Source organism: Chrysemys picta, chromosome 6, assembly GCF_011386835.1.
Source record: "Chrysemys picta bellii isolate R12L10 chromosome 6, ASM1138683v2, whole genome shotgun sequence".
Taxonomy (NCBI): domain Eukaryota; kingdom Metazoa; phylum Chordata; order Testudines; family Emydidae; genus Chrysemys; species Chrysemys picta.
The window spans coordinates 118,211,369-118,282,014 of record NC_088796.1 but is presented as its reverse complement, the minus strand read 5'-3'; the positions used below and the strand labels follow the sequence as shown (position 1 = coordinate 118,282,014).

General features: G+C 43.3%; 2 protein-coding genes and 1 long non-coding RNA gene across 11 annotated transcripts in view; 2 read left to right on the top strand and 1 right to left on the bottom strand.

Moving 5' to 3' along the window:
* Positions 1-23,329, top strand: part of ECPAS (Ecm29 proteasome adaptor and scaffold) — an 89,535-nt gene extending 66,206 nt beyond the window's left edge. For all 6 annotated transcript variants that reach the window (XM_065549727.1, XM_065549728.1, XM_065549726.1 and 3 more), the window contains 20 exons: positions 855-1,022; positions 2,179-2,258; positions 3,436-3,541; positions 4,646-4,693; positions 5,531-5,652; positions 7,696-7,846; positions 8,508-8,573; positions 10,569-10,658; positions 10,911-10,977; positions 11,951-12,042; positions 12,146-12,212; positions 12,497-12,688; positions 15,374-15,582; positions 16,667-16,710; positions 17,848-18,040; positions 18,761-18,902; positions 19,647-19,752; positions 19,939-20,027; positions 21,946-22,017; positions 23,045-23,329. In XM_065549727.1, coding sequence (XP_065405799.1) covers positions 855-1,022; positions 2,179-2,258; positions 3,436-3,541; positions 4,646-4,693; positions 5,531-5,652; positions 7,696-7,846; positions 8,508-8,573; positions 10,569-10,658; positions 10,911-10,977; positions 11,951-12,042; positions 12,146-12,212; positions 12,497-12,688; positions 15,374-15,582; positions 16,667-16,710; positions 17,848-18,040; positions 18,761-18,902; positions 19,647-19,752; positions 19,939-20,027; positions 21,946-22,017; positions 23,045-23,184 — 2,244 coding nt within the window. In that variant the 3' untranslated portion in view covers positions 23,185-23,329. The remainder of the gene's footprint in view (positions 1-854; positions 1,023-2,178; positions 2,259-3,435; positions 3,542-4,645; positions 4,694-5,530; positions 5,653-7,695; positions 7,847-8,507; positions 8,574-10,568; positions 10,659-10,910; positions 10,978-11,950; positions 12,043-12,145; positions 12,213-12,496; positions 12,689-15,373; positions 15,583-16,666; positions 16,711-17,847; positions 18,041-18,760; positions 18,903-19,646; positions 19,753-19,938; positions 20,028-21,945; positions 22,018-23,044) is intronic.
* A 6,594-nt stretch (positions 23,330-29,923) lies between these two features.
* On the bottom strand, positions 29,924-63,004 carry SMC2 (structural maintenance of chromosomes 2). 4 transcript variants are annotated; one of them, XM_005294785.5, is made up of 25 exons: positions 62,799-63,004; positions 59,432-59,673; positions 57,957-58,106; positions 56,318-56,440; positions 55,752-55,790; positions 55,444-55,554; positions 55,063-55,107; positions 54,100-54,333; positions 51,482-51,631; positions 48,235-48,468; positions 46,516-46,675; positions 45,455-45,572; positions 43,855-43,993; positions 43,199-43,318; positions 42,360-42,564; positions 40,381-40,516; positions 38,599-38,723; positions 37,622-37,815; positions 37,122-37,265; positions 36,599-36,793; positions 35,882-36,082; positions 34,984-35,100; positions 33,323-33,483; positions 32,210-32,357; positions 29,924-30,926 (listed from the first exon to the last, which is right to left on the bottom strand). In XM_005294785.5, exons 2-25 carry the CDS (start codon positions 59,597-59,599, stop codon positions 30,738-30,740), a joined length of 3,606 nt encoding a protein of 1,201 aa, XP_005294842.1. In that variant the 5' UTR covers positions 59,600-59,673; positions 62,799-63,004; the 3' UTR covers positions 29,924-30,737. The 4 variants fall into 4 exon arrangements, with proteins under 4 accessions (XP_005294842.1, XP_023961436.1, XP_042706316.1 ...); XM_024105668.3 differs by having other exon boundaries at positions 62,687-62,825; XM_042850382.2 differs by having other exon boundaries at positions 59,432-59,644; positions 62,687-62,815.
* A 33-nt stretch (positions 63,005-63,037) lies between these two features.
* LOC135972287 (uncharacterized) lies at positions 63,038-66,792 on the top strand. Its single transcript, XR_010588716.1, has 3 exons — positions 63,038-63,470; positions 64,343-64,520; positions 65,249-66,792. It is a non-coding gene; the product is annotated as an uncharacterized LOC135972287 (long non-coding RNA).
* The last annotated feature ends 3,854 nt before the right edge of the window (positions 66,793-70,646 follow it).

Genomic DNA, 70,646 nt, shown 5'->3' with positions numbered 1-70,646 from the left:
ACAATACTGAGTGTAGCAGTGCAAACTGTCGTCGCTATGGGCTAGACTCTGAACCTCCGACTTCCACGGCTGAGAAGTTATTTTGCTCAGTTACGCTGATGTTAATGGGACTACTTGGGTGAATAGCTACACATCAGCATGTGGGTTGACAGTCCCCCTTTCTGACTACAGAAGGGCTGATGAAGTGCCATTTGAGTTCCTCTAAACCGTGATGAATACAAAGCAGTAATCCCAAGCATTTTAAAGAAATGCAGAGAAGCGCTCGCGCTCTCTCTCTCTCTCTCTCTCTCTCTCTCCTTTTAACCTTAGATTTTTATTTGTTTTAAAAAGTCCTTTTGTAAACGCAACATAGTTTGTGTGCAGGGAAAACTCCTACATGGCTGATTCCTTTTGGGAACACATTTTCTTTGGAAAATCTGCTGCTTATTGTAATGCTCACTGCTGCACAGATTTATACCCCCCTCACTCACCATCTCTAGATAGGAGGGCTGAGGAGATGCCTCAAAATGAAAAGGAGTGAGGGAGAGAGAATATGTGCTACAGTATTAAGTTATCCTCCCTTCACTGCAAATTCGCTGCATCACCTGTTGGGAGGCTGATTGTGTGACTCAAAGCTGTGGGATTGGTCCTTAAGGTCAATATTTGGCTTCACTTGAATACTAACCAGATGACATAGGGAATGTAACTCAGCAATGACAAATCAGGGGTGTGACAGGGATCTGATCCTACATTGCTTACTTCTGTGGAAGCTTTGCCATTGACGTCAGTGGGCCCAGGATTGGGCCCTAAACGAGTAGAATAGATGCACTTGTCTGCTGCAGCGAATCAAATACATCCGTTCTTCCTCATTTTAGGGAGCAGCGTTTGGTTTCAACGTGATCGCTACAAAGGCTGGAGAGCAACTGGCTCCGTTTTTGCCCCAGCTGGTTCCCCGTCTCTATCGTTACCAGTTTGACCCCAACATGGGCATTCGACAGGCTATGACCAGCATTTGGAACGCGCTTGTCACCGACAAATCTGCAGTGAGTGAGCATGAGTTCTCATGTCCCATTTGGGTCTGTAGGGTGTTGGAGTGAAAAGCCACATGCTTGAGCATCTCAACAGGATTCTCGGCAAGAAATAACTGAGGAGCATCTTGTGAAAGGCATTGATGATCTGTGCTGTATGAGAAGGAGGAAACCTCTTACTATGTAGAATGGGTTCTAACCTAGCCAAGTAGAACAGGGGATGTGGAATTTATTGGGAGAAATAGAAGATGCACAGATGTCTCCACACTGCCTGTTATGCATGGAAGGATCTTCCTGAGCTCATCTGCCAGGGCCACGTTCAAGTTCTGCTGCCCCATAAAGGAGGGGTTGCAGCACTTCCTGCCTTTTTTATGAGAAGCCCCTAGGGGCCCCTGCTGCTTTGTGAGGGTACGGTTCACCCGTCAGTGGCTGAAGAGGGCTCTGGGGTTGTGGCAGCCAAAGATCAGCTGATCCGCTTCCCTGAAGTGGCGAGGAGGTTGCTCATTGGAAGAAGCAGATGCTGACTCAGTGAAAGAAGCTGTCCCCAAGCTACAGGAGGTAGGAGAGTTCAGTGGTAGGCCCTCTCTTCCCTGGGCTCCTGAAACTCTGGAATGGATTAGTGAGTTTTCTTCTTAGCAGCCCCAATCCTACCTCTCCCCATAAAAAACTGCATAAGTAGATTCGGAGGCTCTCAGGCATGTGGAAATATCCTGCTTCTGCTCTTTCTAGAGACCTATTTGCTTCTGCTTCCAAACCTCTCCATAACAAAAGAGCTGGAGGGCTCTAGCTTTCCCTTCTCCACATGGCTAATGTGGCTCCCCGCAGCCTTGGGCTCTGAACCAGCAGAGGGGAAGTCTCTTCCAAACTGGAGCAAGAGAGCCAGCCCAAGCAGAACAGGTTCATGCAAGGTCAGCTCTGACCTTTCACAGTCGATCAGGATTTGCTGCACTTTGGCTGGTATCTCTGGGGGCGTTGTGTCTCGTCCACAAAGACCTTCCTTAGCAAGGTGGAAAATCTTGGCAGGTACTAGCTAAAGACCAGGACTTTTGCTTGCTACGGTCCTAGTCATGCAGTCAGACCCGTGTATGTGGATCCAGTTGCAAGGCCAGAGCCTTGATGGGAAGCTGCAGGCTGCTCCTGGTCTATGATCTTTTTTCTTTTCTTCCACCAGATTGATAAATACATGAAGGAGATTCTGGATGATCTGCTCAACAACCTGACCAGCAACATGTGGAGGATCAGAGAATCCAGGTATAGTTGAACAGTGACAGCTTTCTCTTTAAACAAAACTGCCAACACGTTGTTAGAAATTCTAGTGGATTTAGAAAGGAAAAGGGCCGAGGGGTGGGGCGGGGTGTGTGGACAGAATGGAACCCACCACCAGAATAGAGTCGTGCTGAAGTAGGATATACCGCAACGCCTTGTGTTTCAGTGTTGGATCCCATTCAGCCCTGCTGTGATACTGGGCTAAAGGCTCTGAAGAAAAGTGTCTTCTGATTGCAATGTTCTTGGGGGGGGCCTGAAAAGTTTTAGGGAATGTCTATACTGCAAACTAAAACCAGTGAGGCTCAGAACCGGGCTTGTGCTGCAGGGCTTAAAACAGCCATGTAGATGCTCGGGCTGGAGCCCAGGCTCTGAAACCTGGCGAGCGGGGCAGGACTCAGAGCCCAGGCTCCAGCCCAAGCAGAAATGTCCGCACTGCTTTTTTTTTAAGCTCCGTAGCATTGGCCTGGGCTCTGAGACCCGCTCTGTGTGTGGTGTGTTTGGTTGGGTTTTTGGAGGGGTTCTGAAGTGTGGACGTATCCTGTGTCATGATCTGAGTCTATGGACAGTCCATTTATCAGTGTGTAGTATAAGGACTTGGTGATAGGAGGGTGCAGTTAGATACAGCTCTGATAATGAGCTGCTGTTTGATCTAGCTCATCAGCAAACCAGCATAAACATCTAATCTGTGCTCCAAACCTGATCCATCGAATGTCTCCGTTCCCCACCCGGAGTTAGATGGAGTCATTAGAATATCATGCACTGGAAAGCAGCGGTGAATCAGGGCTGGGAAATATAACGAAGGTATCTGTTGAAGGAGATGGGGTTTCATGAGCTATTGCTTTATTCTGGAGTTGGGGAGCCTGATTCTCATCTACACAAAGTCACTCTGCCTCTCTCTGGCAGTGTAAAGGGGCTTTTTAGTAGGTGTGTGTTACGTTTTCATTGACTCTCAGGCCCCTTTACGCTGCCAAAATGATGCAAAGTGGCTTTAATGTAAATGAGAGTCAGGCCCAGAGGTCTTTCCTGCCAAGGACGGCCTGCCATTGGAAGTAAGTTTAGGTGACAGTAATGTGTGGTGGGGTTTTTTGGGTTGTTTTGGTTTTCAGCATTTTATTTCTGTATTGTATCCCTGTCTGAAACAAAACTGTGTTTGTGTTTGCAGCTGTCTAGCACTGAATGACTTATTAAGAGGCCGACCACTGGATGACATTATTGATAAACTTCCAGAAATCTGGGAAACCCTGTTCCGAGTGCAAGATGATATTAAGGTAATACAGCTTCCTGTTAAATTGTCAGCTCTTACAAAAAGTATAATTATCAAATCTGGAGGGAATATCTCATCTGCTGCAAGTTTAGAAAAGTATCTCTGTGAAAAATCAGTTGTTAGCTAGGGTCTGGTCCTGAGAGCATCTCCAGCTCCTGCTGAAGCCAATGGAAGTTGCAGGTGCTCACCACTGTTCAGGTCCCAGTGAGTAAAATGCTTGGGAAATTCTTCATATGGGTTCCTCATAGTGTTGTGATTCCTTCTGAGACCTTCTCCACTCGGTTTATCCAGAGCATCTTGTGCAGTTCTGGGAGAGCAAGTAGGTTTGAGGGGGGCGTATACAGCACACACTGTTTTCTATTCTGCTCAATCTTACAAAGTGCTGAACAGTCTCGCCCTGACCCAGCACAACACTTAAGTGAATGCTTAACTTCAAGCGCATGAGTAGTCCAACTGGGCTCACTCACGTGTTAAAGTGAAGCACACGCTTAAGTGTTCTGCAGACCAGAGTGTTCGGCATCCTACAGGATCAAGCCTTATGTTTCCTAACATCCAGCCCTGCCTGTTCAAGCAGGGCTAAAGCTTCTTTGCATCTGAAATTGTGCTGTGATCGGAGGGGCAGAGGTTAGGCCTTGTTGCTTTCACAAACTCAGCTGGAATTGCATCATTTTCGCTGTGTGTGGTGAAAGGCAAAATAAAACCAGTCCTAAATATGATGTTGGTAGAAACAGTATAGCCGAATTCTTCAAAAATGCTTCTGAGTAGAGAATAAAACATACAGGAGAGATTTTATGTTTCCTTTTGGAGAAGGACAGATCCTCCAACATTAGTGGCATGGAAGAACAAAGCATGGGAACTCCTTTAAATGGAAAAATGACAGCTAGTCGTAAATCAGGATCAAATTGGTTTCATAGCACACGGTTCCCATTTTTTGGAATCTGAACAAAATAAATACACACACACAGTGATAAGAGGTTGACCATACACAAACAGATCACAGGTTATGAATCAGATTTGTCAATACTTGTCTGGAAAGTCCAGGTAGGTCAGTAATGATCAAACAAAAAGTTTAAATAAAATCTTAATGGAATTTTAACTTCTTCTGCAGGAGTCTGTACGCAAAGCAGCAGAACTAGCCCTGAAAACGTTAAGTAAGGTAAAATTGAACTTCTTCATTGCAGACTGTGTATGTGGAGGGTGTGTTGTATGTGGTGGTGTATAATAGTTAATTTCCACCTGTCCAAGAATGACCTTTGATTACAAATTACTCTCATATAAACTACCCTGGTACTAAGGTGCAGTGCTACGTTATAGCCCAGTGGAGATAAATATAAGTGTGATCCTGCATCCCGTACACACTGATAACCCCTGTTGAAATCAATGTGACCTGTTGGAGGAAAACATCTGAAATCTGCTTCCGTGTGCCCTTCTTTTTTTAGAGGGTTAAAGAGTGGTGTTATGTGCAGTGTACAGCGCGTGCACATGTGCATAGAAATGGAGCTGACGAGACAGGGTTTAGCTGCCCTTCCTGGGGTTTGCGACTCTCCTACTTTGGGACCTGCTGTTGTGGCCATTCACCATTTGGGCCAATCTGGCTGAAATAACCTGCACAGCAGCTGTGTTTCCATTACTAGATCCAATTGTTGAGGGCCAGGGCGATGCCATGCCTGGATTTGGAAGGCAGCACGGTTCCTGTCTCCATGTCCCCGTTCAGGACCGAATATCGATATAGCACTGAGCTGGAATTTGGCTGAGCGTTTAATCCCCCATACAAAAGTAATGGTGCTCTAACGGGCAAACCCAGACCTGACACGACCAGGCACAACTGCGTTGACTTCCATGGGCTGCACCCACGTACACGAAGTCTGAATGTGACCCAGTCTCTTGGCTCTGGTTCCTCCGTAACTTTTCCCATCGCACACGGGAAGGCGCTGGGTTAAATCTGAGGAAAGATTTAGCCGTGTGTGACGTCGCCTCTCCTATTTATCCTTAGGTGTGTGTGAAAATGTGCGACCCCGCCAAAGGCGCAGCGGGCCAGAGAACTATAGCGGTGTTGCTGCCCTGCCTGCTGGACAAAGGAATGATGAGCACAGTGACTGAAGTTCGGGCTCTGAGGTTTGTTTTACAGCCTGTACATTCCCTTGGGATTGGGCGTGTGTTTGTTCCAAGGGGATTTGGTTTATTCACCTGAACTGCAGCGTGTCGGTTAATCACTTGCCGTTTTAATCCCCTCTCCCCATCCCCAGAAAAAACAGCCCTCTCGCCTCCCCCTGCTTTCGTCCAGTTAAAACAGCAGCTCAGAGAATTCTAGTGGTTTCCTAGAGTGCGATTTCTTACACTACTTACACCGGATCGGCGGGTAGCGATCGATCTATCGGGGATCGATTTATTGCGTCTAGTGTAGACGCGATAAAATCGATCCCTGATCGCTCTGCCGTCGACTCCGGAACTCCACCGCAGCGAGAGGCGGAAGCGGAGTCGACGGGGGAGTGGCAGCGGTCGACTCGCCACCATCCTCACAGCTAGGCAAGTCGACCTAAAATACGCAACTTCAGCTATGCTATTTGCGTAGCTAAAGTTGCGTATCTTAGGTCGACCCCCCCCGTAGTGTAGCTAGCCTAAGTCTCCTATTCAGAATATCCAGCCTCTCTGCACCTATTGAGTTCCTGGGGGCATCCAAAGGCCCCTCCCCAGCCTAAGGACAGGCGCTACTGAGCCCAGGGCTCAAGTCAAGTAGGGGGACAACAAATGAAAGACACTGCAGTTGCACAGGTCACAGCAGGAGTCAATCCAGCCTTCCATCTTTCTGCAGCAAGTAAACTGACCCCCAGGCAGTGTGTAGTATGTGAGACTCTTCTGTAGGGCCTCACAAGCTGATGGTGTGTACATGTAAAGTGCTCATGAAAAGGGATTTACCCTTGTGTCTCCTTGGCCAACATTTCTTCACTGCTCCTCTCTCTGCATCGCTCTTTTTCAGCATTCTTTGGGCTGGTTGCACACACTACAGAGGTGCCTGCATTTCAGTGGTGCTGAATGCTTGTATTTTAGTTCCTAAAGGGATTCAGAGTCCTTTGAGATGAAAGAATGGCACTTTGCCATTGATTATTATTTTGTAATCTTTCTGCGTGGAATAAATGAAGCAGTAACTAAGGGCTTGTCTATACTTACCGCGCTGGTTCGGCGGCAGGCAATCGAACTTCTGGGTTCGATTTATGGCGTCTAGTCTGGACGGATAAATCGAACTCAGAAGTGCTCCCCGTCGACTCCGGTAATCCTGCTCGCCGCGAGGAGTACGCGGAGTCGATGGGGGAGCCTGCCTGCCGGGTCTGGACGGCGGTAAGTTCGAACTAAGGTACGTCGACTTCAGCTACGTTATTCACGTAGCTGAAGTTGCGTACCTTAGTTCGATTTGGGGGTTTAGTGTAGACCAAGCCTAAGGTTCTGAAGTTAGCTAAAAGCTGAAGTGAAGCTGTCTTTTGCAGGAATAAACTGATCTCATTAACATTATTATCCAGCAAGATTAAAAAAAACCAACAAACCGTAACAAATCTCTCATGAATTGTTTTCTTCCTTGTGAGAGTTTGAAAGTACTTTGTAGCCTTCCTGATTTTCAAGTGACAGTCCATTAGCACACGTCTTGGGCCACTAACTGTTTGAGGGAGGGTATAACACGTGGAATGTGTCTGAGAGCAGCAGCCTGTGTGGAATGGAGTGATGCGGTTGAACATATTGTTTTAAAGGGTGGGGGTTTCACTTGTGCAGAGATGACTGAAGTTTCTGAGCTGATTTTGCGTAGTGTCTCCTAATCTAATAATCCAGCTGCTTCCTGTTTCTGTGTTCAAATGTGTCTAAATAATATTCTCTTTGCAACACACTGGATACGCTAGGCAATCGGGGCGAGAGGATAAAATAGCTTGAACAATGTGTAAGTATCAGTAGAGTCTCTAGGCAAGATTCTGGTCTCAGTTAAGTTGAAAAGACACAGAAAAATTCCATTTGCAGACATACTCCAGATTTGTACGGATGCAGCAGATCTGAATCTGGTGGTGTGTCAGCACAGAGTTGCCACGGATGCCAGCTACACTTGGGGAAAGGGCTTTTGTAAATAATTAGAGTTGTAAAGGCTGTGGGATGACATGAGCTTCAATTCTTTTCCAGCATTAACACTCTTGTGAAGATCAGTAAAAGTGCTGGTGTTATGCTGAAGCCTCACGCGCCAAAGCTCATCCCAGCTTTGCTGGAGTCCTTAAGCGTGTTGGAACCCCAGGTTCTCAATTATTTGAGTCTCCGCGCTACGGATCAGGAGAAAGTAAGTGTAACAACCAGGGGGTATGTTTTCACAGCCGTTTCACAAGGATTGATAGCGTCAAGGCTCCCACAGACATGAACAGAATAAATCAGCAATTCTGAGCGAGAGGCATCCCAAGGTGTTAAGGGAATTAGCTAATGTATCTACTGAACTGTTATCTGTTATTTTTATATGACACAGAGAACCATGGAGTTACTGGAGGATTTTTTTAAATGCATTGTGTGCCCCCAGTCTTTTCATAAAGGGGGGAAAAAGCAATCTTGACAATAACTGTTAGTAAATCTAACTTCAGCCCTGAGTAAAATTATGGAACAGACCTCTGTAAATATGCAGGTTGCATCTATCCTAACAAACCTGGCACCTATTTCCTGGAAATGCAACATCTGAAGCACCATTGCTAGTTATAATGTAAGCTCCAGTAATCAGATTGGGGGTGTTTTCAGCACCGTCATCAAACCTGGGCTTTCCTAATAGAGAGGGGTACTAGACTGCGGTGATCTCCCAACGCCCCATTGCTGACATCTGCTTCTTGCCTGTAGTTATCTGAAAATGTGCACTAGTCAGAGTTTGTGGGGAAACACATTGCATTTGATGTTGAGATGTGGTGGCTTTTTCTACTGGCTTCAGATTACATCTGTTTTGTTTGTTCTGTTTCCTTTAGGCTGCAATGGATAGTGCCAGACTTAGTGCTGCTAAATCATCTCCCATGATGGAAACAATTAATATGGTAGGTGTTGGATTTAGGAAAGGTCCTAAAGTAGATGTGTGGGAGGGTTGATAATGACCAAAGTGGTAACATGATGGGGAACTTCCCTTCAGGCTTTTATCAGACAACCATTCATTTGATTGTCAGAGTTCCTCAGGTATGGGCTCCTGTCCACCTCTTCGTTTAGATTATACCTTCTATCCCTCCCCCAATACCTCACACAGGTAGCTACTGGCCTTCCTTCTCCTTCATAGCAGCTGCCGTGCGGCCAGATGGGGAGATCCTCATCTAGTGTCCATTGAGGTCAGTAGAGTTGTGACAATTGGCACCAGCTGAGGAGCTGCCCATGATGTGGTGAAGAGCATAGGAGTGTTTTGTTCTTAAGGGTGACGACTAATGCTCTTCCGTGGGTGACCCAACAATTTCAGGGGATGCTGAATGCTAGCATGGAGGGACTCCTCCACTTCTTTAAGAGTGCAAATACTTCTCCTCTGTAGTCTTATCTCCACTTGCTCTAGGATCTGCACTCCTAATTTGTTCCCAGCTTGGGTCCCCAGGAGGCAGTGTGAGGGAATTGCTCCTGGACACTGGCTCAGAGCTCTGTTATTTTTCCCTTTCTCCTGTCCTACCAGTGGTTTTTAGTGCTTTAGACATTTAGATCTGGGCCAGGACAGTACTTCAGTGGGAAACCCTTGGGGAAAATCCAGCTGCTGTTGGAAATGGTGTAGGTTATTCAGTATTCCACACCCGTTTTTCCTGAGTTCAGCCTTCCATGGTGCCCAGGCACCCTGCCACGGGCTGGCATTCTGCTGGAGGAGCTGCCTTCTGAGTGAAAAGTACAGCCGTGGCCTCTTCTTCAGTTTGAACTCTATGGCCGTCTTCAGAAGGGATGGGGCTGTGACCGCCACTCTTTACCCAGCCTGTGACATGAAGGCAGACAGGAATATAAACACGGACGCTGTCAGCTGTCCCAGTTGTTCTTAATAAAACCTCCATTGTGTGAGGTGCTGGGGCCATTGTGGTCTCGGTGATGTGGTCTCTGAAGCACCTCATTGAGACCCCAGTGCTCCCTGAAGTAATCAGGCACAGGCCCCACTCCGCTCACAGCGAAGCCATCCGGTGTAAAGGGAATCAAAACCATCTTGTTTTCTGTGCATCCCCTGCTCATGTGGACGCAATTTCACATGGCTTGGAGAAGCAGACACCCTTGTAAAGGGCAATAGCAAATTACTCAGTCTGTATTGGCCTTGGAGGGCTCTCCTTGAGACATAAGGCCTCCAGTTTATGCACCATGCCTTGGGGTCCACCTAATGGCTCAGTTTTACCCTTGGTGACAATGTTGCCAAACGTCCTAATAATCTGAGGGCTTCTATATTGTCAGCATAACTCCATGAGCAATATAACTTGGAATGGGAATGCTTCTTTTTTTATTACTGAGTTAAATCTATAGAAACCCTAGAAAGGACATGGAGAAAAGTGCAATGCTTTTGATAGGATTTCTGGTGTTAGAGACATGATCATTTAAAAAATCATGGTTTTTTAGAAGAGAAATTTCCTTCCATTTGCTATCAACATCGTAGACGATTGAGATGGGAAATAATCTCAGCATTGTCTGGTTCTGATGCGTTAGCGCTGCGGTGTTGAGGTTTCACATGGCTGCTGGGGAATGTTTACATCCCTGCCAAAATTTACACCCACAAATGTATTTACTTGACAGTGGTTTTATTTTATATCTTCTTAAAAATACAAAGGGCCCAAATCAACACTCTGATGCACCAGCTCTACAACGGGGCAAGCGTTGGTTTCAGTGAGGTCGCCCCAGTGTAACGGCGTGATGCATCAGGCTGCTAATCTATATTTGGGGCCTGACCGTGTCCCTTTAAAATGAGGCTACACAATACAATAAGCTCCCAAGTGCAGTGAAGTAAAAGCAAACAGCATCTTTTCTGTTTATGGTACAGGCCTGGCTTCAGTGTCTTCTCAAGATTTACTCTTTCATCCCTTCCCTTTCCATAGTGCTTGCAGTATCTGGATGTGTCTGTCCTGGGTGAGCTGGTTCCTAGGCTGTGTGAGCTGATCAAAAGTGGAATAGGCCTGGGCACTAAGGTACGTCTGCAGCTTTACTAAGACTTGGGCAGTGGGGGCGGCAAAACGCTGCAATGCCAACCCTATTATGGTGCTTTTGACTCTGAAGCAGCAGCTGTAATAGCTGAAAACGGCTCATTTCCGATCGGGATTCCTGTCCGCCCACCTGACTTGCTTTTCGACATGTGTACTAATAACCTCACCTTTGTTGTGCGGCTGGTGAATTCGGTAGAATACGCTCATAACATCGATTTTTCTCTTGCAACCTTTCAGGGAGGCTGTGCCAGCGTCATTGTGTCACTAACCACTCAGTGTCCCCAGGACTTAACGCCGTACTCAGGTAAGGTTTCCTTTCAGAGAGGGGTCTGGTTTAAGTTGCTTTTAGAGTCTCTCCTGAATAGCCTGGTTTCCATTGTCTGCCAGCACACAGTGCTCTTCGTGTTCTCCGGCCCTCCCTTGGAGCTGCTTCACGCAGAAAAGGGTGGTAGGGATAAGCCCTAAGAGGGGTTGAGGGAGTGGCTCTGGAATGGGCCTAGGGCCTCTCCCTGCCATGTCTGAAGCAGATGAGTGATAGCTGTGTTTTAACCGCGGTTGCGAGCACGTTTTCCTTTGCCAGCATGACCAGGGATTAAGGGTATAACAGGGCTGTCCCCTGACACAGCTAGAGCACGTTTCCTCCCTGGAATGGTGCCTCAGCAGCGCTGCCCCACTGTGTGGAAACCTTTTTTAATGCCCTGGCCAGCTGTGTCTTTGTTCGGCTATAGGGACTCGCTCACATACGAGTCTGCTGCTGCCTTCAAGCTGATGGAGCTGCTGCTTCAGCTCAGGCAGTCGTGGCTCATGCTGTTAGACCTGTAAGGCTTGTGTTCAGTCCCTACTGGCAACCTAATCAGGGTCACAGCTACCGTTGGAACATCCAAGGCTTTATCGCGATTTGGGAGGCTTGGGCAGGTCTCGTCTACGTTACCAGAAGGAAATATAGTTTAATGGGTTGGGGGACAATGGGGCTGAAACCAGATGCCCTTGTAGATCAGCTATGGCTATGCGTGTCACTAGCTGCAAAACAGCAGCATTGTCCTCCTGGCTACGCTCCAGTGACAGCTGTTCTAACTGGTTTCGGTTTTGCGTGTGTACATGGGGCCAGATGAAGTTTTATCATCCTGTTAAAGGACACTTTCATGCATAATTAACAAACTGAAGAAAGCGACTGATGCGGAAACAGAAATGATGTAATAAAATTCAGGCGCTGTAACCCATAGCAGTCCAAGTCCAAGTTTGCGTTACCAGAATCAATCCTGTCTCTTTTCAAACAGGCAAACTCATGAGTGCTTTACTCAGTGGGCTGACTGATCGCAACAGCGTGGTGCAGAAGTCTTTTGCATTTGCTATGGGGCATCTAGTTCGGGTGAGCTGGTGTCTTTTAATTGTGTTTATGATATTGGTTTCTTGGGAGGGGGAAGGTTACGTGTATTTAAATGATTTGAGTCTCTCTCTGACTTTTTTTAAAGACCTCCCGGGATAGTAGCACTGAGAAACTACTGCAGAAGCTCAACAGCTGGTACATGGAGAAGGAAGGTATGTGGTTTTTGGTGGATTTCAGGCTTACCGTATGAGGCAGGGAACCAGCTCCTGTGGGGGAGATGCTGGGGAAGGCATGTTCTAGTATTTTCATTCCCATTCATGCAGAGCACTAATGTGTACATTAATGGAAAACACACAGTGCTACTCCTCTCCTATACACCCGTGTGACTCCCTTCCCTGCTTCCGCGGAGTGACTCTGGATTCTCACCAGCAAGGGAGAGAAGTCACTGGCTCCAAATGACCAAACTGTGTCATTGTTTTCTCCCCTTGTCCTTCAGAACCGGTCTATAGGATAGGCTGTGCTTTAACTGTTCATGCCATCGGGCGCTACAGCCCAGACGTGTTGAAGAACCATGCCAAACAGGTCTTGCCTCTGGCATTTCTGGGCATGCACGAGGTCCCAGATGAAGAGAAAGGAGAGAAAGATGATTCTAATCTGTGGACCGAAGTGTGGCAGGAAAATGTACCTGGTAAGTTGATCTGGAAATCGGTAGACGCTTGCTTATTGCTGGGGCTGCTGAGAATCTAGAGGAAACATCATCCACAAAGTTTGCAAAAAATTTAACCTTTAATTCTTCTTGGAGTGCTTGCTCACGTCCATTCCATAGTAGATGTGTGTGTTCGCCACATGCACCGGTGCCGGAAGTTTTTCTCTCAGTGGTATCCATAGTGGACCCACTCTGGCGCCCCCTGGAGTGACACGCACATGCACAGAAAGAGTGCCACCAGCTCCCCCCACCGTCCGTTCCTTCGTGCTGCCAGTGGCGGTGCTGGAACGTCTGCTGCTTTGTCTAGCTTTTCACTTCGTTCAGTGTGTCTCACGAATGTTTGTTCCTGTAAAATAGTTGTATATAGTTAATAGTTACCCTTAGTGTGTGTTCTAGTTAGTTGGTTCCAGAGGGGACTCAGCCTAGGGACGGGACATGCCCCGATCCCCAGTCTTTAAGCCATGCGATCGTTGTAAGTGGCCTGTGCCCATCAGCGACTCGCATGATAGTTGTTTAAGGTGTCTAGGCAAAAGACACATAAGTGACAAGTGTCACATCTCTAAATCATTTAAACCCTGAACAAAAAAGGAGAGAGACATCCATCCCAGGGCGCTCCTGAGGGAATCGGTGCTGACCCCGGCACCAGAGCAGAGGGCCGACTCGGCCCCGAGCACTGCAGCGTCGGTGCGGAATGCCCCGCTGACACCTTCTACAAGCCGGCACCAATCCCCCTCCCCGGCTCCAGCCAAGAAGCCCAAGAGGACCTTGAGGGGAAGATCTCTCACTTCCCATAAGGAGAGGGCTGGAGGAGAGCCAAGACCCATGCTGGGCAGCTCAACACCTCCGTCAGGGAGTCGAGCCCCAGCTCAAGTCGAGCGGTCTAGCCCATCCTGTACCAGGGGCGGCTCCAGGCACCAGCGCAGCAAGCGCGTGCCTGGGGCGGCAAGCTGCGGGGCGCGTCCTGCCGGTCCCCGTGAGGGCGGCAGTTAGGCTGCCTTCGGTGGCATGCCTGCGGGAGGTCCGCCGGTCCTGCGGATTCAGTGGCAATTCGGCGGCGGGTATGCCGAAGGCGCGGCACCTGCGGACCTCCCGCAGGCATGCCACCGAATCGGCGTGACCAGCGGACCGCCCGCAGGCATGCCACCGAATCGGCATGACCAGCGGACCGCCCGCAGGCGCGCCGCCGAAAGCCGCCTGACTGCCATGCTTGGGGCGGCAAAACACATAGAGCCGCCCCTGCCCCGTACCATGCCTGCCACACCGGACATTGACGAGGGCCTCCATCAACTCAAAGTCCCGTCGACACCCGAGGTACTGCAGGCAGCGATACCCAAGCCCAAGGGTAAACCCGCCTTGGGACCGTTCCGCGTGTCCCCATCTCAGTGGCACCGTTCCCCATCGTGGGGGACGTCCCGCCAGCGCTAACCCACATGGAGCTGTCATGCCTTGGAAGTAGGGAGACAGGCTCAAAGAACCCTTCTTCCGTCTCCGGACCCTGGGCACCGACAGGGGGATTCAAGGCGCAGCTCACTGGTGACCTGGCACAGACCTGTGTTGGCATGCGCCCTGAGACGAACCCTTCATGTCTCCAACACCTCGGCACTGATCAGTTGAGCGGGGCAGCCTGATCCCGGCAGGGCGGCCCGAACCTGCCAGGACTGGGGAGAAGTGCCTCTCTCCTCTTCCCCCTCCTCCTCCCGGGAGGAAGTCCTCTCTCCACGCCAGAGCACCCTCCTGCACCCTACATCCCTCATCCCTGGCCCCACCCCACAGCCTGCACCCCCCAGCCAGAGCTCTCATGCCCCCCATCCTGTGTCCCAGCCCTGAGCCCCTCATCCCCAGCCCCACCCTAGAGCCCACACTCCCAGCTGGAGTGCCCCTTGCCCCCCGCGAGGTGCTGGATACTATTGCAATGGGGGATATCTACTTTTTTTTTTAATCTCAGCCCAGCATTCAAAAGCTTTATGGAATGAAGTTTGCTCTCTCTGCAGGTGCTGACGTGGGGAGGGGTATTAAGGCTGATGGCCCAGGGCCTGGGCTAGCCTGATGGAAATTGAAGATCTCATTTGATTTGGGGTCCACTAGGTGGTACTCATAGTATTCACTCCAGAGAGTGGGTGTTACCCAATAGGAGGGCTCTAGATACCAATTTCAACACCTTTATGCCCTGGGATGAAGGAAGATGCAGCTGTGTAATTTGCCCCTTTGCGAGTGACATGCTAGCTCTTTCTTTGCTGTTTAGTGACCTGGTTTCAAAATTCCCAGCCAGTCAGTAGGTTGCTGTTGCAGACCTCTTCCCCAGGACCCGAGGAGCTGCTGCCATCAAATTAGCAAGGGATGTGGTTTTTTAAGAAAAATAAAATGTCCCTGGAAATCGACAAGAGAAATGCCCTAATCCCCACGAGATCAAGGGATGGAGATTGGCTCTCCTGTTCAATTGTGTATTGAAGACCCTCTTAAATCAGCTCTGAAGGATCTAGCAAACAAAACCGTTTAGGTGAGGAGGAGCTGGAATGACTGTTGTTTGGCCACACGATGAGTCACCTGGAGGTTATCTGGTGACTCAGCTCACAGCCAGAAGAGAAGAATCCTTTTACTGCTGGAGGATCAGCTTTTTGTTCCTTTGATGTCCTACAATTACAGCTTTTCTTTGTGTTTGATACACAGGCACTTACGGTGGCATTAGATTGTATATGCAGGAGTTGATCGCCATTACCCAGAAGGCTCTGCAGTCCCAGTCTTGGAAGATGAAAGCCCAGGGAGCGGCTGCCATGGCCTCTATTGCCAAACAAACTGGTTCCCTGGTACCGCCCCATCTGGGAATGGTGGTTGGTGCATTGTTGCAAGGTCTGTCTGGAAGAACGTGGGCAGGAAAGGTAAAGAAACAATTGGGGGCCAAGTGGCTTGAGAGAGGCTCAGGTGTTCAGTCCCTTAGCCCAGAAACGGAACATAGTGAGCCATAAACATTCCCGTTCCTGCAGGGAGTGGGATTCCAAATGTATCTTATAGACTCGTAGACTTTAAGGTCAGAAGGGACCATTATGATCATCTGGTCTGACCCCCTGCATGCTGCAGGCCACAAAGCCGCTCCTACCCCTTCCCTTGACTCTGCTGTTGCAGTCCCCAAGTGCTGAGGCTCGGTGACTTCAATTGCCAGAGAACCCTCCTGCTAGTGATCCCTGCCCCATGCTGCGGAGGAAGGCGAAAAACCTCCAGGGCCTCTGCCAATCTACCCTGGAGGAAAATTCCTTCCCGACCCCAAATATGGCAATCATGCTTTGGTTGATGGACCCTTCCTGACCTGTGTGTTCCTGATACACAAAGAGGGGCACTGAGGTGTTCTGGCCCGGACATGTGGCTGTTCAATGGCTCAGATACCCAAACTGCTTTGTTCCTATTCGATTTAGAGCGAGTTTTTAAATGACATGTTTTTGTGTGCATGTTTTTAAACGACAAGGCATGGAACCACAGTAACTAAAGGTGGTGGAAATGGGGAAACTCTGGCTATGCCCAGTCGGTAATGGAAATAAGTGCACCAAGTAGCATACTGTGGAGTTTAAAAAAACCCAAAAACCTTAATGTAAATGAGAATCTGGTTCTTCAGACTACTTTCTATCCCTCTGGCAGCGCACATTTAGACACGTTGAGGCCCAGCTATGCAGCAGGACAGTGTGAGTGAGAACCCGTCCGGGTCGTGTTTTTGGAATGTAGGCATCTAGTGAGCTAGTTTACCACGGGAAGAATGAGTGATGGGAGAGGATGAGATTAAAACAGTGCAGTTTACCGTGGAGTGATGGAAAGAATGTGCCCCTTGTAGAGGTGAGTGGCATTTGGATGCTTCTGCAGCATCTGCCTGAGCCACAGAGTTAGGGATACCAGTGACAACTGCAGGAGGAAAGCACTGTCTCGCGGTGAAGTTGTTCTCATGAACACGTCTCACTTTTGTTTTAATGCTCACAGGAGGAGCTGCTGAAAGCTATCGCCAGCGTCGTCTCTGCATGCAGGTAACCGTCCCTATAGCGAAACGTTGTTTAATCAAATGGGTTCCCTGTGCCTGCATGGCCACTGCCTTTTCCTGGGCTGAGGGAGAATTCATTGCCACCTGCCCTTTCCAGGGAGGAGTAGGAGGTCATAGGAACTGTTGCCACCCTAATCTCCCCCTGGGACGTAGACGCTTTTTCTCCTCTCCCTGCTGATCTGAGGCTGGGGGCTGTTGAGCAGAAGCCAGAGTTGGCAGCAGAGCTGCTCAGTGGGTGTAGGGACAGGATGGGAGGAGTGGGATGGTGAAGGTGGTGAATGGATGGGCGAGTGGACTATGGGAGTGGGAAAGCCAGAGGGATGGGATTGAGAGAGAGGATGAGGGACAGAGGAGGAAGTGATGGGGGCGTTGTGTTGAAAGTGTGTGAGAGGAGGTAGGGGAAGAACACAGGAAGTAGGGAAAATGTGAGGAAGAAGAAAGGAAGAGGGAACAACAGTTACTGCAAGACTGAGGAAGAGCTCAGGTTCAGAAATGTACTTACAGGGAAGGAAGGGAGAACGAATGGAGCCACAGAGAGTGAAACATTGCCCTTAGAACAGAGGGTGCGTGTATGTACGCTGGTTAATGCTGGGAGAAGGAATTCCTTGCCTCTGGTGGAGATTCGCACACTCTGGAGCTAACGGGTTAACTTTTGTTCTTAGAGATTTGTTCTCCTGAATAGCATTTTTCCCATTTGCGATGCCCCAGACTCCACCAAATGACAAGGAACCCCTCTCTCTTCTGAGAAAAACTTCCCATAGGAGAGTGCCATTAGGACGCAGGTCCAAGGGCTGCATCTTCTCCTTGCAAATTACTGGATATTTTTGGGGATGGCCAGAAGATCTTGTCTAGAGAACTTTGAACCGGCCATACCAGGCCTAGAAAAGGGCCCAGTCCAGCTCTGAGCTCTTCACTGGCACCAGTGTGTGTGTGTGTGTGTGTGTGTGTGTGTGTAATAACACATTTTATTTAACCTGTATTAAAATAAAAAGGATGGAAAGTCTGAATTGTGGCAGTAATTGTGTGACGTCCTGGGTTCAAGGTGTCGGAGCTGCTTACTTAACTAACAGCCTCGTGGGGGTGTAACTTGTGTTTGACCTTCCATGTACTTCTGGTGTTTCAGTGCAGAGTTGCAGAAGTCTGTGCCCAATCAGCCCAGCGTCAATGATGTTGTCCAGGCTGTCCTGAAAGAGTGTCGCAAAGAGAACCTCAAGTACAAGATGGTAGCGCTCCGATGTACGGCAGACGTGCTGAAGGCAACAAAGGAAGACCGTTTCCAAGAGCTGGCGGACATCATCTTTCCGATGATAAAGAAGGTGACGCATCAGCTTTTTGATTTACTTTTTTTTTTGAAAACCAGCTGGTGGTGGTAGGCCTGCCTGGGTGAAGTCATGTCCATGGGGCTTTTTCTCCTCAGAGCTGATGCTTTGAAAAGCTCTCCCCGTTCAGACTGGTCCAGTACAGGTGTGAACGTCTCCCACTTGTAATCTCACAAGGTTTTTCTCAATCCCCACTTTTTTTGATTTGTCTAGTCTTAGCCCCTCACCTTTTCAGTGAAGCTAAACCAGCGTTCCATGTGGTTTCCGGCATGCGGTGCTTCTCCAGAAAGACATTAAAACCCAAGTCCCTGGCTGCTCTGCTGGAAACGAAAGATCCCATGAGACTGTCTCAAATCACAGGGTTTTCATAGCATTTCTCCTCCAAACCCACCGTTGTGCAGTGTGATGTCTACCGGGTGCAGCCCCCCATCTGAATCTTGAAGAGTGTGACTTGGGCTGAAGCCAATGGGAACTACAAGTGTACTGCACCTCTGAAAACTCGGCCCTGTGTTGTTTAAAGCGCTTTGGGGTTCTTCTGGATGAAAGACCGCATAGAAATTAATAACATTTCTGTAGCTTTTCCTGATGGCAACAGAACTTCAATGAATTGAGGTTCTCTAAGTATGTGTGTGGATTATATGATGACTAGATACAGGGGCTGGTTGTTAGCAAAGTGTAATATCCTGTCTTTCTCCCCCATTCCTGGTACCTCTCCAGAATTCTCATGAGAGCGTAGGAGCTGGTTCACCAAAGAATGATGATGACGAGAATGAAAAAGAAAAGGAGCTTCAGATGGAATCTCTGCTCTGTGCCTTTGAGAGTTTGGGCAAGGCCTGGCCTAGGAATCTGGAGACACAGCGTAAGTTGGATCAGACAAATAATGAGCAAAGCTGGCAGTGTGTGGATCAAAGAGTGTTTGCTTAAAAAAGGGACTCAACCAGAAAGCACGTTAAGGGATGCGGAGGAATGTCCAGGGCTTTCAAGAGCCATTTGCTTGAGCAGCGGGGTCAGTTGGTGCAATCTGCTGGATATGCCATCCTGGCAGTAATTTACAGTAACTGGGGAAGATGCTGTCTTTTGCACTCCAACAAACGTACACTGCATATCCTGTCTTTCCCCAGGCTCACCCCTGAAGGGTCCTTACAAGTGCACTAAATGCCTTGCCCCAAGCTGTTTCGAAGGCGAAGAGTGATGTGATGGGACATGTAGGCCAATGTTTTCTAACTGGGGGTGCCTGAAGCAAAACCCCTAAATAAGTGGCCTGGTTTTCCCAGGTGCTGAGCACCCACTGTTTCCACTAATGTCAATAGGAATTTCAGGGGCTCAGCACCTCTGAATGATCAGGCCCCTTTTTATTGAGATGACAGAATGTGGATTTAGTTGCCTGTGATTTGGCCCCCACGTATGGAAGTGTTGCCCCATCAGGATTAACCAGGGTTTCAGGGGCCTGTGTGGGAGGAGGATGTTTTGATCTCCTTGCAGTGACTGAAGCCAGATCTAATTTGGAGCATGAACATAGACAGCGATATTAGTGTGAAGTAGGGAACGTTCACATCTTCCTTCCCCTTATTAATGTAACGACACTCTAATTTGTTGTTTTCAGGCTGCTATTGGCAAGAGCTGTGCAAATTAATGTGTGAGCGTCTGAAACTCAGTACGTGGAAAGTGCAGCTTGGAGTGCTACAGGCCATGAACGCCTATTTTCAAGGGTAATTTTCCTGCTTGTGCTTCACTTTTATTTCCTGCCTTCACTCAGGCATTTCAATCCTTTTCATGAAATTGTGACACATGCGCTGTTACGTTGGCTGTAATGATTCCTCAGAGTAAGCCAAGCAGAGCCGTAGAGTGGCTTGTTTCCTTCGGCACGAGTCTCACACTGCTTTTACATTTGCTAGGTTAATGCTTTTTGAAGAGGCGCACTCAGACCCTGGGGCTTTGACAGAAATCCTGTTGGAAACCTGCTCATCTATCACACACTCTTTAGGTAAATGTATTTTCCCAGCAGGCGGCTGGTGATGAACAGCTCGTGTAAATGCTTGTCTTCTGGGAGCTGGCTGGTGGATATATCTTTATCTCTCTCTCTTTCTCGGGACATGTTCACTGAAGTGAAATCTGTAACGTTAGAGCCCGTAACTTTGAGTTCCCTTTAAGCTCCCTCCCTTGGAATGGCTGCTGACGACTATTGCCCGTGATGCTTTGTCCAGAAGTGTCTTACTATTTTAGAGCAGGAACACCTCTTCCTCTCCAATAGTAAATACCTTGATTTTGGAGGTGGTAGATTGCTGTGTGGGCTCCTGTACTTTCTACATATCCATAACTTCACCTTTTTTAAGTGTCCTCCTTGCAGAAGATGAGTCACGTAGGACTGGAGAACTGAATGAAACATAATTTTCCCAGTCTCTTCATTCAGACTTTTTATAGCTAGGCCAAGTTCACATCTGAAACAATATCCCATCTTTATCTCTGGTGTAGTTCCCTCAAAGTCAGTGGAGTTACACCAGAGGCACGGGGGGGTGGCTGGATATAACCCTGAGGGTGCTCAAGGCCCATTCCCAGATGTTCCCCTGGGTCGTCCTGATGATGTCCTCCTTACTGCCTGTTCTGCCTTAGGTCTCCTGGTCTTGCTTTTCTGGGTGGAGTTGTGGGGAGGGGTCCCAATATGCCTGTCTGACTCAGAGCCTCACTCCCAGGCGGGCGCTAGGGTTGGCTGCCTGGGAGGAGGCTGGCCATAATTCGCCCTCTGCTGATCTTGGGAAGGCTCCGTCACGTGCAGAGCACCATTCGGGTCTAGCCTGGCGCTTGTGCCAGGCCAGTAAGGGGGCAAAGGGGCTCAGCAGGAAGGCGTTGCAGTGGAGGCTCCAGGGGCTGGAGCTGCACAGACCCTCACCCAGGAAGAAGGAAGGAGAAAAGGCTCACTACTGCCTGAAAAGGGCAATAAACAATAAAGGGACGGGAGTAAATGAACTGTCACTTTGCGGTTGCAGAGGCAGGAGATCTGGCAGCAAGTGGGAGGAGGGGGCATGACCAGCACATGCTGCATCCCAGCTGTGAGGCGCTTCCGGGACCTGCGGGGTGAAGGGGAGCAGCCCCACCCCAGACCTCTCAGGATGGTGGGAGATGATGGGCTGCAAAAAGAAACCAGAGATAAAAGGTGCACCACAGACTCTCAACAGAGGCCATGTTTGTGCCCTCCCAGTCCTGCTATGCTCCAAACATGCCCCTCCTGCACCCTACCCCATGGCCAAGGAAGGAGCCCTAAGGCTGTCGGCAGTGCCCGTGTTGGGGGAATCGTCCCCTGGGCAGATATAGGGCTCTTAGGGCCCCTTTATGCCACTTCCATAAGGATATCACCCCAGGGGCTGAGGACCGTGGAAACTCTTGTGCAAGTTATGGTCACAGGATAACAACTTAGTCTCTGGTGACTTTGGCTGCATGCTTTGGGTGAAAGCCCATATAACATAACCTAATATCCTATTTGTTTAGGAAATACCTGGATGATTATTTTAAGCATTGCCAAGCCACAAGTTGATTGAAAGGCGATTCCTCTACATAAAGCGTTTTCTCAAGGGCTCCGATGTAGGAATATGACTGTACTGCAATTTCACCAGCTTTGTTAGCCTCCAATTCCTCTTTAACCCATGGAAGGGTTGCATTGTGGGTACTGTACCAGAAGGCTATGCATGATGCTTTTGTAACATGGTGGGGGAGTCTGTGTATTTGCAGACTCCATACTGCTAATACACCTGACTGTCCAGGGGGGTTTCTGAGCTGGCCATATGATGGACAGAAGTGTTTGGAGCTACGAAAGCTAAAGTTCTTTGTGGAAAGAAATGGCTAAAGCTGTATTTGTGCCACTGATATGTACTCCGCTTTGAACGTTGGAATGCATTCTTTCTCCACAGAAAATAGGAGCTACACCTCCATCAGAACAGAAGCGCTGTCTGTGATAGAACTGCTGCTTACCAGACTTAAAGGTGAGGTTCTTTGTTTGCTTTGAGCCTCCAACTCAGCGTGTGGCCCCGAGGCCTGGAAGGGCGGAGAGGCGATGCCTTCTGTTGCTCTGCATTTACTCCGCTGGGTGATTTAGGAGCAACGTTGACCAGCTGCATGTAGCCCTTCGCACCTGGCAGGACAGCGCAGCACTGACATGGGGTGGAGGCGGGAAAAGCGGGAGGGAGAAATTCTGAGTTAGGTGTGGAGAAGCTGTGGATGAATCTAAGGTCGGGAATACAAGGTCTGCCCCCTTTGGCGTGAGAACCCTTCAGGAGAGTTAGGTGGAGACAGCACATTGCTGGGAGGCAGGATATCGAGGTTCATTCTCCAGCTCTGTCTCAGACTCACGGTGCCAGATTCTGCATTGTGCTCTGGCCCTTCTATGCTGCTCCATGGCTGGCATTGGTGGAAATGCTGCCTGCCCCCTGGAGGGCTGGAGGAGGTTTTGCTGATGCAGGAAGTGCTTCTCTTCTTGTAACACCTGTGCTGAATTTAGCCCCTCAGTTTGGGGTTCCAGCCCCTTTAAGGCCTAAACAGGTGTGTTCCTTCAAGTGTCCTACGTGGCTGCAGTTGCTCTTTATTTAGTGAACTTTCTCCTGTGAGCCTTTAGGTTCCTGCTCTAGCTCCGTGCGTCTCCTTTAGTGGAAGAGGGCTGTGTAGTCTTTTTTCCTGCTGCTCTTCTGGTTGCTCCATGATTCACTTGGCGCAATCATGAAGTGAGAAAGAAATGCCCCCAAGCCCCTCATGCTGAGCACTGTGAAGCACATTTAGCCAGGCCTTGATGGGCACAGCTCCTGTGCCAGTCCGTGGGACTTGCATCTGTGTAAGGCCAGCTGCATTTCTCCACATGGTTGATAATCCTGCAGGATCTCCTCCCTGAATAGCGATTTGGATCAAGCGTAGAACTCGAAGCAGTTCCTGTTTCATGATGTCCGGGGGCCTAGTTACTTTGCCTCATTCTGGTATTCATTTGAAAATGCAGCTGTTTATCTCTTTTTATCCACGCAGAGTCTAAACAATGGGACAGCCTGCCACTGGAAAGCAGAGCGCTCCTCATTGGCTCACTTACTACCATGGTATTGGACAGCAGACCTGAGCTGCAAGAGAAAGCATCTTTATTGAAGAAAACACTTGAAAACCTTGACTAAATTGTAAAACACCAACAGCAAAGTGCCATGTAAAACAAAAACAAGTGCAGTGTGATCCGAAAACCAAGTGGGGAAATGAAGATTTAATCTGTAGCATGCATCATTCCTTGGCCAAAATAAAAAATGCCTTAAATTCTGTTCCCCATTAACTGTATTTTTACTGTTTTAAGCAGCTGGTTAGTAAACAACTTTGAAGTTCTTGAAAAAATAGTTGTATCAGTAAATACCTCTAATGATCTGCCCTAAAAGACTTATAGGTGTGTGATCTAAAAGAAGTATTAAGGGCAAGAAGCATCTGATTCTTAAAATAGGCAAAGGATGTAACTTAATTTACCCTAGATCCCAAATGCCCCGTGAAGAATTGTTGAAGGTGGCTGAAGAACCAACAGCTCTGGAAAGTTTAAATGCTTGTTTTCATTTCACTGAACCTGGCCTGTGGCGGTTTAATACTTGGTGCCCAAATAGTGATTCTTTAAGTCTCTCCAGGAGATCGGGCGCAACTAATATTTATATTAACGAGGGTTGAAATCCTGCCTATGTTTAAATCAATGGCAGAATTCCCATTGACTTCACTGGGGGCAAGATTTCATCCCAGAACTCCCAGCTCACTGCTAGCCCAGTCTGGTCCTCCCTGGCACACACTCCCAGTGTTTGTGAAATGTGAAAGGCAGAATATTGTTGACTTATTTCCTCCATCTCTGACTTGAGTGTATTTAGCAAATCCATGCCCCCTTCACAGCTAATGGATCCCTGCCTCCCACATTTTAAACAACAATGATTTTCTCCAGAAGTATGCACCTGAAAGAGCACTTTAATGAGGTGGTTTGGATCTGTAAGAAATGACAGGTGGGGAACTCTGCTCTTCTCCAAGTTGTTTTGCATGTCACTCCTTAACTGCAGCAAAAAATGACACCCCCCCCCCAACTTTTTCTAGAAAATGTTTTTCCAGAGTGTTCAGTTTGCCATGATGGAAATTTTTATAGTAGTAGTCTTTTTTTCATGTTTGTAACTCTGTTCTTGCTTTGGAAAGCGGTAACAATTTAGACTTCTCAATGTTTGTAACAAACTGAATAATGGATATCATCTATCAGTCGCCAGCTCACACTGGTTTCTAGAAAATACTTTTAATTTGCACTTAATAAGAAAGACCATATCTGCATTAACATGGAGTAAAGATTCTATTTGATTAAATGGCCACGCTCCCCTATCCTCCCTCTTTCTTAGACAAAAGGCGTAAACCTGGATGCTGTGACGACAGGCTTTAGAAATGTAAAATGACCACTGTAACCTTAGCGTGGGTAGTTCATCGCTTTGCTGAGTATGAATAAAATCATGAGCGTTGGCAACCTCACAGCCATGGATTTCAGCAGAGAAAGACTTGTTGTTTTCTTAAAGACTCCCCCAGTAGATTATCAAATAACCTTGCCAACCATCATTGCTCTGTGTTGCTGGCATATTCAGGATTGAGTGTTCAGTACCTACCTTTCCCTCAGGTCTGTGCTATTTCACGTACATTGGAAAAGCATTGAACTAGCTTACTAGTCTGATGTTGTACCTAGGGGGAGGGGCAGTGCAGTCCATACCCATCTCATCAGAAAATTTCAGCCAATGTTGGGGTAAGACTCTTCATTTTATGGCACTTCTGTATCAAGCTCTAATGCATCTTGTATTAGCACACATTAGGCAATCCCTTGGTGCTGAGAGCTGGTGCTAAAACATTTGATCTATGACTTAGTGGCAGGGAGCTGCTGTTTGTTTACATTGTTTGGATTACCAAGCACATTTGTAAATTTTAAAAGCTTATTGGGCAAATCACTTGTATAAGATGGTACCATTTAAACAACTTGCCTTCCATGAAACCTTTCCACAGCTCATTTTTGTATGAATGAGAATTCCCCGTGTTGCTTTGCTGTCGCTGTTGTTCGTCTGACTTATTATTTTTCATATAGTTCAAAGCAACAGACAGTTACAGGAAACCAAGCGCTCCCAGTTGCTGAGCCCATGATTTCAGCAGGGATGTGCGTACTGGGAGGCAGTACCTAAGATTATGTAGCCCTAGCTAGAGCAACTGGGCTAGCTGCCGTAACAAATGTTTTTCTGCTAGGGGTTTATAGTACGTAGAAGAAGAGGTTCTAGAAATTCTTCTGATGTCTGGATTGACAACTGTGGCCAGGATTACTGGGAAGCTGGAGATGGTGTATTAGAATCTCTCTGACTCATAAAGCAATATGTTTTTAATGATTAAAAGTACGGATTCAGAATTCTTCTACAGCATGTGCCTATACACAGAACCTACCTGCACAGAAGTTGATATGAATTTAAACCAAGGTCTGATTTCTACCCCCCTTTTCATTTGCAAACTTGACAGGAAAAAAAAAATAGATGTGGCCTTCCTAGTGTTTTTCCTCTGAAAGTGATTGCACTATGTAAAACACACTGTACTTTGCCCAAGATGGGCATTTCTTGTGCTGCTGCTTTGTAGACCAAGAGTGAGGCGTGCAAGTCTGACACTAGCACTCATTCTAACCTGCAAGCTGTTGCTTAAATGGATGTATATTAAGAAAAGTTTTCTAATGTTGCAAGGTCTCCATCAAATTCATTGTGATCTGTACTTGGATGTTGAAGTATGTAAATGGACTGATTGAAAGAAAACCCTCCCGCTTACCAAAAAGGTAACATTAAATAAAGGTGCATGACCTGTTCTTGGAAGCAACTGGTAATTTTTTCCCTATTAATGTGTCAAAATTTAACCTACCCAGCACTTTCTAACATTCAAAGCTGGCATTAATATTATGAACTAGTCATACATGACTAGTAACTTCCCCCTTCCCACCTTAGGAGCAGTTCAAGCTGCTGTCTCATCTCTCAGCTACTCCCAAAGTCTAAATAATATAAAATGGTTTTATTTCAAATAGTGGCTTTGCGCCAAGCCATGGCCCCTCGAGCTGGGTTACTGCCAGTTAGAATAGACTGCATTTCTGGCCTGTGGAGGTCAGTAGGGTTGCATAGATGTCAGCAAAGGCAGGACTGGGCTGTGATGTTGAACGTTGCATAATAAGCAATGTTAAAAACAACAACAACTCACCTTTTGAACTATTTATCAAAGCTACCAAAATACACAGGAACCCCTTGCTGAAAAATACAGTGTAGAATGTTGGATGTTTTTCTACATTTACATATACAACATCTGTGTTGTAATTAAAATCAGTGTAGATTTTTGCTTACAAATATTTGCACTGTAAAAAATGATAAAAGAAATACTATTTCTTTTATTTACCTGCTACAAGTACTGTGGTGCCATCTTTTTATCATGAAAGTGTAACTTACAAGTGTAGATTTTTTTTGTTACATGACTGCACTCAAAAACAATATAAAACTTCAGAGCCTACAAGTCCACTCAGTCCTACTTCTTGTTCAGTGAATTGCTTACATTTATGAGAGATAATGCTGCCTACTTCTTATTTACAATGTCACCTGAAAGTGAGAAGAGGTGTTCATATGACACTTGTGTAGCCAGCATTGCAAGGTATGTACATGCCAGCCATGCTAAACATTTGTATGCCCCTTCATGCTTCAGCCACCATTCTAGAGGGCATGGTTCCATGCTCATGACACTCATTAAAAAAATAAGCATTAATTGACTTTCTCACTGAACTCCTTGGGGGAGAATTGTACATCCCCTGCTCTGTTTTACCCACATTCTGCCATACATTTCCTGTTTTAGCATTTTAAGAACACTTTCACTGCAGATTTGACAAAACACAAAGCAGGTACCAATGTGAGATTTCTAAAGATCGCTACAACACTCAACTCAAGGTTTAAGAACCTGAAGTGCATTCCAAAATCTGAGAGGGATGAGGTGTGGAGCATGCTTTCAGAAGGCTTAAAAGAGCAACACTGCAATGCAGAACCCAAACCACCAAAAAATAAAATCTGCCTTCTGCTGGTGGCATCTGACTCCGATCATGAAAACGAACATGCGTCAGTCCATATTGCTTTGGATCGTTATCAAGCAGAACCCGTCAGCAGCATGGACGCATGTCTTCTGGAATGGTGGTTGAAGCATGAAGGGACATATGAATCTTTAGCGAATCTGGCACATAAATATCTTGCGATGCCAACTACAACAGTGCCATGAGAATGCCTGTTCTCACTTTCAGGTGACATTGTAAACAAGAAGCAGGTAGCATAATCTCCTGCAAATGTAAACAAACTTGTTTTCCTACTCTAAACGATTAGCTGAACAAGCAGTAGGACTGAGTAGACTTGCAGGCTCTAAAATTTTACATTGTATTTTTAAATGCAGGTTTTTTGGTACATAATTCTACATTTGTAAGTTCAACTTTCAGAATAAAGAGCTGGCACTACAGTATGTGAATGAGGTGAATTGGAAAATACTTTTTTTTTACAGTACAAATACTTGTAATCAAAATATAAATATAAAGTGAGCACTGAACACTTTGTATTCTGTCTTGTAATTGAAATCAATATTTGAAAATGTAGAAAACATATTTGAATAAATTTTATTCTATTACTGTTTAACAGGGCAATGAATTGCAATTATTTTTTTAATTGCTTGACAGCCTTAGTAATTATATCACTCATTACTGTAAGATACAATTTGTGTATAACAAGTTCTAAAGAGCTATCCTGCTTGAGAAACCAACACGGCAAACTGAAGTGGTATTTAGTTCAGTCGGTCTTAAAAAGGGACCGAGAATGGGTTAGTCAGCATGAAACTGCTTCCACAGGAGAGGGTGAGGGAGCCCTACATCAGATCATCCCATAGCTCAGTGGTTGGCCCACACTGCTGTAAGGTGAGAGCCACCTCTTCAAATACTTTCTTCCCGTCTGACAGAGAAGGGGGAATTGAACCCTGGTCTCCCATATCTCCAGCAAGTGCCAACAGCAGCCTCACCTCATCTACCTGCTTTTAGGTGGTGGGTTCCCAGTTGTGGCTCACTCAACAGAGCTAGACAGCTTCCTACAAGCTGGATTGATTTAAGGGCAGGATTTAGGACACACCACTGTCATCAGCATCTCACATGAGCTAGCTTTGGCAGCTCCCTCGTTAGTCTGCTGGCTTTTGTGGATTGCATTCTAAGGCACCTATCTGTCCCAGTTCACTGGATAGGGAACCTTGTCCGTTAACTCAGCTTTGTGGATCACAGCGTTGTTCCTGTGTTTTCCTAGGTACCTAAAACGTTAGGTGTTGCAATGTGAAGTATCACAGCACCTAAATCGCTGCTTGGTAGCTGGTTCTCAGATTTCTAACTTTCAAAGAAACAAGAGGACAGGTCTTTTTACTGTGCCAGCTAGTGCAGAATTACTCCTTACTCGCTCCAGGGGCTGCTTCTTGTCTTCAATGATCCAAGCAATGAGACGTCTCCTGCTTCCTTTGCCATGCTAGTAGACAGTGACTTTGTTCAATGTCAACCAACTTCTAGTTCTAGGTTTTTAAGCATTACAAACAATTCCTTTCCTATTCCTTTCAGCGAGAACTCTGTATGCCTTACGTGTTACCCTCCACACTGCACTGAACACTGAAAACGAGTGGGGGAAAATCTGTATTGTGGCAAATGAAAGATTAGTTTAAGGGAGATGAGGTAGCTGAGGCTAGTAATGGTTTGTACCATGCAAAAAAAAAAAAAAAAAAAAAAAAAAAAAAAATTAAGCAGCCCCTGCTGTAGATCTGAGCTGGTGCACATCCCCCTGGCCAGAAACAGGTCTAGTAGATGCAGGTGAGGGTCCTTTTCTACATGCATGTAACTGGGAGCTACTCATTTTATTTCTGAGGAGCAGCTCATGGTCAGATCATAATACCAGATGACTAAGCTCCATCAGTAACTTGGTAGAAGCAGAGCCAAATTACCATTGGAAGTACCCTTTGGCCACAGGTGCTCCAGACAGTCAACTAGGACACATTGTTATGAGCCTAGAAAGCTGCTATGACAAGGAAGCAACTCATAGGCAGACTTCGATTGTAGCTCGTGTGGGGAAAAACAATGCATTTCTAAAACTCCACTGACTAAATAAAACAGTGATCAGTAAAATGGAACTATTGGAAAACCAGATTAGTGGCCAACAAGAGGTGGACTGGGATTTCAGGAAGAGCAAATGAAAAAAAAAAAAAAAAAAAAAAAAAAAAAAAGTTCAAAACTTGGTCCTGCCCTGCTGAAGATGCACTGCATATTGACAGCATATCCACTTAAAAGGAATCACCGCTGGGATTGATACAATGGAGCATCTGGTTTTTCGCTGTTCTGTTTTTGATATAACAAGAGAATGTGTCCACTGCAGGGGAACAAATCTACTGCTCTCCTTTCCAGATCTAGCATCTACACACACAGCTGAAAGCTCCAGAAACAACTTTAAGGGACTTAAATGAAAACCAGTAGGTCTTATGCCTCCCTGGCAAAGCTCCAGGTAAGTTTTGACGGAGGGAACCTCTCTTTTGAGCAGTAGTTTGCCATCTGAAGAATTCTGAGGAAAGCCAGCAAGATACCTTAAATGTTTGATCCAGAATCAAACGATTCCTGCAGAGTGTCTTTCCCTTTGTTCTTGTTTAATTCAACTAGTTAAACACTGACGTTATGAACTACATAACTAACCCCAAGACTAGTCGGAGTAACGTACTTCAAGCTTATTTAAAACTTGCCCAAGCATAGTCACATGCCACTCTGTTAAGTGGTTACCTACAAGGTGAGAAAAGAAACCAAAAGTGAAGTTAGGCTTCATGTTTGAGCTAAAATCATTTATTGACAAGACAAGCAAATTAAAATATTAACATGACAATTTTAGCAACTGTACCAAAGTTATAGTTTAGAAGGATAAGGCGTTACCTTTCCTGTTTTGCTTTTTGAAAAAGTCAGCAGTATAAACATGAGCATTTCATTTTTATGTTGTATTCTTTAGCAATCAAGCTTCTCTCACAAGTATTTTCAATTGCTTTTGATACAAGATTTAAGAACTCAATTAAGTAGTCCCTATTCCCCTACCTTACTGAAATTTCACACACATTTACATGTCAGAATACAAGAACCCGTTTCTCGTTTTTAAGGAATCATGATAGAAAAAAGCAGATTTTAAAAATGGAGGAAAACATTGAATTGTGAGTGGGACATAATAGAAGTAGCAATTGTTCATGGTTGGCCTGGCTTCAGCCAATACAATGGCAGTGCTTTGCCTGAGTGGAGAGGACAGAGTTAGAAATTCAGGTATGAAAACAAAGGAAGGTATGTAGGATAAAACAGAGGACGTGTCTAGAAATGAACAAATGGAAAGACAAAAGTGAGTGGCTATTTAGTCCAGATTTCTCTTTAGAAAACCAAGTATAATGAGAATTTTAAACATGAATTACAATTAGAGAATATATAGAATAAAACTGGCCAGAGTATTCACTGACTCCCTCATGCTCACTTCAGGGTTTTGTTGTTTTTTTAAGTTGGCCATTTAGTAATGTGTTTTTATAATGGCATTTCCAGTCTCTTCAACGTAAAGACAAGAAACACAGGACATTCCAACAGAAAGTGCTGCAGGTGGAAGTTTGCTCTTCAAGCATCCACATAGGGTCTGGGTCTATTCTTCTGTTTTGCCTTGTCAGCTTTTTGCTGTGCAGATACATTACTTCCATTCTGTGCCTGAGTATATCTTGCCACAGTGGATACACCATCTACAAACTTGGTCTTATAGAGGACATTTGCATTGTTGAACATCCCATCCTTCAAGGATACCACAATGAACTAAAGAAAGAAAAATGTTTCCACAGCATGAAAACCATAATCTGAACGTAAAAGGACAATAGAGATTTTAAAATTAAGATTGATAAAGCTTTCATAAAGTCATATAGGTATGGAAATAGTCTAAAAGCAACAGTTTAGATACACTGCTCCATTTATCCTAATTGGCTATTGTCCTGGGCACTAGTTCTCCAGGAACGTTCTGAATAGGTCACCTGAAACCATAGCAAAATAGAAACCTCCCCTGCCCAAACCACAGAGACAAGATATAAGCCCAGTTCTAGGGTTGGGATCTTTTGGTTGGGCAAAAAAAATAAGGTAAGCCCCATGTATTCGGCCGTCCCAAATTAAGTCCCTGATGCTGAACAAGGCCCCTTCATTTCAGATCAAACCATGAACAAACAACCTGTCACTGACAGATATGAGGTGAGCCTCCTCCCTCATAGTTGGGAAGGGCACTTTACTCTCCCTTGTGACAGCCAGAAGATAGTTCTCTCTTCTTCAGTCCTTCCCACTTTGCATGGGTGGGTCTAGTCCATTTGTTTCACAGAAGCACTTTGCTTAGCCCTAGGCAAAGAACACTTCACGGATACAGATAGTACACGTAGCATGTTCAGAGCTCTCAAATTTGTGCAGGTGAGAATCTAGTCTCAATAACAGTAGGAAGACAGAGACCAGACTGGGAAGTTGGGGTGAGGTATGTCAAACCCATACTGATTCTGTTTCAGATGGTGTGTGATTTGCCTATAAAAGACCCTTCAGTTCTACCACATGAACACACAGGATCACCTGAAGAACAAACTCCTCCAGCTCCATACGTTTTCCTGCCCAAGTTGGAGTGATATGAAGTGTGCCAGGAATCAGTGGAGAGAATGTTCATAAGGGCCCAAAATAGAAGAATAGAAGTTATACTTTTAAGGCAGGAGTCCTCAAACCTCTTAAAAAAAAGTGTGGCCCTTATCTTAATAGATTGATTAATTCACGGACAGAGCCCTTCCCATTTGCTACTATGTACCAGTTCTGTTGGTTACAGCAGTTGGTTACCAAGAAAAACAACATGAGGAAAGTAATGAGTTTTACACTAGAAGGTGAGAGGACGACTAGAACAGGACTCCATAAAAATGTTTCACAGTTTGCAGAATAATCACTGCGACCTCCGTGTTTTAGGCCTCATGAATACAGAATTTCTAAGCACTCACGCTTCCCCAGTTGTATATGCTCACACTCTTGGAGAGTAATGAACTACACAAACAGACCACCACATATAGATATTTGCAAGATCATACCTGGGAATGTCTGAAGTGAGTGCGAAGCATCTGTCCAATGTTCTGCGTGTGAGAAAGATCAAGGGCTGCATCCACTTCATCTAAGATGTAAATTGGAGCAGGTTTGAAGAGAAGCATGGCTAAGATCAGGGACAAAGCCACCAAAGATCTAAAACAGACCAAAGACAGTTAATTCTTTATAAGCTACAGGGGAAAAAAATATTCTCTCCCCCCTTTGGCTGCTCCACCAAAGCACAGTTGTGCTGCAGCAAGGACATTCTGTGAGTGTAGACAGACACTAGAAGCTCTGGAGCAGTAGGACAGATAGCTAATACCATGGTTTGGTATTTAACTGAAACTCAGATTTCTGCCCAAATCTTAATGAAAGATATAAAATAACCTTTCAAAGTCTGACTGGTTGGATTGTTACTTTGAAGTTCATGCTGCTGTTTTACTCATTTCCAATTGTGAGTTTTGCTACATTCTCATTGGTCTACATTGTTGCTATGTTAGCCGGTAGCTATTCTGGATGATTCTCTCCCTTCCCCTCAAGAGAGTCGTCTGCTTCCTTCACCACGCTCCCAACAACTGTCTTCTAGGTCTCCACTTTCCAGAGCCACCTTTAAAAGACACTGCATAGCTTCTGGCAGAGAGAATGGTATTCTCTTCACAGTAACTTACTCCCCCTCTTTAATATGCTAGAAGGGTAGAGAGCTTTCAGTGCCATGGTGGCACTTCTTTTGAACCAGAGGAGGAACACGTTGTATCTAGGAGCCAGAGACTACAAATTAAACATGGGAATAGTACGACACATTCCTCAATACGATCCATTATTTTTAGTTATTGCAACTCTCCTGTAATTTCACTTATGCCACTTCTCTACAGAAGCACAGTTTATCTTAATAGCTGTGAAAAGCAGTGTACTCATCTATGATTTAAATTTCTCTTTATTCTTGAATGTTTCCATTATGTAGATACATAAAAGTTAGCTCAGTACTTTATGTTCTATGCTCTGGATGTTAAAATGTGAATTGGTAAATACATGTGTATTTTATTTAAGGAAAGCAAAACAATCTACCTCTGGGGGAAAAAGAGGACAACAAAGGAAAAGGAAAACAAAAGCATCACACCAACCTTTGACCTCCACTAAGTTCTGTTAAATTTTCCTTCCAGGTATTTCCTAAGGCAACCTTGAATTCCAAACCATCTAAGGCAGTTTGCCCCTCAGGGGCTGCCAGCATAGCATTGGCCCCAGGTAGAAGAGTAGAGAAAATTGAACCGAAGTCTTTGTTCACCTACAAATCAGACCACCACAAATATTTTCTAAAGGCCTTTGAATCATGAACAATTGCTGTATACTTAAACTAACAAATAGCATTATTAACAAACACTTCATTTCTGCCTCCTGGAGTCAGTTTCTTTTAACCCGATGGAATTGGATGTCCAGCGGAAGATTAGCATGTGCTAGATGGTGAGAAGACAGACTGTACAGAATCCTTTCTTTGTTCCATAATTCAAGACAAAAACATGGTCTAGATCAGAGGTCCCCAAACTGTGGGGCACACCCCAGGGGGCGCAAAGCACTGTTTTGGGGGGTTGCAGCTGGGACCCGGGCCAGCCCCCACGGTGGGGCATGGAGGGAGCGCCACCCAGCTCTGTTCCTGACCTGGCCCAACTTCGGCTCCTGCCCCCAGCTGAGCCCAGCCTCAGCCCCCTTACTCCTGTCTGCGTCCAGTCCCCCTGAAGCCATGGTCCCGCTCCCGGCCCGGGGGGTGGGAGGGGGCGAGAATTGAGGGAAAGGCAGATAGGAGTAAGGGGGACGTAACCCTGAAAAGTTTGGGTACCGTTTTCTTTAATGATTCCAATGAGGAAGTTAAACACATTTGGTTGCATTTCAGTAGTTCGTATGTCAGGTGATAAGATGCTTTGGGATTTCATCTGGATGAAAGGTGCTATTAAAAATAGCAAACTCCTCTTTGGACACACACATATGCAGCCCCCCTACTTAACTCCCTTTGTTAAACAGTAATGGGAAAATATTTGACGTAGTCTTCAAAATCATAGCCTATATTGAAATGCTCAGGATTGGGACTGTGCCTTTATTTCCCAAGCAAAGTTACTGTGTACTTCTGCACACCTATGGCACTATATTAAAAAAAAATAATTACGTAATTTCTAATAGATGTCAAGAAGTACCACTGTTTTGTCTTTTGTTGGTGATACCTTAAATATATGCAGCAATAGTTTACATTTGTAAATTAGTGTCTGAAATTTAGATATATTTTAGATACTCTTAAGTACATCCAATCATAAAATTAGACACGTCAAAACCCAAGAAGTTATTTAACAAGTATCATAAAATTTCTTTTTTACCCACAAAAGCTTATGCCCAAATAAATCTGTTAGTCTTTAAGGTGCCAGCGGACTCCTCGTTGTTTTTGTGGATACAGACGAACATGGCTACCCCCTGATACTTGTATTAGGTGAATTGAAAAATACTATTTCTTTTGTTTTTTACAGTGCAAATACTTGCATTCAAAAATAAATATAAAGTGAGCACTGTACACTTTGTATTCTGTGTTGTAACTGAAATCAATATATTTGAAAATGTAGAGAACATCCAAAAATATTTAAATAAATGGTATTATTATTATTGTTTAACAGTGCGATTAATCACAATTAATTTTTTTAATCGCTTGACGGTCCTTAAAAAAAAAAAAAAAGGAATAAAGTTGATCCTCCATGTTTAGAAAAAAACACTCTAAAATGTGAAAGCTAAATCTGAAATAACATACCTTTTGCCAGGCAATGTTCAAAGCTTCATTTTTCTTTTGGTCAAGCTCTTCGATAGTTGCAAGTATTTTAGACTTGTCATTCTCTACAATTCTTTTTCTCTTCATTAAGTCATTATACTGGTTCAATTAGAAGAGAAAATTGGTCTCAATTAACTTTGTACTTGACATGTTTGGCTCTAATCCTGTAAATACTCAGATGCTTAACTTTAAGCATGTGAATAGGCCTACTTACAAGAGTAAACTTAAGAATGTGTGTATAACTGCTTGCAGAATCAAGGCTTTCAGTACTTTATTCTAAAATATATTCTAGAAATTTGCTACAACAATTAACAAAGGGTAAAACTAAATCCTGAGGGACACTTCTCTCCCTCATGTTAATAGTGGTTCATTGTAATTTTTACCTATTAATTGGTACAAAAGGATAATTTTTCCTAACCGCGAAAAATGCACCAATCCTAGCCAACTACAGTGATACTAAAATGTCAATTGGCCAATTCGTCCTGAAACACCATGGGCTACAACCCACATTTTTGGCGAGGTTTTCATTTTGATTTAATACTCAATCAAGCATTGCAGTAGACATAGTAATGCTGGACTAATATACTCAGAATGGAACTTTTTAGAAGGAAACTAATCTTTTGTCACGGGAAGTCAGGATTTTCCCCAATATCAATTGCTGATGCCCAGTCGGTTAAAAATGTATTAGCATCCAAAAATAAATAAAATGGGTCATGCTATTGACTTCTGAATTAGACAATGTGTAAAGCTTAAGCAGATCACTTTATTTCTTTGGGACACTGAGTAGTACTGTGCAGGGGATAGAAATTACACTGCCCCTAAACAAAGAGATATGCCACAAATTGTCCAGACTCTTGAGGTTAAAGCAAGAAATTTTTACCCTTTCTTCTGCCTCTGAAAGCATGTTCATAGCTCTCATATTGACATTCCTTCCCAACTTCTCTTTTTTTTCCTGTAGTTTCTGCAGCCTCTGACCTGCTTCTTTAGGATTGTTAGTTTTAAAATCATACGCTGTGTTAGGCTGGCCAAAAAGTTGTTTCTCTGAAGCTATCCACTCATAGTCTTTCAGCAGTTTAGCCACCTGGAAACATGCACAAAAGCACATATGTTGAGAGCATTTACATGAAAAATATCAGCACCCTAAGTTGCTATACAACATTAAATCTCAGTATACAAAATGCAGCTTTGCTGAGCATCAAAAGAACACTGCCTTATATCAAGTACTGAAGAAAAGTCAGGAAGGTCAAAACATGGGGAAAGTTTTTGAATGAGTTTGACCTTGTGACTTGAACTTAGATTTCCCAAATGGCAACACAATGCTCTGCCACTGTGTCTCCAAGTCAACCTTCTTTAATGGGTTGTCCAATAGATATGACTGCATCTGCTTCATTGGTTGTCTCCCATACTGACATGCTCTGTTTGCCTATGGGACAATGTATGGATAAACACTTGGGATTTTTCTGAGATGTTTCTCAGAGTTCAGGATGTACCATTATACCAATGCTTATTAGATAAAGGAGAATATTTCCATTGCCCATGGTGACTGAAATAACCACCTCTGGTTACGGAGGCAAAGAAGGGTAGAGTTCTGGGATACCTTGGCAGCAGCATCAGTAGTTTCTCGCTTGTGTTTGTTGATGTTATGTTCTAGCTCTTTAACCTTAAGCTGTGATTCATTATTTTGTTCTCTATATTTTACAGCCTCTGCAGATTTGGCTTTAATTTCTTTATCCTGGGCCGTGATTATTTCCTTTTGCGTAGCCAGCTCCTCCTGAGCTTTCTTTACTGATGCCTGAAAAACAACGGAGACAATCATTTCTCTTTTTTAACCAATTTATATTATACCCTTATTACGAATAAAGGAAAATGACTAGCAGGAAAAAAGGGGAAAATATAGAAATTCTTTGAGGGTGAAATTCAGTCAAAGGATAAAAAGTCTGCAGAAAGGTCCTGTAGGCTATGTACCTCCTGTGTGGTGGGAGAAAAATCCATATCAAATTGAATAAATAATCTATAGTATAAGGTTTAATAGTTTCCATTCACAGCTACACACAGATGGAATAATATCAGAACAAAGTTGTCTTTGGTATTGAAAGTACCTCCAGTTTTGCCAGACCTACCTTTGTCTTGGACACCTCAGATGCCATAGCATCAATCTGATCCTGGTAGGATTTGATAGCTTCATTCACAGCCTCAATCTGTTGTTTATAGGAGGCCTGTTCGCGCTTTAGCTCTTCTAATTCCAGAACTAATGCTTCAACTTCCTAAACAGATGACATGTTGAACATGTATTAAGGACTATACTTGAATAGAAAGATTTAATATTCAGCTTGCTTCTGAGTAAAGACTGCAGAAGAAAGGTCGAAAGTCAATGGCTCCACAACCACCACTATAATATCATTATAATCAGACAGCCTCACAAAGGGAGAATGGAGCATATTTACGATTCTAGAACAAATCATGCATCACCAATTTCTATGTATGTCAATGACTACAAAATAATATCCATGCACTGAAACTGATAAGGTTTAAGAGAATCATAAATCTCTGCAGACACTTCTGCTCCATTGTGGCCATTTTTCAGGATTGTTAAACTTGCTACCAACAGTGAAAGATTTACCTGCTGCTTTTCTTTCATTTTTTTGCTGGAAGCATCTGCCTTTTTTTTGGCACCATCTAGCTTCTGCTGGGCATCTTTCAATTCTCTCTCACGCTCCACTTCGGCATTTTTCATTTTGTTCTCCAGCACTTTATATTTTTCTTCTGCCTTTTTTTGGATTTCCTTGGTTTTCTTTAGTGTCTCTTCACTTTCCTCTGAATCCAAAAATACAGTATTGATCCTGGGAGTTCTTCCAGCCCCTGACTAAACTTCTACACATATACTTATAACTCAGATGTCAAATCAATTTTAACAAAGGCTTAGTACAAAAAAAAGGGTAACAAGAATTTTTACTAACTTATGAGATCAGCAATTTCAGTGTTCCCTTGTCCATGGGTCAGTATAAATGCTGCCCAAATACTAACATCACAAATAAAATATATGGGAGGGTACAGCGAGATTGAAATTTGTTCATTAAGTTAAATAAATAAGCTCTCCCTTTATATGCCAGATAAATATACACTTTACATACCACAGGATGAACAAATTAATTCACTGAATGGTAGTCTACCAATCTCTGGTATCCTATCAGTTCCTTCACTCATGACACTGTTTGAGACACTCCCACTACACATCTGCCTATTTCTTCCTCTTGAACCTGTATGCTTTTGCTATTCCTTCTTTCCAGATCTCCTTTATCTGTGTGAAAACTAATATTTTTCAAATAATTTCTCAGGATTCAAAGTATGCATAGTGCAAATCCTAAATACAAGAAAATCAGCAACCTTAACTGTATCCTCATTTTAGTCGCTCTATTGTTATTTTAATTTGTAACATCTTTTGTATTTGTTAAACAAAAATCCCTACAAAACAAGTTTCAGGTTTTTAATGGAATCTAAAAGCTATTAGCTTTATACAAATCTCAAAAGCAAACAACAGGATTCCACTCTGAATAGCCAAATAACGTCCTTCACATTTTCAGCAACTTGCTATCTCACCAATGGTTTTCTTAAGGGTATCCAGCTCCTCTTGTTGTTTGTGATAGGCACTTTGCTGAAGTTTGGTTTGCAACAGCTCTGCTTCTTCTGATTTCATCTCCCACTGCTGCTTCAGTTGGCGATATCTTAGCAGATGATAGGAGACATAATCAGATGTATACGCATGATAAATTACAGGCATATCACTTATGTAGGGTACACAGAGCTTTAAATTTTCAAGCTATACATGAGATAAATAGACAAGTATTTATATTTCCATTTTACAATGAAGAAAATTGAGGCTATCAGCCGTGAATTGGGAGTTCCTGCCTTCAAACCTCATGCCATATCCTTTAGGATAATATGACAAACATTTACACATCTGCAATGATAAATCCTGTATAGTCTCATCAATAATGAAGTTTACAGTAGAATTCCATTTATCTGAATGGCCTGGGACATCCAAAACATTTGGATACCTGGACACTTGGATAAATGCAAGTGCTATTTTAAACTGGAGTTTCATATTTTCATACTGCAGTGATGCCAGTTCCTGAGGATGGAGGAAACGGTGAAGGAAAGGAGTAGCTGCAGAGGACAGGAGTCTCCTTGGTGCTGCTGAGTGCTTCCTGGCACTGAGAGCCCGAGTGGAGGGAGCCAGTCTTAGCCCTTTGCTATTTGTACTGGTGGTTTCAGAGCTGGGGGCTGAGAGTGCCTGGTGCTGCTTGAGCACTTCCCAGAAGGCTCCTGTCTTCTGCAGCAACTTCCCCGCTCCTTCTTTTCTCTCCTCTAGCTTTGGGGACTGGCATGAAACTGAAATTGCACCTTAAAATTGCATGTTCATTTATATGAATGTCTGATTATCCAAAAGCTACATTGGGGACACACTATGGCTGTGGATAACTAGGATTTTCAGATACATGGAAAATGTCTGTTCAAACAATTTAATAAGTACATAAACCTTACTAGGGCTGATCATCAGTGGCTTAATTAAACTGACTCCTCTTAGTGGACGTGCAGCAACTGCACTATTTATCAAAAAGCAAATAAATGAAGATGTCTAACTCACAACTAAATCTTTTTAACTGTACAATATCAGATTCTAGATGAAAGTGACATAGAAATGTTAAAAACTAAGTTTGAATCTGGTTTGCTCCGTTTATTTATGTTTTTGGAAAAATCATTAAAATGGTTGAAACAGGGTTTGAAAAATAAGTACCACATGTACATAGTGTACTTTATTTTTAAGGACTCTTATTTGCTTAAGTATATTTCATAGAAGACCTTTAAATAAAAAGGAAGATTCCACAATTATTTTTAATTGAAATTCACACAGAAATATTTTCTAAGTAAGAAGATCGAATTTAAATTCCCAAATAGCAAATATTTTGGGGGATACTGTTGCAATTTCAGTGTTTTATAACTCTCACCTACTCTGATTTTATTCTCTAGAAGCTGAAATTCTGGATAGGAGTTACAGAATAGGACCCAAGGAAAATCATTTGACACTTCAGTGAATAGGAAAAGCAGAAAACTGAATACAGTTTTCAGGAAAGCACCAGTGTGTACTAAAATGCTATTTTCCCCAAGCATAGCAACAATATAATCTTTTCTTGCTACTATTTTCCTGCAGATGTTGTCCAGAAATCTCCTTGCCTCCCCATGAAATTGTGTAGTGAAGTGGTCACACTATTCTGGCTTTCATACAAAACCTGATCTGACCCTCTGTGCTCCTACAGTATTATATAAATATAAATAAAAGAGAAAAAGAATTTATAGAAGCTTGTATATTTTAACCCTTACTTTTCAGCAGTGTTCTTTAAGCTTGCCAGCTCCTTTTCTACTGTGTCTAGCTCAGACTCCTTTGTTTTTAATTTTTCTTGAATATCTTTCATTTCCAGAAGCTTGGACAAAACAGGTGTAGACTGTGAGCGTGCGCCTGATTAGTGAAAAAACAGAAAGCTGAGATGATTGATTGCCTACCATTACTTACTTAAACTAAAGGATGTGTTTAAAAATTGGGCTACTCACACGGTGTGAGAGAACAAAACTAGAGTCGCTTATAAAGCAAAGATTGAACATATAATAGTTCTCAAATACAGTCAGAGACTATTTTCTCACTCTGGAATTAAGGCATGTTTATCTACAACTATTTTTCCTAGATTTTCTGGAATAGAAGTATTACTAGAATCTAGTATTACTGGACTGGAAGCTCTCAATGGAGCTCAATCCAAGTTTTTATGCTATTGCTTAACGAGTTGGGCAAAGTAGGGTACGTTTGGCTGAACTTGCAGGGTTTTGAAGCCCAGTAACTCTTCACTTAACATTGTAGTTATGTTCCTGAAAAATGCTACTATATATAAAACTACACACACTCATGGTCTAACAATTTAATACTGTTCACAGCAATGATGATTGTGAAGCTTTGTTGAGGTAGTGGAGTCAGAGGGTGGGATATTTCCCAGGGAATGCCTTGCTGCTAAATGATGAACTAGCAATCGGCTGAGCCCTCAAGGGTTAACACATTGTTGTAAATGTAGCCTCACACTCTACAAGGCAGCACTAATGGAGGAAGGAGACACAATAGACACATGGCAGTGGCTGCAAACATTCCCTGCGGAAACTGAACCCACGCTATCCCACTGGAGCACACCACTCCCTCCACTTTCCAAAGTGCTGGGGGAAAGGAGGGGGAGGGAAAAGTGTGTGTGTGTGACAGAGAGAGAGACGCATTGCCCCTTTAAGTACGCTGACCCCACTCTAAGTACACTGCCTTTTTAAGTAGATCGACAAGTTGAGATAGCAGCTGCTGCTGGCAAGTTCCCTCGGTCCTGAGCCCTGACGTCTACCTTTCTGCTCTCTGGAGATGGGGTACAGGAGCAGGGGGAGGGGGACACCCTGACATCAGCACTCCTCTTCCCCCCCTCTGCACAGGAAGCAGGAGGCTCCCGGGAGCAGCTCCAAGGCAGAGGGCAGGAGCAGCACATGGCACTGGGAGGAGGGACACCTGAACTGCCCAGCAATTGATAGCCTGCTGAGCGGCTGTTGCACAGGGAACTTAGGGGGGCTGCTGGCCCACCCTGGTTCCAAGCCCCCAATGGGGCTACAATGGGCTGCTCTTCCTGCAAGCAGTGGACAAAGCAGCCGGGTGCCAAACAACGTTGTAAGGGAGCATTGCACAACTTTAAATGAGCATGTTCTCTAATTGATCAGCGACGTAACAACGAAACAGTGTTAACCGGGATGACATTAAGTGAGGAGTTACTGTACCTGTCTTACTGGATTATTTAATTATGTAATAAATACGTTTTTGGGTTTAACTGAAATACTTAATTGAAGATTTTTTCCCTGTTAGATGGGCTCCTCGTCCTGGTTAAAGCTTATGACATATGTTATTTGGTACCAAACAAAAGCTGGTTTATTTTTCCTGGATTGGAGATATTTGTCTATTACATTTGTAAATGGATTATCCAATACATTTCACGTGCACAGGGAACACTATACAGTCATAACTTTTAATTAAAACAATTTAAATAAGGCAAATATTTTTGTTCCAGTATTTTCATTTATGTCTTGCAGAATTCTTTGAATGGCCATTCTTCTTAAATCAAGGGACTAACTGGGATTTGACTTTAAGTAGAGTACATCTTCAGTCAAATAGATTTCAAAGTTATCCAGTGTAAGGTTCTAAATACAATTTTACTGTTGGCATTTGTTAAAACATTTAAAGCAGTACACTAGTCAGCAGAGATGATATGGTAGGAAACCAAAATAATGATTACCTCCACTCAGAGTACCCTGAGGATCAAAGGTATCTCCTCCAAGAGTGACAGTTCTTTTCATTATGTTTTTGTCAAAAGTCACTTTCTTGGCATTATTCATGTTATCACAAACCAGTGATGTCCCAAAGACATATTCCATTGCCTTCTGCAGTTCAGATTCATACCCAACCAGAGAGAGGGCCAAATGCACATTATCAGCACCAACCTAACAGTAAAAGAAAATAGTATTAGTGTTCCACAAGAATTAGATAAAGAGTTTTTAAATCCAGTTTCTTGCTCCCCTTATAAGGTTTTGTAACATATTAGAATTCCTGTAACATATTAGAATTCCTGTAACATATTAGAATTCCTGTAACATATTAGAAAGAAAATAGTATTAGTGTTCCACAAGAATTAGATAAAGAGTTTTTAAATCCAGTTTCTTGCTCCCCTTATAAGGTTTTGTAACATATTAGAATTCCTCAATACCATGTCCTAATACATCAGCAGCAAGTGCCTTTGAACTATTTGACTATAGGTAAAAAACTCTCCCCTTCTCCAGTCAGAGTACTAATAGGCACCACAATCAAATAAGTTCAGCAATGCATCTCCCCCAGACATTATTTGGCTCACTCCCTTCTTTGTGACTGGCAACACAAAACTTTATTGTTGTGCTCAGCTCCTCCTTCCTCTATCTAAGAGTGAGTTCAGTTCTTTGCCCCACTCCCACTCAGCCCATGTATTGTCTATTGTGCTTTTACAGAATGGTAGCGGCTAACAAAGCATTTCAATTTTAAGTAACAAAACAAAATAAAATAAAGAAAAAAATACACAGCAAAAGAATACATCTAAAGACATACCAAGCGTTTTGCCGCCATCACAGTTTCTTGCCTAATACACTGTGCTGAAATTTTATTTAGTGGAATTATGGTGTATCGACGCTTCAGTTCACCTTTTTCTAGCAGTTTTTTACCAATAACCTGAAATTTAGGGGGAAAAAATGTACATAAGGGTATCAAAACACATGTCAAATTGTGAAAACTAAGACAACTGAAAAAAACTTCTTACAGGAATGATACACATACTGGAAAGTTTAACATTTGGCCTAAGGAGGCATGACTCCATTGACCTATATTAATTCATACCCACTAAAAGTAAATTCACTACTTGCTAAGGTATCCGCTTAAGGATACCCTATTGGTATGCACCAAGATTTTTAGCGGTGACTAGGGATTTGAGGGGGCCTCAAATTTGGGAGTGGGGACCAACTGGATATACCTTAAAGGGGCCTGATTTTCAGAATGCAGGTGCTCAGCACTTCCTGAAAACCTGCATTCTTTTAAAGTGTCTGAAGTTGAGGCCCCAAGTCACTAATCGCTTTTGAAAATCTTGGCCTTAATGCACAAAGTTTTAACTACATGTCTCCCAGGAGTGTCCACAGAAGTTGCATGACTAAATCACAGGGTTGAATACAGCCAAAGGGATGTACTCAAAAGTTATATGTTAAGAAACATACCTCTGTGTCAACCACAATGTTATAGAGTTTTCCCCCAGCTACCACTTCTAGAGCTGTTGCTGTGGAGATCTCTTTCACGGTGATTAGAGAGGCAACAAGCCCTTTTATATGGTTTGGGTTCCAATTTTTTTCTGGATCCCTTAAAATAAATTAAAACGATATGATAGCATACAAATTATGTTTCTTTAGGATGAAAACAGCTTATGACAAACTCTAAACCCACATATATTAATATAAAAATTCCATAATATGCAGAGCTATAATATTCTGAAGCCACGGACAGATAAATTATTTTAAAACTTCATAACAAACAAATAAGGTTTTCCAAGTAAACTGTCAGCTGTGGAATAAATAGAACAAGCCTGCCTTCAACATTGCCTCAAGTTGTTCATAAAACTTGGCACTACAAATAGTTATGCAGAACTGACTTTATTAATAAGCTAACAAAATTTGGGAGCATTGCTAATATTTCTAATTGACATATAAACAGACATATTTTGGTGTTAAATTAAAGTTACATGAAGCAAGCCTATTCATTAGGTACGAGGTATAAATCTTTCATTAAAGTAGTTTTTTTACATAGTTACATGAAGGAGGTTTGGGGAGATTATGAAGACGTTCATGAAATTTTTCTTGAATGTAAGAAGTTATTGATTTTTTATCATTTACATAAACAACAAGGAGTCTGGTGGCACCTTAAAGACTAACAGATTTATTTGGGCATAAGCTTTCGTGAGTAAAAACCTCACTTCTTCGGATGCATGCCCAAATAAATCTGTTAGTCTTTAAGGTGCCACCAGACTCCTTGTTGTTTTTGTAGATACAGACTAACACAGCTACCCCCTGATACTTATCATTTACATGTTATCACTAGCCTTTTAGATTTGAATGAACTTGTCAAAGGCACTATTTAAAGAGGCACACATACAAAATTTAACAATATAACAATGGATCATAGCAAACTTTAGACAAAAAGATATAGCATGTTTCTCCAACTGAAAATACTAATGCCTATGGACATTTAACGAAAACTGCATTTCTCAGTAGTGACAGTATAAAACTGATCAGTAATTAGCTGCCATAATATTTCTATGGGAAAAGGATAACATAGTTTTGATGCTATATCATCAGAAATTAGCGGCTAACATTTGCAAGCATATAATAAATGCATCTGCTGTTTTCACTTTTCCTTGTCCCAGTGGATAGTGCACCGGACTGTGGCTCAGGAGACCTAGCCCTGCCACTGGCAGGATGGACCTTGGGCAAGTCATGTTACTTCTTCATACCCCAATTTCCCCATCCGTAAAAAGGAGATGATGATATTTACCGCCTTTGTAAAGTGCTTGGACATCCGTGGGTAAAAAGAGCTGTGTGAGTGCCAGGTAATATATTATTGTCCTAAATACCCAGGCAGATTAATCATGCCGTAACAGAAAGTCAGTAATGGAAAGGGAAGCAAACTATTGATATACCAATAGCAAAATAATGACTTCCTGAATTGTCGTCCTCCCGAGTTCACACAATCTTATAAAAGTTTCTAGAGGACATTTTTTTAAAATGGATGTTTAGTGAACATTAGAGTACAATTCTAAGGCCTTACTTATATTCAAACCGTAGACTGGGAAACTTGGCCATTAAGGCTTCATAGGACTCTCTCAACTGATTGACATCACGAGACAGCTCTCTCCGTTTTGCTAAAAGAGTTTCTTCTTTTTTGTCTAAAAGAGCCAAACAAACATATCACTGAACTTTTTAGTCACAATCTTTGCAGATTTAGATATGAAGCAGTTTAGAAGCAGGTACACAACATGTAGCCCAAGCCATAATGAGAAGTCCTTCCTTCTTCCAAGATTCTTACAGCTATAATTTAAGCAAAATATTGGCACCCAAATATTCCAAACCGACATAAATCAGAAACTTGGAATCTTGCAAGCTTCAGTGAGATTTATAGAAAAACAACAATTGGTAGTTTTAGCTAGATAAATGCCCTTTTTGCAGTGAGGGGACACACAAAAAATTCCAAGACACTTTACCTTGTTTAAGACAACATTTTCCAACTTAGGTGCCTAAAGTAAGGCACTTAAACTGGTTAGATTCTCAGAAATGGCGAACACTGGCATTTGCTATTGACTTTGGGCTGGATTTTCATTTACGCTAGAGCCTCTTTACACTCTGGCTCTGCATTTGCACTGTAAAGGGGCCTCAAATTGGATGTGAGTTACACTTATGTCGACAGAGTGGTGTGAAGGTGCCTTAATGAGAATGAAAGTCATTGCCCTTTACTGGGAAAAGGCTGGGGAAAACTTTTAATCTGGTGTCTCAATTTAAATACCCAGAGTTTGTAAATCTTGGCCTATAAATTTAAACTAGTATCCTTTTACCTTCAACAGGCAATCCTACAGCCCCAACCTGCAGCTCTGGGATCTATGAACTCTTACCTGCTGCAAGTAAGAAAACTGCATATTTTCCCATCTAATTCTATTGTGCTACCTCCACTATACTAGTAACCATTCATTAAAATGGCAGAAATATTAATTTCTTCAGAGTTCTCTTCCTATATTTCCAGGCTCTTTCTTCACACCAGGTTCTTCTAGATCGTCCTATACTTCCCACCCACCAATCCCAAAATTGCTATTCTACCAGTAAGTCAGTACAACAAACCTTCATAGTTTAGCTTTTTCATTTCATTTTCTAGTTTTTCTTTCAGCTTTTTGACAGCTTCAAATGCTTCTTGATCTTTCTTGTAGCCACCATCCATCTTTTTTACTTCCGCTTGTTTTGTCTTTAATTCTTGTTGAGCATGTTTCAACTTCATTTGAGCCTATTGTGAAATACAGGACAAACACAGAGCCTGGAGGTTTTCAAACAGGACATTGTATAGATTTAGAATTTCTACATTATCAGGGTGCTTGGGTTATTATTCAGGATCCTTATCACTTACAGTAGTGTCAAATAGCATCCTTGGCATTTAAAAACATAGTGCAATGGTAGATGGAGGAGAGAGTTTGGAAATAAAAATAGGATATTCTGCATCTCTCTGTTATTTTAGGTCATATATTAAAAGGCAGGATGGGGGAAGGTTTCAAGAGGGTAATGAATAGGGTTAGTAAATGAATGAAAAGGAGCAGGCCCCCTTTAGGGTTTTTCAAAACCACATTTCTTCAGATGAGTCATGGAACACATTCCTCAATAAGGACTATGCATATGTTAAGTTTGAAGTTTTAATTTAAAACGGTGCATTAGAGCACAATAACGCATATGAAAGTTTGACAGAAGAGAGACACATTCTTACTTCATCCACAAGAGTAAATAATTTAATCAATTAAAACAAACAAACAAACAAAAAAAAACACACAACCAAAACTAAAGACACCATTGAGAACAACTAATTCTGGGTTTACCATACATGAAAACCTTCAGTTTCAAAAGATAAACTTTTGGAACACATTATTAATGAGTCTGGGACAAAGAGTTTAGTATGAATGTACCAAATGACTATTACTAAGGCTACGTCTTCATTAGAAATGCTGCAGCAGTGCCACTGTAGCACTTCGGTGTAGACACTCATTACAGCGACACGAAGGGTTCTCCCATCAGTGTAGTTAATCCATCTCCCTGAGAGGTGGCACATAAATCAACAGAAGAATTCTTCCTTCCCCCTTGCGCTGTCTACACCGAGGGGTGGAGTGGGGTGGGGTGGTTAGGCCAGCTTAACTACATCACTTAGGGATGTGAATTTTTCACACCCCCGAGAGACATAACTGGGTTAACCTAACTTTTTAGCCTAGATGTGGCATAAATTAGAACAAATACCAATATACCTTGACACAGATCTGCATGATTTAAAATTAAGATTAATCTTTTCATGACTACCAGGGCCAAAATCAGGACTTTCAGAGTTTTCCCCCATCATTAAAAACACTGAGTGACAAAGAGAACAAGTATCCATCTACTGAGCAAGACCAATCAAAGAATTTTTATAAGTCTGGTTTTCATATATACAGTGGAATTTAGGGCTTTAATATAGCTTGAACTGGTTAAATTTAATTTCAAACAATTAATGTAAACATAAAAAATAAGTTATTACAGGAAATTGAAGTTAAAATTAAGAACACTGAGTACCATGACTTTTTCTTTTTTAAATCTAATATTATAATTTTTGTATTTTTTCTCATGTCAATGCCATAGCTTTTCCCAATTTATGTTATCACAAACAGCTAGCCTTAATAATACAATATGCTATCATGCATTGCCTGTTACAGAACATCCCTGTGAAGCATTTTTTGATAACCAAATGGAATATTGCTGAGCAAGCTTTTCAAGACAAAGTTAATAAAACCATCAATGCTTGTTTGGGACATGGTTAGCTTCTATTCTTACCTGCTTAGCCTCCGTTTCTGCTTTACTAATGTCATTCTTGCACGTCATCATCTGTCCAGCAAGAGTTGCTTCTTCACCATCTTCATTGCTGGACAGACCAGCAGACACGGCATTAAAATGTTGTTGTGCAGCAGCCAGAACATTTGTATCTTTATCACTTGCCTCCTGCAGAGCATTTAGCCCATCTTTTATCTTCTTTACTTCCTTCTCCTTCGCCACTACAGCCTTCGAATCCTTTAGCAAAACAAATCAGATCAATCAGATCCGTTTGAGAGAGTAACAGCAACTTGAAATCTAAACAGCATTGAAAAATCAGTTGCAAATAGTTTAAGGTACTATGTTCCCAAGCCCCCTTGCCATTATTTGTGATTGTACAATCACATTTATATTTTTTTGAATGTTTTCTTGCCTGTATTGTTGCATGAAAGAGCCACACAAACAGGGCAAACACAAAGTGTTGCACAAAATACACTGGAAAAATAAATTACTGTAACTGATACAGATTAGAGGGGGAAAGTTTTTTTTAAGTATTATTGTTAACAGTAACAGGTAAAAAGATATGACAGAAATGTGAACCTTGACAGTCTCATTTAATCGTCAGAGCATTGATATTCTTATAGAGCAATGTATTTTAAAGTTATTGTGATCCTCCCTGAACGTCATAAAAAATAAAATATTAGCTGAGGGGGCCTATTCTGTTCATGCACACACCTAATTCCTAATGGGAATATATTCTTTATATCAGGCTACACACCAACATCAAGCTTAAAACAAAGTCTGTCTCTCAGGTGACATTGAAGGGGGAAATCAAAGCTTTATTAAAGGGAAAATTTAGACTACTTTACATAATACATGATATTGTAAAAAGGTAATGCCACTTATTCTTTATCTCTACAGAATACAGACCCTGGACTTCAGAAAAGCAGACTGACTCCCTCAGGGAACTGACGGGCAGAATCCCTTGGGAGGCTAATATGAGGGGGGAAAGGAGCCCAGGAGAGCTGACTGTATTTTAAAGAAGCCTTATTGAGAGCACAGAAACAAACCACCCCGATGTGCAGAAAGAATAGCAAATATGGGAGGCAACCAGCTTGGCTTAACTAAGAAATCTTCAGTGAGCTTAAACACAAAAAGGAAGCTTACAAGAAGTGGAAACTTGGACAGATGACTAGGGAGGAGTATAAAAATATTGCTCGAGCATGCAGGGATGTAATCAGGAAGGCCAAAGCACAATTGGAGTTGCAGCTAGCAAGGGATGTGAAGGGTAACAAGAAGGGTTTCTACAGGTCTGATAGCAACAAGAAGATGGTCAGGGAAAGTGTGGGACCCTTACTGAATGGGGGAGGTAACCTAGTGACGGATGATGTGGAAAAAGCTGAAGTACTCAATGCTTTTTTGCCTCAGTCTTCACAGACAAGGTCAGCTTCCAGCCTGCTGCACTGGGTAGCACAGTATAGGGAGGAGGTTAGCAGCCCTCAGTGGTGAAAGAACAGGTTAAGGACTATTTAAAAAAGCTGGACATACACAAATCCATGGGGCTGGATGCAATGCATCTGAGGGTGCGGAGAGAGTTGGCTGAAGTGATTGCAAAGCCATTGGCCATTATCTTTGAAAACTCGTGGCAATCAGGGGAGGTCCCGGACAATTGGAAAAAGGGAAATATAGTGCCCATCTTTAAAAAAGGGAACAAGGAGAATCCGGGGAACTACAGACCAGTCAGCCTCACCTCAGTCCCCAGAAAAATCATGGAGCAGGTGCTCAAGGAATCCATTTTGAAGCACTTGGAGGAGAGGAAGGTGATCAGGAACAGTCAGCATGGATTCACCAAGGGAAAGTCATGCCTGACCAACCTGATTACCTTCTATGATGAGATAACTGGCTCTGTAGATATGGGGAAAGCAGTGGACGTGATATACCTTGACTTTAGCAAAGCTTTTGATACTGTCTCCCACAGTATTCTTGCCAACAAGTTCAAGAAATATGGATTGGATGAATGGACTATAAGGTGTATAGAAAGCTGGCTAAATCATCGGGCTCAGCTGGTAGTGATCAACGGCTCGATGTCTAGGTGGCAGCCGGTATCTAGCAGAGTGCCCCAGGGGTTGGTACTGCAGCCGGTTTTGTTCAACATCTTCATTAGTAATCTGGATGATGGGATGGATTTCACCCTCAGCAAATTCGCAGATGATACTAAAATGGAGGGAGAGGTAGATATGCTGGAAAGTAGGGATAGGGTCCAGAGTGACCTAGACTAATTGGAGGACTGGACAAAAAGAAATCTGATGAGGTTCAACAAGGACAAGTGCAGAGTCCTGCACTTAGGATGGAAGAATCCCATGCACTGCTACAGGCTGGGGACAGACTGGCTAAGCGGCAGTTCTGCAGAAAAGGACCTGGGGATTACAGTGGATGAGAAGCTGGATATGAGTCAGCAGTGTGCCCTTGTTGCCAAGAAGGCTAACGGCATATTGGGCTGCATTAGTAGGCACATTGCCAGCAGATCGAGGGAAGTAATTATTCCCCTCTACTCGGCACTGGTGAGGCCACATCTGGAGTATGGCGTCGTTTTGGGCCCCCCACTACAGAAAGGATGTGGACAAATTGGAGAGAATTCAGCGGAGGGCAACGAAAATGATCAGGGGGCTGGGGCACATGACTTACAAGGAGAGGCTGAGGGAACTGGGCTTGTTTAGTCTGCAGAGGAGTGAGGTGGGATTTGATAGCAGCCTTCAGCTACCTTAAGGGGGGGGTTCCAAAAAGGATGGAGCTTGGCTGTTCTCAGGGGTGGCAGATGACAGAACAAGGAGCAATAGTCTCAAGTTGCAGTGGGGGAGGTTTAGGTTGGATATTAGGAAAAACTATTTCACTAGGAGGGTGGTGAAGCACTGGAATGGGTTACCTGGGAAGGTGGTGGAATCTCCATCCTGAGAGGTTTTTAAGGCCCAGCTTGACAAAGCCCTGACTAGGATGATTTAGTTGGTGTTGGTCCTGCTTTGAGCAGGGGGTTGGACTAGATGACCTTCTGAGGCCTCTTCCAACACTAATCTTCTATGATTCTAAACTTGTGATGCCCTTGCATGTTTATGCCATAAATTTGTCCCAACACTCCTATCCCTCTTGTACATACATTACAGAAAAGTAATAAATAAATCACAACATACAGCTATTATATATTACTGAAGAGGTTTGTAGTGCACCAGATTAAATATTTTCCTGAAATTTTAAAAACAAGGGCCTTACTGTTTACCTCCTCCATGCTTTTTACTAATTCTTTACATTTCTTCTCTTCACTTTTTAAGTTTTGCTTCTTGAGATCAAGAGCACTTTGTGCTTTTGTATCAACTCTCTGAGTTTCTGCAAGAACATCTTCCAGTGAACGTAGTACGCCACCAACTTCCTATAACCAAGACAAAAAAAAGTAACTCGTACTAAAAGAAACCTGTTTAATAATCATAAGATATTGTACATTCTATCCAGCTGCATTGAAGAAAAAAAAAAAAAAAGTTAAAAGCAAATATCCTTACCACTGTCACTTAAATTCTTTTAGTTTTAATCATCATAATTACAAATAGGGGCCTACCAAATTCACAGCCCATTTTGGTTAATTTCACGGTCACAGGATTTTAAAAATCGTACACTTCATAATTTCAGATATTTAAATCTGAAATTTCATGATGATGGAACTGTAGGGGTCCTGACCCAAAAGGGAGGTGTGTGTGTGTGTGTGTGTGTGTGTGTGTGTGTGTGTTTGTTTTGCAGTATTGCCACTCTTACTTCTGCACTGCTGCTGGCAGCCTCCAGAGCTGGTTTCCCAGCCAACAGACCCCACTTTCCACCTGCCCAGCTCTGAAGGCAGCAGCACAGAAGTACGGGTGGCAATATTGCAACCCCCTCCCTCCCCACACACAATAACCTTGCGACCTCCCCCACAACCTTCTTTTGGATTGGAACCCCCAGTTTGAGAAACGCTGGTCTCCCCTGTGAAATCTATATAGTATAGGGTAAAAGTACACAAAAGACCAGATTTCATGGTCCATGACATGTTTTTCCACGGCTGTGAATTTGGTAGGGCCCTAATTATAAATCAAGTTTATTTTTCACTATTTATGCTGTTCACTTGATGCAAATCTCCATGCAATGAACACACAGAGCAAATAGCTTCATTTAAAAAAAAAAAAAAAAAAAGTCAGTTTCAAGTAAGTTTGACTTCCAGGTTCCGATTTGATAGCAGGGTGCTACTATATTTGGGTTTAAATAATACGGGGCAACGTTTGAAAAGGCTACGTTTAAGAATCATTTCATTGGCACTGGAAAATAGGGTAGAAACATTTCTATTATCTTGCATGAATGCTTATTTTTATAAAACCAGAATTTTGAACCCAATTTGACGTGCTGAAGTGTCTTAACCACAATATAAAGTACACAAATATAACATTTTTGTCATTTTACATTAAAGAAAGTGGATGGGAGGCATCAGAGAATGAATTGTTTTCCAATGGATCTAGAAAGATTTTCGTTCATTTATTCTGAACTGTGGCATTTATTTCTCTTCTAGTAAATATGTTGCCTTTCAGGCATCTTCTCTCTGGCTGGACATCTTCCCCTCTTTCAAAGATACAAGAATGTTCATTCTCAAAATGACAGGGTTTTCTGAGTTTTAGAACATCTGAATGTGAATCCTCCACACCAAGCAAAGATCTACTTCCACAAATATTATTTATGCTCATGAGTCGACCTACTTGCATGCGTAAATATTCAAAGAATCAGGGCCTAAGTATGCTAAACTATGTTCCTATTTCCACTGGCATGGAAGATAGAAATTGTGAGAATATGACTGCACTTGGCTTAGTTCTTCTACAGTTATAATACCATTGAGATAACTGCATAATCTGGTGTTATGTGAACTATAAAATATCAGTTAGTGTTTATATCATAATAAAGTATCATGTTTATTTGTTATTAAATGGATGCCACCAAATAGAAATCTACTCAATTTCAAAAAGATGCTCAAGAACTATAAAATCCCTCTGCCAACGTTTGTGGTGTATAGTCTTATTTTCTTTTTCTTAACGCTATTTTGTCCCTAAACTGTGTGAAAGACTCACACAAACAAGTGGGGACACAAGCCAACTAAACACAAATAACTATCAAATGAAAAAAGTAAAAATAGAAAGCCTGAAAAGACAGTATTAATAATCTTTTGTTTATCTTAGGTATTACTTGTAATGATAGGAGGTAAAATATTACAGATGGAAGTATAATTATTAAATCAACAGGGTGTCTTTCACATAATGGCTAAGAATTACAGTATGTAGTGTATAAACATAAGCATATAAAATCCAAAGAAAATCATTCTATCCTAAGTTCCCTCTAAGCTAGCAGCTGCCTATTTAGCCAGCACAGGGGCTCAAGGCTGCAGCGGGGAAAGACGCCCCTCCCTGCTGGCCCCAGCACAGTCCTGCTGTAGCGGGGAGAGGCACCCCTCATACGGCCCCAAGCTGCTGCAGTGAGAGAGGGCTGGGGGGAGTCCTCCTCTCCCCACCGCAGCCTGCACCCCAGAGCCCATACACTCCCTGCACCCCAACCCTCTGCCCCAGCCCTGAGCCCCCTCCCGCACTCCGAACCCTTCGGCCCCACCCCCACCACATTAATTTTGTTATGTGCACCAACATGGAGGTGATGTGTCACACATCACCTCCATATTGGTGCACATAAAATTCATTCTGCACATGAATGTAAAAAATCAGAGGGAACACTGGTTAACTTCTCTCTATATTTTAATTCAGAGAAATGAAGTTATTTCTTTCCGATTTAATCTCTTGTGTTAATATATACATCGACAAACATATTTGTGTTCTCACTTACCTGATCTCTCTTCTTTTCCATCTCTGCTATTTCTTTGTTAAGTTCCTTCACCTTTTTCTCATTCTCAGCCATTGTTTCCTGAAGTTTCGTTATGTTAGCCTGCATTTCCTTTAACTCATCGGCAGAACGTACCTTTGTCTCTTCAGCCAAAACAAATTGATACGCAACATAGAGACGGCTTAAGTGTTCTATCTCTCGCATTACCTTCTGGTACTCTAAATAGGATGATCGTTCCTGAAAGAAAGGGCCACCAATAAAAATAAGCCAGCATTAAAAAAATTTTGTAATACGCCCATAGTATTTCTAAAAAGTTCTGTATAATTTTATGATCAATATTTGTAACTAAACAAGCCAAGACGAGTAATTAAATCTCATGCTTCAAAAGATATATGCCAATTCCCCTAGAGGGATGAGAAAGCAAGGAAGGATCCTCCTTTCCTACATACAATAGTACCCAACTGGCGATATGCATTACACTTTTGCCTTCCTCTGATGCATCAATTGCATTATACATACACATGACTGCTTAGCAAAATGTTAGCAAATGATGCTAATACAACAGCCTGTACTGTGCAAACAACACTTGGATATCCTTTCATGAACCAAGCTAAAACTTCATCTTGCTATTGTCTTCTAGGGTTTTTTTCCCCTATAATATCTTGCAGGTCCTGAATGTCCAACGTTACCATAATAATTAGACATCTGAAAATAAAATCTCTCTATAAACCATGATTTCCACATTAAAAAAATATTCAGACTAGAAATGCGTGTAGATATTTTAGAGTCTAGAAGAGCATTTTGTTTCAAAAAATGAATCGTTGAAGAGATTATCCGAGTTAGTCAGGTTTAGTTTAAAATTTTCCGATATTTTTAAAATTGCCCCCCCCCCAGTGTAATTTCACCCAGTATAACATTAAGTCTGTTTAAAAGCCAAAGATGTTTTTCCGGTCTAAAGTTCAGTACCTCTTTCAGTTTCTGTAAGGTTGGAGTGATTTCTTCCTCTAAAATCTGAAACACAAAAACAGAATATATTTTCAGATTCTTAAATCTGAAAACTCTCCCAAATCCTACTACTCTGACCACATGCACATAGCCTTAGGCAAAGAAAGCAAGCTTTCCGCAAACCATAAATATACAACAAATGGGGGCGGGGGAAAGAGAAGGGACCATGGCAGTGCAAATGGGTCAAGTACATCCTCTTCTATTGTGGCAGATAAGATTTTGTTCTTTCTAAGGCTACACAACAGGCAATTGAGTCATTCAAGTCAGCTTACAACTGCTATCATTGATGTTATTCAATTTATGTAAAGCATTAAAAAGCCACACAATTGCAAACAATAGTACCGTTTGAATTTCTTTCAGTTTTGCCTCTTTTTTCTCTATAGTTTTCTGGGCAGCTATTTTCTTGCACTCATACATCCTTGTACCTGCCGCTTCTTCAATCATAGCTAAAATCTGGAAAAAAAAAAAAAATCCCCCAAGCTTATGAAATAGCTTCAAAATCACCAGTGTTAAACAAAAAAATTTCTCTACACACCTTTCTTCAAAATACTGTTCTAACAGTCCTGAGCAAACAGTCAACTCAAAATTTTACACGTATAAAGGATATCAAGAAAAAAGAGAAGGAAAGGGAACGTCAACCGTGTTCTCACCTCTGGAGGTTTCATGTTTAGAACCTTGGTAATTCGTCCCTGGAAATAAAGGCAAAAATGATTATGGCCTTTAAACTCAAAGTGTACTACACTGTCATATACAGTGCAAGATTTTTATATATTAAATTCTCAATCAAAAGTTTATCAGGTAGTATAATAATTTTTTAAAGATAAATTTATTTTCGGTCTAAAGGAATAAACCTGGTTTGACTTCAGTTATCTAATTCTTGAAAGTTCAAATCAGATTCAAATCTGAAACAGCTTGTGTCACATTACACTGGTAAGTACGATGTGCTATACTTTATAACTTTGCTTATGCTGCGTCCCGCTATACGTAGTTACACTGATCAGGGACATTGCTTTCACTCCCTGTTTGGAATCTCTTACTGACTGACTGATTTTGATTAAATTCTTAGTCACAGTGTGGCTTTTGAGAGATTTAACTGATGTCAGTCAATATGTGGAAGCCTCTGTGGTAATAGAAACAACGTGTAGAGCTAATGCAAAACAAAATTCCCAAATCCAGCCACAAAGGAAGTAAGTTTTTAGGAACATGTATATAATACCTGCATAATAAGAAAGTGAGGGTTGTTGACATTGAGTCCAACGGAACAGAAGAGATCCTGCACTCTTGTGTTGTTTGCATTCACACCATTGATTAGATACTTATTTCTACCACCAATGACGACCTTGAGAAAAAGAAAAATGGGATACTCAGAATGAACTAAAAATGGCTTTACTGTTTGAGAATACAAACTAACGGAATTCTTAGATGTAGGAATCTGAGCAAACAACAAATGGAAAATAGTTTCAATGTGTCCTGAGGAAATTAACAAAATTACAAAATACACATATCAAACAAACCCTCTCATCAGTTTGAAGTACCATTTTTAAAATCCTCTACCCCAACTGCAAAAATGTGAGCTAAACCATCACGGCAAGTACCTTTGGCAATTTCTTGGCAGTCAGGAACAAGGGAAAGTCTCTCAGTTCAGTGTCAGACCAGAAAAAAAATACTACCACCACAACTAGCAAACTTGTTGTCAGTTTCATCAGAAAGGTTATGGTTAAGGCTATGTTTTACTCACAGGTATTTTTTAGTAAAAGTCATGGACAGGTCACAGGCAGTAAACAAAATTCACGGCCAGTGACCTGTTCATGACTTGCACTATGCCCTTAATTAAATCTTGGGAATGCCGCGGCTTGGGGGGCCGGTCCAGGGAGTGACACTGGTGCTCGGTGCGGGGGGGGGAGGGGGGGGAGGAGTAGTAAGAGAGGAGGTTGGTGGGGCTGGCATGCTCCCTACCTGGCTTCTTGGAAGCTTTGATATATCCCTCCCTAAGTTCCTAGCTCCGCACACTGCCAGCTCCACAGATCCCATTGGCCGGGAACTATAGCCAATGTGAGCTGCGAGGGCAGTGCCTGTGAGCTGCGAGAGCAGTGCGCGAAGGTAGGAGCCGAGGGACATGTTGTCACTTCCGGGAAGCCCCCCCCAAGGTAAGCACTGACCAGAGTCTCTTTGTGTCAAGTCAAAGCACACTCTGAGGCAGTGTAGGAAAGCTTGCAGTGCTCCTGTCTGTACCATATCTGTTCTGTGAATAAATGAATTCAGTATCCCAAGTGGACAACCTAGCATTTTTCAATATTAAGGTCACTAAAAAATTAGAAAGGGAAAGGAGAAAGGCAGAAAAGGGAAGCACATCATTTTCTGTAGGGGACAATATAGCTTGCTCCAGGAATGTTGTCTCATGACTAGGTGCGTTTCCATTTAAGGGAGTAGAGTCATTGTTTATGGTATATGGAATACTACAAACCTTGTAGTGTGAAAAGGCAACTACTTGTTATATCCTTATTTAGTTGCTTAGCTCAAATCTTACATAGTTTGTTATTGAGTTCACTCTGGAAACATTGCTTTAATAGCACAAGTTCATTGACAGAATATTTAAAAAAGAAGAATTAGTGCACAATCAAGTAAAAGAAACCAAGTGTTCTTTAAAACCTTACCTGAAGGAATCTTGATTATGCAAAATAACTTGAGGCGTAAGGGTAGAGAGCATTAAAAAAACAACAACCCTACAACATTGAATTCTATATCATCTAGTTGAAAAATAACAATCTGCCTTTTATCTTAGTATAGTCATTTTCCACTGAGAACGGTGGAAATTCGTAAATCTTTGTGGGCAAACACAGATGTTAAACACTCACCTGCCTGGTGACTGTGATCTCATCATGAGCTTCAAATCCCAACGGACTCTGTTTCTTGTCAGAATTATCAAAGGTGATTGATACAGTTGCTTTAATAATTCCAGCCTGACCATTTTTGTAAACCAAATCTTGCAAATTGGATGCTCGCACCTGAAAATGTGGAAGAGGAATACATTTGTTAACAGAAAGCCATTGCATTGCTTCACACTGTGCACTATTAATTGCTAGAATTTGAGGAAAAATGTATGAAATATTTGAAAAATAGGAATACTGTACATTTAGATACTCTAGCAGCTCACAGGTATAAAAGAGAAAACGTGCAAGATGGTTGCACGGTAAACTAACACACAGTAAGTCAGCTAAGCATTTTTTTTTTAAATCAGATAAATGAGAAAAATTAAATGCTTAGATTTAGAAACCAGATGACAAGATCAATTAATACATAAGTGCCTTTAGGTAAAGTGTTTGATTTCATGATACAGTATATGTGTGATTGTAAAGATAGAATAATAGGATTTACTTGCAATTTTGCTGGATTTCCCTAGAATTCCAGAGCAGCATTGTTTAAAGACTGGAATCCAAATTTGCTTCAAAATGCACACTTTTCATATAAGTAGCAGTATAGGCCAGTGTCTTTTAAATAAAAATCATTTCAACAAAAACTGCTTTCTGTTTTTCTGATGAGTCAGCTAATAGTGTTCTCAGACCAGCTCCAGGTATGCCAAAGTTTATTATAGAGAAATAAGTTTGTGTTATATTCTGTGATTGTACTTTTACCTACCAAAAGTCTGCAGTTCCAACCTACTACTTCTTAACTTGGCATTTTTTCCCGTGGTTCTGGGCTGCATAGTTTGTATCAATGTATGATTATTACTGCTATACAAAGCTTACATAATAATAATATAAAATATAATATAATAATATATAGAGATATACCTATCTCATAGAACTGGAAAGGACCCTGAAAGGTCATCGAGTCCAGCCCCCTGCCTTCACTAGCAGAACCAAAAACTGATTTTGCCCCAGATCCCTAAGTGGCCCCCTCAAAGATTGAACTCACAATCCTGGGTTTAGCAGGCCAATGCTCAAACCACTTAGCTATTCCCCCCCCTATCTATTTATAGTCTTCTACAAAGTGTTTGAAAAGAATTCCCTAGTAATTGTAATAGGCGTCTGTAAAAGAGTATTGACACTGTAGCTATGATTGTAAGTCAATTTTGAGAAGAAGAGTCAGTGGGGATTACAAATTCATATTTAATTATCAATAAAAAATATTTTTTATTGGACAATTTGAACCTAGCCAGAAAGTGGCATAGAAAATGCCAGTCTGTCTCATTTTGGTTACAAAGTAACACCAGTCTCCACAACATTTTGTGAAGATTAACCTCAGGTTTGTTGCACAAGGATGCTATTCAGCACAAAGAGGAGTTTCTCATTGATTCTTCCTAACTGCAGTATTTCTCCTTCCTTTTTACCTGAGATAGGTTGGAGATGCCCAACAGAAAACAAATAGAGTCCAGGATGTTGGACTTGCCACTGCCATTTAATCCGGTGATAGCATTGAACAGTGGGTCGAAGCCGTTGACCTCTGTCCTCTGGGCATAGGACTTGAATCCTTCAAGAATGATTGACTTGATATGCATCTTTTCTGTCTCTCTGGAGGACCTGGCCAAGCCCCTCTCCAAGGGCTATGAAGAAAGATCTCAGATTTATAATCCTGTGTGTTTTAAAACAACAAAAGCAGACTTACTAAAATGAGAGGGCACCCCTAATATAAACCAAAGTATGAAACAAATGGAAAAGAATACAACTACTCTAGCATGGACAATGGTATTTGGACCCACATGCAGGAATGTGATAAGATTTTTTTTTGCCACAACAGTACAACCTCAGTTATCTGAATCTCAGTTATCCAAAGGAGGGATAATTGAGTCCCCCAGCAAATATTACTCAAATTTAAGATTTCCTTGATTACATGAATTTATTCAATATGACTCGGGATATTCAAATAGAAGTTGTACTGTGGTACAAAACAGGTTTCTCATCAAGAAAAAAAATTACAAGACTAGTAGGAGGCAAAAAGACAAGACTAAAGTCTTTTAAGAGAAAAGAGAGAGGAAGAAATTTAAAAGGGCAGTGTTGATGGAGTACCTTGTGGACTGTTATCTGTATCCAGAGTTGAATGTGACTTTATGTTAGTCTTAAAATTATGTTAAAATAGTTAAGAACTTCATAGCGAAAATATATGTAGCTAAAAAACCCAGACTGTTCTGTATTTCAAATTGTTAAACTATAAAAAAAAAAAAAAAAACACACAACCAATACTGTCTGCTATTTTTACAAATGTTACTTTCAGATTATCCCAAACTGAGATTAGAGAGAAATGTCTCCTTATTCTGTACACCTGGCAGCACTTTGTTTATAGCCAGTTTCACTGTGTGACTTTGTAAATCTGACAGCTCCTGGGCACAGTCGCTGTCCTCTGTGGTTCAGGTCACACAGAAAAAGGAAAAGACAAACATTAGAAGAACAGGGGCTGCAAAGGCAGTGACTGGGGGCAGGCACAGGCCTGGGGCTGTTGTAACTCAGTGACTAGGTTTAAACTGACCAATTTTGCACCCTCCCCCTCCTCCATGGGGTGAGTGTGTGTGTGTTGAGAGGGCTTGTGCCCACAGGGCAGGCATGCGGGGCCCTTCGCTCCCTCACTGGTATCAACCCAGACCCTCCCAGCCACCCGCACTACTGAACAAGGCCCTTCTGGGTACACCGGGGGAAGGAGCCAAGTATCAGGGGGTAGCTGTGTTAGTCTGTATCCACAAAAACAACAAGGAGTCCGGTGGCACCTTAAAAACGAACAGATTTATTTGGGCATAGGCTTTCGTGGGTAAAAAACCTCACTTCTTCAGAAGCATGGAGTGAAAGTTACAGATGCAGGCATTATATAATGAGACATGAAGACCATTTCAGATTTGGGGACAATGTATACCTTCAAGTCAGTGGCACTGCTATGGGTACCTGCCTGGACCCACAGTATGCCAACATACTTTTATGGCTGCCTTAGAACAACGCTTCCTCACCTCTCGTCCCCTAGCGCCCCTCCTCTACTTGCACTACATTGATGACATCTTCATCATATGGACCCACGGAAAGGAGGCCCTTGAAGATTTCCACCTGGATTTCAACAATTTCCACCCCATCATCAACCTCAGCTTGGACCAGTCCACACAAGAGATCCACTTCCTGGACACTACAGTGCAAATAAGTGATGGTCACATAACCACCACCCTGTACCGGAAAACTACTGACCGCTATACTTACCTACATGCCTCCAGCTTCCATCCAGGACACATCACACGATCCACTGTCTACAGCCAAGCCCTAAAATACAACCGAATTTGCTCCAATCCCTCAGACAGAGACAAACAACTACAAGATCTTTATCAAGCATTCTTAAAACTACAATACCCACCTGGGGAAGTGAGGAAACAGATTGACAGAGCGAGACGGGTACCCAGAAATCACCTGCTACAGAACAGGCCCAACAAGGAAAATAACAGAACACTCCTGGCCATCACATACAGCCCCCAGCTAAAACCTCTCCAGCGAATTATCAACGGTCTACAACCTATCCTGGAAAATGATCCTTCACTCTCACAGACCTTGGGAGACAGGCCAGTCCTCCCTTACAGACAGCCCCCCAACCTGAAGCAAATACTCACCAGCAACTACCCACCACACCACAGAAACACCAACCCAGGAACCAATCCCTGTAGCAAACCTCGTTGCCTACTCTGTCCCCATATCTACTCTAGCAACACCATCATAGGACCCAGCCACACCATCAGGGGCTCGTTCACCTGCACATCTACTAATGTGATATATGCCATCATGTGCCAGCAATGCCCCTCTGCCATGTACATTGGCCAAACCGGACAGTCCCTCTGCAAAAGGATAGATGGACACAAATCAGACATTAGGAATGGTAACATACAAAAGCCAGTAGATGAACACGTCAACCTCCCTGGACACTCAATAACAGATTTAAAAATAACTATATTTGAACAAAACAAACTACAGAAACAGACTTCAAAGAGAAACAGCAGAACTAAAATTCATTTGCAAATTTAACACCGTTAATCTGGGCTCGAATAGGGACTGGGAGTGGCTGGCTCATTACAGAAGCAGCTTTGCCTCTCCTGGCATTGACACCTCCTCATCTATTATTGGGAGTGGACTACATCCACCCTGATCGAATTGGCCCTGTCAACACTGGTTCTCCACTTGCGAAGTAACTCCCTGCTCTCCATGTGTCAGTATCTAATGCCTGCATCTGTAACTTTCACTCCATGCAGCTGAAGAAGTGGGTTTTTACCCATGAAAGCTTATGCCCAAATAAATCTGTTAGTCTTTAAGGTGCCACCGGACTCGTTGTTGTTTTTGAGGGAAGGAACCTCCCCCCAGCAGCCCAAAGGAGAAGCCCCTCACTTGGGGGGGAGGGGGGACTGCAGGCATCAGACCCCCACCCCCAACACACACACACGGCCCCTACAAATGTAGCAGCGAGGGATGCCTAGTCCTTAAGGATCCCCCCCCTTCTCTCCGTGGTGCACCCGCCGAGCCTCCCCCGGAGAGAGACCGGGACGGGACCGGCCACGACCCGGCCCCTGGCCAAGGGTGGTGGTGGTGGGGCTGGGCTGTGTCCCTGCCCGGCCGCCCCCGCCGCCTCTCACCTGCCGAGCCCGGGGAGGGACGGGGAGGGGGGTCTAGCGCGGGGGCAGACGGTTAGCCGCGGGTTCTAGAATCCCACCGCCCGGCCGCTCCCGGCGGCGCCCTTCCGCTTACTTGAATTTTGGCGCGCAAGGACTGACGGGAGCGCTGCGGCTGCCTGATTGAGCTTTGCTCGCGTGAGCTCATCTAACCCACACGCGGTGCGGCGCTCCCGGGGGGGGAATAGCGGGGTGCGAAGGAGACTGCACCACAGAACCCCACGGCGCTGTTTTAAGCGGAGAACGTATTGATTCCGGCGTCTGCCGAGGACAGACCCGGTCAAGAGAGGACCCCTCCCCCGCAACCTGATAGGTGGAGATGGAGAGTGGGGGCTTCTACAGCGCGCGTCGCCTGGCTGCTGCTGCGAGTGCGCGGGGGGGGGCGGTGTATAACAGCGCGAGCCTTTACTCCCTATTTCGTGGGGGGCGGGGTCGTAGAGGGGAGCGCGGGTATGCAGCAGGGCGAGCCCCTGCTCCGGGGGAAGGGGGACAGTAGAATAAAGGGGCTTGTGCGCGCGCCTGCAGGGTGCGCGTTCCCGGTCCTGCGGGGCAGTTGTGCACGAGCCCCTATTCCAAGGGGAGCAGTCGGGGGCTGTGCACGCGGTGTGCGAGTCCCTGTTCCTAGGGGAGCAGTAGGATAGGGTGGGGGGGGATGTGCAGACCTTCGGTGTGCAAGTCCCTGTTTCTGGGAGGAGTGGAGGGCCAGTGCATTGGGGGAGAATGTCTCCAACAGACTTGCATCTGAAAAGTGAGTTTCTTACCCACGAAAGCTTATGCTCCCAATACTTCTGTTAGTCTTAAAGGTGCCACAGGACCCTCTGTTGCTTTTTACAGATTCAGACTAACACGGCTACCCCTCTGATACTCTCCAACAGTTGGATCAGTCCGGGATTATTCTCCTCCACCCTCTAGTTCCCAGGCATGTAGGTGACCATAGTGTCCCAGGGGAATAGCAGGATCCTAGAATCAAAAATGTAGGGCTGGAAGGGGCCTTGAGATCGTCAGGTCCAGCCCCCTGCGCTGAAGTAGAACTAAGGGCTTGTCTAAACTTACATTTTATAGCACTCTAACTTGCTGGCTCGGGGGTGTGAAAAATCACTTGTTAGTGTAGACAGGCTCCCAGCGCTGGGAGCCAATCCCCTCGTGAAGGTGGATTATCAGGAGCGCCGGGAGAGCTCCCTCCCAGCACTCACACGTGACCACACTCGCACTTCAAAACGCTGCTGTGGGAGTGTTCTTGCAGCAGCGCTTTGACATTTCCAGTGTAGACATACCCTTAGAGCATGGCTACACTTGCAGATGTAGAGCGCTGTGAGTTAAACCTGCCTTCGGAGAGCGCAGTAGGGAAAGCGCTGCAGTCTGTCCACACTGTGACAACTGCTTTTGCACTGGTGTGGCCACATTTGCAGCAGCATTGGGAGTAGTGCATTATGGGCAGCTATCCCAGCATGCAAGTGACTGCAACGTGCTTTTCAAATGGGGGGGTGGGGTGGAGTGTGACAAGGAGTGTGGTGTGGGGGGGAGAAAGTGTCAGCATGCTGTCTTGTAAGTTCAGACAGCAGCAGCCCCTTCCCCCTCTCTCACACACAGCTTTCTACACTAATGGTTGCTTTGTCTCAGAGCAGATAAGCAGAAGGCTGTCAGAAACAGAGCTTTCAAAGAGCATATCCGCATTCCTACAGTGATTCAAAACAATGACAACAGTGGCCACCTGACTTAAGGGGATTATGGGACGTTTCCGGAGGCTGATCAGAGCGCAGTAATGCAACACCTCGTCTGCCCGGGCGTGGTAGCCAAGGTGCAGCAAATGTTATTCCTCTCGCTGAGGTGGAGTATCAGGAGCGCTCTAGCTGTGCAGTCAGAACACTCTGCGTGCCTGGCCAGTGTGGACGGGGAGTGAGCTAGTGCGCCCGGGGCTGCTTTAATGTGTTGTAACTCGCAAGTGTAGCCAAGCCATAAGTAAACCTAGATTGTCCCTGACAAGGGTTTTTCCAAACTGTTTTTTAACACTTCCAGGGATGGGGATTCCACAATCTCTCTTGGAAGTGTGTTCTGAAGCTTAACTTTTTCTTAATATCTAATCTAAATCTCCCTTGTAGAGTAAGTAATAGTGGTCACTATTACCAAGTGGTCCAGCTATATTCACCTCTTGGACCAGAACCTCTGCTCCACTTAGGACTAAATCAAGAATTGCCTCTCCTCTTTTGGGTTCCAGGACTAGCTGCTCCAAGAAGGAGTCATTTAAGGTGTTAAGAAACTTTATCTCTGCATCCCAGCCTGAGGTGACATGTACCCAGTCAATGTGGGGATAATTGAAATCCCCTATTATTGAGTTAATTTTAATAGTCTCTCTAATCTCCCTTAGCATTTCACAGTCACTATCACCATCCTGGTCAGGCAGTTGGTAATATATTTGTACTGCTATATTATTATTAGAGCATGGAATTACTATCCGTAGAGATTCTATTGTACAGCTTGGTTCTTTTAAGATTTTTACTTCATTTGATTCTATGCTTTCTTTCACAGGATATAGTGCCACTCTCCCACCAGCACGACCTCTTCTGATACTTCTGAAAACAGATTATGGAATGGGTTTGCAAAGTTGTCTGAAAGTGGTTATTTACAAGACTTTGAATGATCAGCTAAAAACAAGCAGTGATAGGGAAAGTGGGTATGTGATTAGTATTCTATTAAAAGACATTATCTATAGTCATGGCATTCAACTTAGTATCTTAAAGTATTTTTATTTAACTTTTGTCTCTGAAGAGAAATACATTTACATAGATTTGTGAAAATCATATTTACAATATAACAATACAAGCACAAACTACAGTTAGATGTGACCCAGAGTACTTAGTTTCCAAAAGTTGCAATAAGGAAAACTATCACATAGAAGAATAAAAGTTCAGAAGAATTTAGTTCAGTTCTGTTCCTCCAAAAAAGGTAAAAGCAAAATGTGTTGCTGTGATAAATTGAGGGTTCTGTCTGTACCGCTTCTGAATTGGGGATAATTTAATGAAATTGTATAACAACATTACTATGTCTTGGAAAGACTGTATGTATGTGGATCCCCCATGAGTTAGCAGGGTTACAGTGATGAGTGATCAGCACTCAAGATCATCTATTCAAAGTAAAACAGTCTGGCACAATGGGTTTGCTCTAGCTGAGAGAAGACACTTCCTCTTGTCTGAAGGGGATGGGTGAGTTTGAGAGCTGGGGAAAATTACTGAAAGGCAGAACAAAAGAAGCAGGAGTCTATGAAGGGAGTCACAGGTGAACTGGGGAAGAGAACCATTTTGTACCAGGTTAAGATGGGGGAGGCTGCTGCAGGGGGAAGGTAGGCAAGATGCATAAAGGACCCTGCCTCACTGACAGAGCACAGATGATCCTCCAAGGTCTCCCAGGAAAGAGTGATCTAGTGATCTGTCCTCTACATGATTAGATATGTATCAGAGGGGTAGCCGCGCTAGTCTGGATCTGTAAAAAGCGACAGAGTCCTGTGGCACCTTCTAGACTAACAGATGTATTGGAGCATAAGCTTTCGTGGGTGAATACCACTTAGTCAGACGCATGTCATGCATCTGACAAAGTGGGTATTCACCCACGAAAGCTTATGCTCCAATACATGATTAGATATGTTGAGCATAAAGATGTTAGACTGTACAAAGTGTGTGTGTTGGCTGCTTCACAACTACTACGTGCCCCTGAGAGAGTTAAACTGTAAACCAGAAGCTTCACACCTGCTGGCTGGAATTCTGTGAGAAACGTGTGTTTCAGTACTGAGGAGTCTGAAAGGTTTTATCTTTCCTGATGAACATGGCATAATTTTTAGGGATACATCCATGCTTGCAGACAAAGGACAATATCTGTAGTAGCTGTAAGATTTGATGTATAAGTCATTTGTAACGGTTAGTGGTTCCTTGTCCATGAGTGGTCTCTGTATGTATTAATCAGGCCAGCTGCATATATACTAAATAATTAAATCACTTGAAGAATAAATTGCTCAGTACCTTCAAACTTCTATATGTGCATTTAATTAAATACTCCTCCAAATAAACAGTATCTTGAAACAACATTTCAATCTTTAATCTGTGCATTAGTATCTGATACTTAATATGTTAGCCAATCATAATTACTAAGATGCCATCTGTTGTCATGGTCAAATTATTTAGTGCCTGATCCATGGTATTTTATCATGTCATTAAAGTCCATATCACAAAAAGCAGCAATTGCACATTAACACTGTAGCAGTATTTCTTTACTGTGTGCATTCCTTCGGGTGGCTTTGGGGGGAGGAGGGATATCCATATAGCAGTGTGTGCAGTCCATTCTTCTTAAGACACTTCTGAGTTATATAGAACCAGTAGTCTTTTAATTGTAAATGTGAGCAAGAGGAACTATACTTGTAATAGAACAGAGCTATCAAAATTCTGTAGGCCAAATGACAGATAATTGACAGGTCACAACAGCAGCTATATGCTTGAAAGAAGCCAGTATAAACTACAGCTAGTCTTACCATTACTTTCTGTAGGGTAATTCTTGTAACCATGGCTTTAAATTGCTAAAAATCACAACTCCCAGACCGCTCACCTAATTAAAATCTGTGTATACAATCTGTCAGGACACGTTGCATTCTACTATGTATTTCTCTTGCCACTTGTCATTTTATTCTTTCCTAATCATGAATAATAAGATGGCAGCAGATGAATGTGAAATAACATCTTTTAGCAGAGAACAGACAAAGAAATGCAATATAATATACATGCTTTAGGTTAAAAATACTGAGTAAAGTGCAGATGAACTCTCGTGAAGTAAAAAAAAAAATCACAAAAATGTAGTTAAGTTTGCGATTGGGTAAAATCTGGAATAGCCCATAATGGCATTTTAATAAAAAAAAAACTTGTTTTAAAAACAGTGGAAATAGTTCAGTAACCTTGAGAACAAGAGGATCAATTAATAGCACAATGTCATTAACCCTTCTGGCTCAAAAAGGACCCAAATGGTTGTTTCCAAAGTTGCACAGATGATGAAAATTATACATATAATACAAATAAGTGGGAATAACATAATACTAATGAAAAACCTGACCGAATCGACCTTTAACTGGCCATTCCAGACAATAAATAGCTTCACTACTAAAACCACTCAACGCTGAGTTCTGAAGTGGCATGGGGGAAAAAAGGATATATATAATAAAACAGAATAAGGCCATACTACAGAAAAATGTATAAACTGACCTTTAATCTGACATAAAGCAATAAACAGCTTTATTACCAAAACAGCCTGTAACACTCAGTTCCAAAGTGGCATACAGGATGCAATTGATAAATCTAATACAGCTAAGTGTGAGCAACGTAATACTTAGGGAAAAATGGGCCAAAACGACCTTTAACTGCCTGTTCCAGGCAATAAAGGGGTCAATTATTAATAAAGCCACCTGGAACACTCAGTTCCGATGCTGCACAGAGAACAAAATTATTGCATATAATACAACTAAGTGAGACTAATGTAATACTGCCAAAAAACCCCAATCAAACCAATTACCAATAAAACTTTAATTACCCATTTCAGTCAATAAATCAGTGTATTATAGATTAAAAATATCCAGAACCACTTATTCTCAAAGTGAAGGGAGAGTAAAAATAATTCTTAGGCCTATATAACACAGAGCCATGACCGAAAAAAATAATACCTGTCAAAACCCAGTTGAAACCACTTTTTATATTGTGAGACCTTCTGTATAATAAAACATTTTGTATTATTACTATTGTTGTTGGTAGTAATAGGAATAGTTATAGCCTCTTTATATAGTATTTCCATACAGTCTAAGAAATATGGGGCTAAAAAGGCTCTGTTTAGGTCTTGATACAGATATGAAATATTTTACTGCTGGAACCATTTCAAATAGTTTTTGTTGCTGTTGTTTTGGTTTTGTAGAGAACCCTATTTCATAGGTTCTATGCTACAGTCTAAATTGGCTTTTTAAATCAAAATGGATTGTTCAACTTTCCCTTTTCCCTACAATGGAATATAGTGAGCAGGGCCGGCTCTAGGCACCAGCAAAGCAAGCAGTTGCTTGGGGCGGCAGATTTGCAAGGGGCGCAAGAATCCAGCCTGGGAGCTGAGAACCAACAGGGGGCCCTGGGAGCTGTAGTTCCTTGGTTAGCTCCCTGCCTATAGAGCCAGCTCTGAAGCAGGGAAAGAACTACATTTCCCAGCATTCCCTTGGCCACTAGCAACAGGAAAGGGTGGGGGAAGGAGTATGGAACTGAAATCTGCAGCTTGCTGTGAATGGTAGGAACAGAGCCAGCTCTAGGTTTTTTGCTGCCCCCCCACCCGCCCTGGGCTTCCCGCGCACCCCTGTATTGCCCCAGCCCTGGACTCTCCACTGCCCACACTCCCTGCTGCCCCAGCTCTGGCCCCCACCTGCACTCCCCTGCTGCCCCAGCCCTGGGCTCTTCCCCCCCCCCCCTGCACCCCCTGCTGCCCCAGTCCTGGGCTCTTCCCCCCCCCCCGCATCCCCTGCCACCCCAGTTCTGGCCCCCCACCTGCAACCCCTGCTGCCCCAGCCCTGGGCTCTTCCCCCACCCACACCTCCTGCCACCCCAGCTCTGGCTCCCACCTGCACCCCCCTGCTGCCCCAGCCCTGGGCTCTCCCCTGCCCACACCCCCTGCCACCCCAGCTCTGGCCCCCACCTGCACCCCCCTGCTGCCCCAGCCCTGGGCTCTCCCCCCACCCACACCTCCTGCTGCCCCAGTCCTGGGCTCTCCCCCCCCCCACACCCCCTGCTGCCCCAGCTCTGGCCCGCACCCCCTGCCGCCCCAGCCCAGGGCTCTTCCCCCACACCCGCACCTCCTGCCGCCCCAGCCCTGGGCTCTCCCCCAAAGAAGGAATTGGGGGGACTAAATGGATGGTGCACCTCTCTATCTGAAGCCTAGCAAGGGCGGTATGTGGATCCCACTAGAATTTAAAATGAAAAGTAAGGGAGGGGAGGCTCTGGACCTGGGCAGCTTTAGATACAGTACCAGGCACTTAGAGGATTTCCACTTCTGAGCCATGGAAGCAGAAATTGACTTTTTCTTTCCAGATTTAGCTAATATTCAGAAAGGGAATCTAGCACCTGCCTTCCAGATTTGAACACCCTCAAAATTAAGGAGTGCTCAAGCTCAATTTGGGCAGCTGTTACTTCATTTCCCCCAAATCAAATATACTGATCCACTGTAACTTGCTGTAGAAAAAGTAGAATAAATTGAGCAAGAAATGCTTCCCAGTGGTTATTAGGACTGGAATTGCTATTTTCAACAGCCATTGCTTTTTTTTTTTTTTTTAAGTTTTAGTTTTATTTGTTTAAAAGGAAGACCGTGATAGTACATTCCCCATAGAAACAAAGAATGGAACAAAAGAATAATAAAGGCACCTCAACTTTTTCTCATTTATGTAGGACAGTCTTATAATATGCATCCAGATATCCTCGTCACACAAGCTGAAAATTGTTCCACTTTACTGCAGTTCTGTAACCATATGGGAACCAATCCTGTCTGTGTTCTGTGCACATCCAAAATTCCTGCTGAATGACCTGCCCTGGGAGCGAGTTACCAGTGACCCAGGGCTGGGGCAGCAGGAGGGTGCAGTTGGGGGGGAGGGAGGGGGAGAGCCCAGGGCTGGGATGGGGGGCAGCCAAAAAATTTTTTGCTTGGGGCAGCAAAAAACCTAGAGCCGGCCCTGATAGTGAGGCCCTATTTGTACTTTGTATGAATAGAAGTGATAAAGTAGCTTTATTTTCACAAGTAGGCCTATATTGCACAGGTCTGGAATTGTTGGTTGCTTATTAACTGCAACTGTTTGATCTAATTTTAAACAATCTATCATTAACATAATTATAGAGCTACAAAAATTTCACATTTATATTGGCACATATTTACT

Coding starts and splice junctions, on each gene's coding strand:
- SMC2 (XM_005294785.5), bottom strand. CDS start 59,599: ATGCATATCAAGTCAATCATTCTTGAAGGATTCAAGTCCTATGCCCAG. Junction 46,676..48,234: donor CAGAAACGGAGGCTAAGCAG/GTAAGAATAGAA, acceptor ATTTCACAATAG/GCTCAAATGAAGTTGAAACA. Junction 43,319..43,854: donor ACATTGTGGTTGACACAGAG/GTATGTTTCTTA, acceptor CCTAAATTTCAG/GTTATTGGTAAAAAACTGCT.